General features: G+C 38.9%; 2 protein-coding genes across 2 annotated transcripts in view; both read left to right on the forward strand.

Moving 5' to 3' along the window:
• The first annotated feature begins 307 nt into the window (after positions 1-307).
• MBTPS2 (membrane bound transcription factor peptidase, site 2) lies at positions 308-33506 on the forward strand. The gene is made up of 11 exons (XM_057383267.1): positions 308-525; positions 1405-1614; positions 3266-3404; positions 6958-7061; positions 9379-9506; positions 13309-13427; positions 14321-14501; positions 16925-17019; positions 18928-19123; positions 29562-29637; positions 30809-33506. The coding sequence occupies exons 1-11, from the start codon at positions 308-310 to the stop codon at positions 31029-31031; spliced, it is 1689 nt and encodes a 562-aa protein (XP_057239250.1). The 3' UTR covers positions 31032-33506.
• Positions 33507-59078: 25572 nt separating this feature from the next.
• SMS (spermine synthase) overlaps positions 59079-72089 on the forward strand; it is a 42496-nt gene continuing 29485 nt past the window's right edge. The window contains exon 1 of the mRNA XM_057383266.1: positions 59079-59236. Coding sequence (XP_057239249.1) covers positions 59179-59236 — 58 coding nt within the window. The 5' untranslated portion in view covers positions 59079-59178. The remainder of the gene's footprint in view (positions 59237-72089) is intronic.

The following is a 72089-nucleotide window of genomic DNA, read 5'->3' on the forward strand; positions in this document are numbered from 1 at the left end:
TAAAATTAGCAAAAGCAAATCTGATTGTGGACACTAAGCTTAATGGTGTCATGGGTAGAACGTGGTGATGATGGTAATGCATTACAGTGAAAATTGCTGTCCGTGCCCTCAGCTCACGGAACACAAATGTGTCTGAAATCAGTAGGGTGAAAAAGAAGGAAATGACACAAAAATATGTAGGCAGAAAAGGATAGAGGATTTAATAGGTGGTATGTGAGCAATGACTCAAGTAAATGGGTCTCACATCTGAGGAAATTTGTTACTTGAAATGAACTTCTAGCGTTCAAGTTTTAATTAATTTGACGAAATGAGAAAAGCTGTCAACGCAGTTGTGCAATATGAGATCCTCRACCCCCTCCACCACTGTGGTGCAGAGCAGGAGGAATGCAAGGAATTGGCAAGTTCTAAATTTGTTCAAAGAGCCACGGACAACAGCCAGAAACTTGTGAAGTTCCCGGTGGGGGAGGAGAAGGGAGCCTGTTGTGAACTGCACATTCCAGATGTCTTCAGCGGGCATTGCTGCTTGTAGGGAACCTTGGGAACAGTGCTTCAGTTCAGACAGCTCCCAAGACTTGTCTGGATTGTGTCAGAGACACTCTCGRCTTGGGAACTGCCCCATGTTAGAAGGCTCAAGGCTCATGTGTGCTTTTCCTGAGCTCYGAGCTCCTCTTTCACCTCCAAGGAAAGCATTCCTTCTTCATCTGGGTTTCTGACACAAACTTCCATGGAGCTGGTGACTAAAGCCTGTTGAGAATGCAGGTGCCATATATTGTAAAGTTAGCAATTGCAAAAACCCTGACTATTGGTCTGKAACTGAAGATAATGCTGCTGCTAAGTATTCATCATGTAGTTTGTAAGTCACATTTCTCATCAAGAGAAATCTTTGGAACTACTAGAAGTATTCAAAATACTGGGAAGTTACCATAGTGAAATCGCTATTGCAATGCAGGTTGCTAATTTTAAATTCCTTGTGTTTTTTTTGTTAGCATGACCAGATATTTCAGACCCTCTTTTAGGCATAGTGTTTGAAAAATAGACCTTGTTTTTAWCTTTACTAACAGGTATCTGCAATACTGAGCCGTATCTCACTGTATTAGGAGGTTTTTTCAGCTGAAGACGAGAGAAGCATTTTTCATTACTGTAGTTTTTAAAATGTTTTTTTGGCATATAATTGCAGGTTGAAAGAATACCATCAACARTCTGTAGCCTTGTAATCAGACAGCAGAAGTATTGAAAGTGCTTTAACACTAGGAAAGATGATGTAAGATCTTGTTTGTCAGATAACTCTGGATACCTGATTTCTCTCACAAACCTGCACTTGTTGCAAATGACATCAAAACAGTGAATATAACGTTTTCATATTACATGTCACACCTATATATCAAAATGTTTTTAYATAAACAGATCACATTTACTGCTTGGTCACATTACAAAATCTGCCTGTTGGTTTTCCATTGTTTTGCAGTCCTCCAACTCTCTGAAGGCATCGTACGAGGACTGGTTGGTGACGTACGGCTTGAGCGTCTCTCCCTTTCACCTGCGGTGGCAAACAGCTCTCTTCAACCGCCAGTTCTACAACTGGGGGAGATGGAAACCCAGATTTCTTTACTTATGGTAGAAATTGARTGTCTTTTTTCTTCTGTCAAATACAGAGTCAACAGCTGAACCACATTGGTTCCTTCAATCATTGGAAGGGCAGTGGATAGACATGGTTATTTTAATAGGCTAATGATAAAATCTGTTACAGTGGTTGATCTAATTGTACTGTGCCAGTATAAGTCTTTCTCCTCTGCTAAAAAATACATAGTTGTAATGCAGGTTGCATATTGAGATACTATAAAACCAGAAATCTTTAAACTATTTTTACCTGTGATTTGAACTATGCATAATTGTGAAAAGTACAGCTATTACATTCAATACTGCATACAGACATAGGTCTGAAAGCAGCTTCTTGGATCTTAGATCACTTCCAACATTGTACATTATCTCTCCCAATCACCAGTTTACAAAGTATTCAGAGTTAGTTGTGTCCCTGTAGTCATTGTCCAGACAGTCAGCAGCAATACCTGCTCAGAAGCACCTTGCTCACCTTCTGCCTTCTCTGCCTGCACCTTTCCCTGCTGAGATTGCACAGGGCTGGGAATGGGTAGATAARTAGGGTGGTTTAGTATGGATGCTCCTGGACTGGTTTTGAAAACTATTGCTCAGTTGCTCTCCTAGCATTACTTTGTGTCTGCTCTGAAAATGCAAAATAAGTAAGATTTTAATTTCTTTTCATTTCCTGTGTTGCTTCTGTTCATTGGGATAGTAATAAAAGAGAGGTCTGCTTCATATTGGTTTCTCTAGTATGTAATGATTTTGCAATAATCAGTCTGAAATAGTATATCAATTACAGTTTTTAATGTGTATAATTTATTACAGTATAATGTTTCCCCTTGTCTCTTTAATTAACATTACAAGTACATGTTGCTTAAAATAAATGTACTAATTCCCARTGAGCTCCATTAAGGCTGATAAAAGAGCAGCTACACTGTTGTGAGAGGAAGAAGAACTGGTAGTGAAGTGTTTTAGTTATTAAGAAAAGTTATCACATCCTTCAATTATAGGACAGTGTAAAATAAGAATAATAATGCTGAATAAAAATGTGTCACTAGGTGGAGTGACGTGAATTAAAATTATTTTCAACACTGATTTTAATGAAAAATAAATTGGTGAGAAGAACAATGTAGTTTAAATAATTAGTGCTAATGTGGTCTTGCAGTTGTACTTTTTATTTATTTAGAAAAGATTCAGTCTTATTGTTCTTTAGCACTTTTTATTRTTTGTGAGAAAGATGCAAAATGTATTAAAGAAGCTTTTATATATATAAGTACATAAGATGCCCCATCATTTGATCCAGGTCTCTGGATTTGTAATGGTGTGGTGCAACATGGTCATTTATGCATTGTTAGTTATGTTTCTATATTCATAGCTGCAGACAAGTTACACGTATTGGGTAACTGAATAAAAGTATTTRAAAATTGATCAGGGTGTGGTTTGGAAGTGAAACATTTATTAAACATGGGGAACATATGTTATTAGTATTATTACTGTATATTATTGTTATTAATTTCCTTTAGCTAATATTTTGTACTGGGTTGTTGATGCATGAGTTGTAATAGCATAAGTTTTGCCCTGTGTTTTGTGTGCTAAGTTGTGCTATAAATTTATACATCCACGGATTATTGTGGCTGTTCACTGTTGAAATGTTTGCTTCTCTGTGTAGGTTCAGCATAGGAATGGTGTTTGGAATAGTTGCCATGTTTGGCTCTGTCATTCTGCTTGGAAAGACCCTGCTGCAAACACTGACCCAGATGCTCACTGAGGCTCCAAAGGCCCAGAACGATCGTATGCTGCAGGTTGTGGTGAGTCTTCTCTCCCCAGGTCTTTGTTTGAGAGCTGCATACAGATGTAAAGTGGCTTCTTAATGGGGTGTGTGGTGTWTAAATATTCCCATGTAAGAATAACCCATATCCTGATGTTCATCTACATGACAATGTGCTGTCTGTTATCAGCCTTAAAAATGGGGAMTGGGTATAGTAAAAGGGCAAATGAAGGCAAACATGTGAAAGAGTTTATATTAAAAATTTTCAGKAGTGGGAATTGGATAGTAATTTTGAAAAGCCCTAAATTAGAGTAMTAAGAATATAAAACTGAGTTAATTCACTTCCTGTGAGCTGTGCAGTATAGGGGCTCTGGTAGCACTGAAGTCGGTGGAGCACATCCATAATTGACAAAAAGAGACAAGTTCTGTTTCTTTTAATACAATACAAAATGGCAGTGGAAARGGAGAGAAGGGCAAAAAGCTTTGTGTGATAGTAGAAGCAAAGATTCAATAGTGAGAAGGTATTTTTTTGTTTCTTCAAGGACTTATGATACAATTTTCAGTGTGAAATTTCAAGTCCTGTTTCTGGCATCTAGTATCTATTTAAAGTCTAATAAAATGTATTTAATTGTTTTATGGATTTCTGGTGCTGGACAATATATTGTATGGTTTTAGAATGGAATGTATTTCACAGGGTGGGAGAGATTGCAGTACTGTAAATAAAGAAAGCCTCTCTTACATCTTCATTTTCTGAKATCATTATATGGATCCATCCACTTCTGTGACACCAGAGTAAAGTGGTCATTAGCAATATATTGCTCTTTGGAGAAAATAACTTAGAGACAACCAGAGTAAAGATGAGCCTTTGGAATTAACCTGATGTGAATTGGAACAATGAAAGCAGAAAAGTAGGATAATGTTCACAGTTTCAATGTGGACTTGTTTCCTCAGTAACTGCCTGCTGGCASTATCACTGCATTCAAACCAAGGATTGACTGGCACTGAAAACAATTTAATATATAGGGAAAATTTAATGTCATGTGTGGGAATAAGGTTGCTTCTCCTAGGTTTGGTTATGCTTCTCTTCCTTTCTCATCTCATTCTTTCATTTCTGAATGGTCGCAGTTGTTAATTCTGCCTTTAACAAGTTTCAGTATTCTGTTGAAGGGGAATGTGCTAGTGTAAATTGACACAAAAGAGAAACTCAGTTGCAAAGAGGCAAAGAATGACTTAGGAAGACCTTCTCATTTAAGATAKTTACTTATATTTGATTGCCTGGAAGAGAGCGAGTTAGTGTAAAAAAAAACACACAACAAAAAAATACTTCTTAAACCTAATTTTAGGCGGTGGCATAAACCTGTTTAGCCTCTGTCTGTGGAGAAAGGGAATAACAGTTCTGCTTATATTGTATTAAGATTTTTGTATATTTCCTTTTACTTTATTTAAAGTATCTATAGGCAGCTGGGCTGTTTTTCTTCAGCTGCCCCCTCTTGTGTTGGTTGCCTRCTGATGAAAGTAGGAAAGATGCAGATTAGTTATTAGCAAAGGATTTTCTTTTATGAAAGACATTCTCAGAAGACCATTAAATGCAAGGTAATATGCTTTTTAACAGAATTGGTTTGTTTATTGGTCTGCTATTGATTTCAGAACCCTTCATGAGAGGTAACTTCKGTTTTAGGTGAATCTTAAAATATCTTCTTTGATGTAAAGTCWGAAAGCATCTGGTGCTGTGTTCTAGCAGTCTGTAGCCCTGGTGGTATTGAGATGGCAACTCTTGCTGCTGCCATCTGTCCTCCCATTGCACAGGAAGTGATGCATTAGTGCCACCAGCTGATGCTGGTACAAGCAATGATGTTTAACACAATGATGTTTAACACATGAAGTGTAGCTTTCATACTGTGAGGTGCCACAGTCGAGCCAAAATCRTTTGTCTTAAGATAAATACCTTGGTTGTGATCATACTCTGGACAAAATTTGTGAGGTGATTAACATTAATGAACCCACTTCAAGGATTTCTTTTATCTAGATTGTCTCAACAACCTCTTTCAGAGTTCTCCTTCATGGGTAGGTAAATGCATATGAGTGAAGAATGTGCAGGACTGAACAAAGGTAGAATCCAGCCTGCCTGGTTGCTTGTGCAGCCTTTTGGTTTCCATAAGGGTGCTTTTTATAGAGTAGTATATGAAGGAAATGTTAATAGCTTGTATGGGAATAAAATGCTATGTTTTTGGCTGTCTTGAGAAAAAGAAGATTGGAATGTAGACTTGATAATGCAGGTGGTTTATAATTATAAACATTACTAATATTGTAGCTTTTGCAAATTTACTAATTTTATGTTGTTGAGTAGAAAGTGACAGCCTCACTGACCAATGTATGTTTGACACAAATGTATGCACTATATGCTAAAGTAGATAAAAGAGGCTTGTCCCACAATAAAGTCCTTCTTTCTTTCTGTTTTTTCACTCACTTTTGTGTGTTTTGTATCTATTCTTTTATGTTGGCTGTCTGGCCAACAGCRACAAGTATAGACAGGCCAGGRGTTTTTGCCCATAGCATCTCTTTCRTGAGACTKGATTGCAATTCARGTTGTTTTCACAYCASTTGTTAGTGRCCATACTGGAGTGCAACCTGCCTCAAATGGAAAAAGCTGTAGATCTGACAGSAGAAATGCCCCAGAGCAAGCAGCAGAAGTGGCCTTATGATCCCTCTGCAGCCCTGCAGCTGATTGGGGATGGAACTGAGCWGGATGAAGGTCCATCAGGAGGAAGGAGGGGATGGTTTCTCATGCTTTGACTAGTGACCACTTTGAAGCCTCTCTGGAAGCAATTGGTGTCCCATGACCAGCACAGTGAAGGACCTGGGAGTGGTGGGAATCCACAGCAACAGGAAGAATATGAAGGGCCTGCATATTACGTCTTAAGTAGATTAAAATATTATACTCATTTTAAGGTGGGTTTTTTTAAGGTTAGATTGCCATATGTAGACTACAAAAACTGGAACAGTAGATGAAAATTACCTTTTTTTATTTTTGACTCTGTAAACTGGGATAATTTTGTGATCTGTTTAGGGAGAAAGAAGGGAGACTGTTCATTCAGGTGTCAACTCATTTTTTAACTTTGCATGTTCATACTGTTTTAAGTGTCATACAATTTTTATTATTTTCTTTTGAAAGGTAGATCTTTGCTATAGCTGTATGACTGGCTGTGGGAAATTGCAGATTAATGTTCACAGTGCCAAGCCTGTTTCATTTGAGTGGAAGTCTGTGTAYATTTTTATATAGTTCTCCAGCTTTATATAGAGTGGGACTCATTTGGTCAGAGCTGTGGGGAATAAATAGGGCAGGGAGAAGGCTTTTGTGCCCGGAGAGCTATTTAACATTTAAAAAAGAATATATATATATTTAATATATTTTAAAATATGCATAAGTTGGTAAAAGAGGTACAAACTGACAGTACTGCATGAGAACAGACCTTGTTCTGCAGCGGGTCTGAAGAAGCTGAATGAAAGCAGCAAATTTAGGAGCAGAATGATTAATCTTCGTACCTCTTGTTTTCCTCCCGTGTTTTRTTTTGTTGTCATGCCCACATCAACAGGTGCCTGGTGTCAATTTGCCCGTCAGCCAGCTGACCTATTTCTTCTCTGCAATCCTCATCAGCGGTGTGATACATGAAGTCGGCCATGGGGTGGCAGCTATTCGGTAATACATTGTTTTTCTCCTACTCTAACAACAAAGCCAAATACTCCAGAGCWGTTACTTACCCGTGAATGTTGTTAGCACTGCTTTGTTTTATTTAGAGAGTCTGTTTAGTCTGTAATTCACAGCTTCCTTAGAGTTGAAATCTGGAAGAGTGTACAATTAAGGAGAGAGGTATAACACAGTGTTTATTGTATAGATCATGAGAAAGGACTTTTGCTTTGCAAATATAGCATCAGATTTTAAATRATATTTTTTTTAAGTGACCCTGTTTTTTACACAGCAGTCTTCATTTCTGTGCCTGTGGCACTTGGAAAGAACTCATGTGCTATTGCACAATGATACTTGAAAACAGGTTTTTAATTGATTTATTTATACATAGCTTGTGAAAAAGCATAGGAACAGATTGAAGCAATAGCTTGGTCAAATGTAATTTGCCCCATTARCCTCAGTGATGTATTAGTTTTGGTCAAAGGTTATAATTTTTACGTCCTTAACTATGATGATTACTTTGCAAAAGTGATTTGACAAGGTTAGTCATTACAGTTAAACACCACTTTAGGATAAGAAGGTTGAGCAGTGATTACTGGGACTGAGGTTCTGATGTCCTTCACATTCCTCCTGGACAGCACAGGAGTGTGAAGCCTTAAGTGGTTTTTCAGATTTTCTTGTAGGGAGTCATGACTGCATTTTAACCCATAAACTACCTTTTTTATAACCCCAGAAGTTCTCAGTCAAAGGGATGGTTTGTGACCCTCTGTGTTTCATTTGCTTTAGTTGTCTTTCAGCTTTTTTCCCTCCAATTTTCACAGGGAATTTTCCTGTGGAGGGTGAACCTCTTGCTTATCCCATCACAGAAAGAAGCAATAAAATTTTCTTTCCTTAACACATTGCTGGCAGACTGCAGAGAAGCTAGGAGTTACTACAGAGTTCTTTTTAAGCAGAAAGAAAAAAATAATTCTTGTGTCTTAGTGGTGTGATATCTTTATTTAAGATCTAGAACAAAGACTTTGAATATTCGATTTTGGGTCATGTTTTCTGTCAAAAAATTGTTTCCCAGGTATTTCCAGAGGAGAAAATAGTTTGTCCAATGTACATTGGCAGCCATTGTTGTTGCTGCTGTTTTTTGCTTAACTTTTTTCTTTTCCTCTTAGCACACRTTGGGTCTATAGTGCTGTTACAGTAAATCCTCATGGTTTCAACTTCACTAAAAAGCAGTGCTCTGGGCAAATTCTATTATTCTGGCAAATCACTTAGCCTTCCTGAAATCTAGTACACTTTGGCCAGCTTCAGTTCAAGAAAGCATTAGCTGTGAACCTCAAGAGCTTAAATATTTGAACCTTGGCTTAGTCAAGGCTTGTACCAAAAAAGTCTTTTTCTTCCCTCTATATTCTCTACCCATCATGAAATCAGGAATAGGCATTAAATTGGCTATTATTAATTGGTAGCATGGGATGAGTTAATGCCACAGTATTAGTGTATGACTTCATTCTGAATAATTTTGTATMATTTTTTGTCTTCTTTTGGTGTGTATACACATTGAATAGATAAATGTGAATAAATAAAATGTTAGACCCTGTATATTGTTTCAGTAAAGATGTGGGATTAGGTGATCTGTGCCTGATTTGTCTTGGAACATGATTGTGCCATGCCTCTCTAAGTCCCTTATGCAATTTCTAGCTTCAAAAAACCTTGATGTATTTGTTCCAAAAAATTAAAAGTATTTGTAAAAATATGTTTTAAAGTATTTGTAAAACCCCTGAAAAAATTATCTGTATACAGTGTCCGCTACTAATACATTCAAATAGAATCTTAGAGTGTTATGGTTAAGGTTTTAGGAGAAACAGAAGAATTAAAAATTCCGGAAGTCTGAAAGTGTTTCTTTAGAAGGAAAATGATTGCTTCTTGCAARTATTTTTATATAGAAGAATTTGAAGCTGCTTCCTACAGGCTGCATTTTTTTTTTTTTTTAATTTAAAAGAAAAATTACCCCAAATGTTAAAATATATCTTAACATGAAWGTTAGGTGGATTTTTAGAAAGTATTTTATGTGTTACTGTTACCAGGAGACAGAAAAGAAATTCAACTTAACCTTTATGTTTTTAGCAGACTTAAAAACATTTGCTGCTTAAAAGTGGCAGCTACTGCAGAAAACATCCTTTACTTTAATTACCTTTCAATTACTGGTACTGTAAAAAGTAAATTAGTTTTATACTTAAAATTTTAGTTATTCATGTTGTCAAAAAAATGCATTCTGTGTCGAATGTCTCAGTTTTTCTTTTGTTTGTAGTAATACCACTTSACTTTTCTTCTTTTTAAGAGAACAAGTACGATTTAATGGATTTGGGATTTTTATCTTCATTGTCTATCCCGGAGCATTTGTTGACCTCTTCACAACTCACTTGCAGCTGATATCTCCTGTCCAGCAGTTAAGGATATTTTGTGCAGGTTTGTCCTTTTTCATTTAATCTTTGCTTAGCACCATGAGTTATTCTAAGGCATCATTTGTGAATCTTTGAGTATTTAAGGTTTAGARTGACTAAGTATCAAAGCTTCTCTTTACCTATTGCTAATTTTTCAGTTCTGAACCTATGGTATTATCTCAGGAATCATTTGGTCATTATTTTCCCTATTGAGCTGCTTTCTGGGCTAGARATGTCAGTTTATAGGATCTTAAATRAGCACCAGTATCGTGTCATGAAACACATTACTATATTGATCTGATTCAGAATAGTTAGCATAAGAAATTCCAGTTGTGGGAAAAAAAGTAAAAAAAGTATGGTTTCTGATCTTCCTCTCATAAGGAAGAGCTTTTACAGCAGGTGCAGAAGTTCCTGTCTTTTCTGTGTGCTGTTAGGAATATTTCTGCATATTGTATGGCCTAACTAGCAAAACCTTGGAATACACAAGCTGTGAAATACTCAGCCAGAGTGGTGGTATGAGAACAGGACTTCCTGTCCTTGAGCAATTCACTACCATTTTCTGCAATAGGAACAATCAGTTTTTCAGTAGTATTAGAAGTGATTTTCACTGACCTGTGAGTTGTGTTATTATACAGGTCACTGTGTTTTGACATTGCCATCAGGAGGAAATAAAGGTTAAAACACAAACATCCAAAGGGAATCATAACTTATGGCTCCAGATAACCTCCAGATGTTTTTGCCTTGATGTTTTTGAAGTCTGGCTACAGGAAAGCWGAGCCTGGTTGCTGTGAGAAGTCAAACTGAGACTGTGTTGTTCTGCCTGAACACTTGTGTGATTATTTCTAGAGACAAAGGTGGTTCCCAAACAACTGAAATAAAGATAGAAAAGTTATATCTTGGTTTAGTTCTTGATACTGGTGTTTTTCTGTTGCAGGGCACAGTAGGCTAGCAGCCAGCCTGTTGTAATGTTTAGTTACTAACATTGTTTCTTGAATATTGTATTTAAAACGACATATGGAGGGTGGACATACAGAAGCCTTTAGCAAGCATTTTTCAAGCTTTCATAAATCAAGTAAATAATTACAATTGTTAGGTAAGTAAATATATCTGTATTCCAAACACCCTAATCAACAAAAATTGTTCACTACAATGGGCTAACTTATGAAACCCTGTTTCTCAAATTAATCTATTTTCATTTTCTGTGAACAGAACTGAAAGAAAAGGCATACTGAATTTYAAAATGGGTTGCTTACATAGATTCCTGAAACACTATCTAGAAAAATAAAATTCTGTGCTGTAATAGAAAATAGTTGCTTTCATGCTTTGATGACAAGCAAACACCTATAATAATTTTTCATGTTTCTTGAGAAACCTGAAATAGGGGAGTACAAGATAGGAGCAAAAACGTTGTAAGACTGGTCAACACAAATTACTTGTTCTCAGTCAGGTATAACAAATAAATGCATTTTTTTACAGTTTATGATAGTTGTGTTTCAGAACTAGAATGTTTGATAGTGATAAAATGCAATGTGCAGTAAAGAACCAGTTTGTTTTATTTGTCAGAGGAGTTGAATGAACCTGTGCCTGGTGSTCAGAATATTTGAATTTACAGAGACTTGCCCTCAGATTTTTGTATGGCAACTAAGTAACAGAGCTAGACTAGAGGCCAATACCAAATATTGTTTTTGTAGCCCAGCTATGCTCTGGAGTTTAAGAAATATATTTGTTGTACAGCAGATGGCATCATGAGTTCAAGAAAAGGAAATGAGTCTTCTTGTTAGACTTGTGCTATTTATAGCATAATTCCATGCCTGCTAGATAGGTGAAAAGTGATTCTGTGCTGCACTTTCTTGTAATTAGTTCCAATATTTGTATTACATTCTAGGATAATTTTTAATAAATTTCATTTTGTCTTTAACTAGGAATTAAATCTTTTGGGTATTTTTTAAATTAATTATTTCAATTAAATTATTTTAAGGTGTTTTAGGGCTGTGTAAAGTGTTCCTTTCTAAATGTAAGGAATTATGTCTCAAGGATGAGACAGTTTTAGCAAGATGAAGTTGAAGTTATACTGGGCAGTGTTYCTCTACAGGTATCTCATTTGGAGCGTGTTTATTTTTTTTGTGGATAACCTGGGATGAGTTTGAAACTTTTCTATTTTAGACTTTTTGCTGTATTCCACACAGAAAAATGGCTGTGTTTCCTTGGCTTGTATTTCCTAGATGTTAGAAAGTATTCATTGTCACTCTCTAGCAGTTCCATCACCTCTTTTTTTTATTACTATTATTTAAGAGTTGGGAGTTTTTTTTCCACTTACTCTCTGTAGCAGCCACATTGTTGAAAAGAWTTTTTTTTCCATTTTACATTTTTGTCTTTTGTTAAGATGTTAAGCTGAAAAAATATTTTTAAGCTAAAAAGGTTAAAACAATAAAGTTAAAATATTTGCTCATTACTTTTGGATTTGTTGCACATAAATGTGTGTGTGTGAGATAAGAAGTGATTACAAAATCATTTCCTGTATCTGAAGGATATGCCTTTCCATGAGATAYGATTAAAACTATATAAAGAAATTTCTTTAAGAAGCATATATTAGTGGAAATGGCAACAAACCCTTACTTCAAGAATTCCAAAAATGTCTCTCATTTCTGCAGCATTTGAAGTGTAAAAGAAGACCAGGTGAGATGTAGAGATAGACAGGGGAGATAAGAGCCTGCCATATGGTRTGATTTCAGTGTTATATTCACTGCAAGAAAGATAGGTTTGATATATTTTAAAATATATTTACTTCAACTCCTGTTCTGTAACTGCACTGTAAGTACAGAATTGAATCAAACTCCTCATAAAAAGGTGAAGCACTGTTAGAAGAAAATAGTCTTCAACATTGAGAATTTTTTCTGCTTTGTTAATATGAAACTGTTTGTTTCATACATACACAAATTAACTCATTTAGTTTATTGCTGAAGGTGGAAAGCCATAAAGCTTTGATGATGAAAGCCAACTGTGTCTTATGATAGTGGCTCATTTCTTCCTATGGACAACCACATACTATAAAGATGGCAATTGCAAATATGTTCCCCAAAATAATGTGTCAGGAAATGCTGATTGCACAATTTAGTTTCTTGATGTTATTTTAGGTCCATATTTTCTTGTAGAACAAGCCTTTTTTAAAAATAATTTTCTGAATTTGTTTGGCACMTATACATGTAATTATTTTAATTTAAATAGTGTAGATTACCATCACAAATACTGAATTGCACCTAAATTTTAGACACCTTGTCTCCAGGACATACAGTATTTATTCAAAAATAAGCTAATTTATTGAGGTTCTTAAATTCAGCTTTTTATTGTGGTAGAAGGTAACATGTAATACATTTCATTCCACTATTTTTTTTTTTATTTATGGTTGAAGGCAACTCTGTAGATAGAAACTGTATTTCAATAATTAATTCAGAAGCCCAGTTTTAATTCTGGGTATGCTGTCCTTAGAAAAGTAGKGGTACATGGAATCTCAGTCTGGTAGGATGACACCTTAGAAATGAACTCACTGCTCCCCTGTCTTTTTTGATAGTATTTAAAATTCTCAGAGACTTAGAGGTTTTTCTAAAACTCCCTTACAAAATGGCATCATAGAAGCTAAAGTTTGTAAAGTAATCTATGTGCTCTTCTTTTATGCCTATGTTCACAAATTAACTTTTCCATTCATTCTTACAGTAATAATTTCAGGAAAGTTAATTAGAAGGCAGCTGTAAATTTTGATCATTTCAAAAGCAGCTTTTTGTTATTAGTGTTTATTTAGAAACTTTTTCTTTTGCCTTTTTTTTTTTTAGGGGTGTGGCATAATTTTGTTCTTGGCGTTGCAAGTTTCATGGTTTTGTTTTTGCTGCCAGCCATTCTTTTCCCCTTCTATTACACGGGTGTTGGGGCACTTGTCACTGAGGTTACAGAGGTAAGAAAGATATTTGCTGTTTCCATATTACATGCTTTGTAACCTGTAATGTACCTTTATCTGTTATTATCACWATCAGATTTGGTCAGTGCAGCATTTTGCAAAATCTGATATATTGAACTTCTTCCTTAAAAATTTTYTTCTWGGTCTTATGTGTTTTAGCATTAGTWAATAAAGGAACATGGTGTGAATACTGATAGACTAATCAGCATACTATAAAACTGTTGAGACATTTAAGATGAGTTTGCAGGTTTGTTTCTGGGAGTTTTTAACTTTTTCAGTATTGGCACAAAACAAATCTACTGTAAACTGCATTATCACTCAAGTTACTGCTATCTGTTTTTAATGTTAAAGATTATTTTCAGCTGATTTCCTTGTTTGGTCAGCTGGAAGCAAAGTAGAGATAGACTTCTGGGATTCTGGAAAAGACTATTTTTTTCTGACTTAATCAAATACAGCACAGTTGAACAGCAGAGCTGAAAGGATCCTGTGTTTCTTGAATCTGAAAGTCAACTGATAAAACTCAGGAGAGAGTGACCTTTATTGTGTTTTATTRCCTTTGAAAGTATAGCTACACTTGCTTTCTTGAAAAGTTCAGAGTATTCAGTTGCTTAACTTAGTATGTTGTGGGTTTTCTTGCCATTTTAACTGAATGAAAATAGTTACTCAAATTTGAAGATGTCTCCAGGACACTTGGAGACTCCCCCTTTTCTCCCCCCTTTTCTCCCCCCTTTTCTCCCCCCTTTTCTCCCCCCTTTTCTCCCCCCTTTTCTCCCCCCTTTTCTCCCCCCGTTTTAATGTCTTAACCTAAAGATTTGATGTTATTCAGTAGAATGGTAAAGTAATCCTTGAAGTTTTAACCATAGTAATATGACTGATTTCTCTGTTCTCAGGATTCTCCTGCCAATGGACCGAGAGGTCTTTTTGTGGGAGACCTTGTCACAAACCTACAAGACTGCCCAGTTTATAATGTGGAAGACTGGAATTCCTGTCTGGGAGACATTTCAGAGAAATCMCAGGTCGGCTACTGTGTAAGTGCAGCCACCCTACAGCAATTAAGCTTTCCAGCTAGAGGTATGACTTAAGGTGCTCTCCTCATTATTTTATTTATAAATTAATTTGTATTTTATCATGTCTTAAAGGCTGTTTTGAATTTAGAATTTGTTGTTGGGGTCAGATTTCTCATAAGTCAAGTCTGCTGTCCTCTCTTAAGCAGTTGCCARTGTTCCATGCTGCTTTGTGAAATATGAAAGTGAGAAATGGGTAGATAGAGGARTTTCTCTTGTCTTTCAATTATCCTGTGTAAATATCCTGTATRATCTGAATAATAAAATTTGCTTCTTCAGGATATTGCAGAGCTTGCTTGTTAGCAGTAATACAATTATCTCCTCTATTTTAAGTTCTGTTAAATGGATCAACTCAGTGATCTTTTGCAGATGTAAATTCCACACGGTACCTCACAGCTTTGATCAACGTGACATTGCAAAYTGTATTGTTTAACCCAATGATGTGCTTTATTATGGTCACTTTTTCTGATGTGTCTAACCCTAAGGTTTTATGTCATTGCCCATAAACTCAGTTTTGTCTGGATTGCACATACTGCTTCTGAAAGTCAGTCCATTTCCTTCTGTTTCCATTTATACATTAGAGTGCTTGTTGCTGTAAGGGCTTACCCCCAAAAAAAAAAAAAAAAAAAAGTGAACTGAACTAAACTAGAACAATAAATAAAAATTGAGTAGAACAAAAAAGACCAGTCAAGTTAAATTGGCTGAGTGTCTTGTGACATGCCCTGAAGGTCTCTAAAGTTTCTTTCGTGCAAGCATTCATGGAAACTGAAYTCCAAAGGTAAGGGGCTGCTGCTGTGCAAAACCTATGTGATGCTATTCAGAGCTGTAAAATTGTCACTGCATTTTTCCATCATACTGGAAATAAGCAGGAGGTCAGGCAACTTGRCTGCCTGTGGTTTTGATGTACTGTAGTACTATTGTGATGCTGAAAAAGTAATTTTTTTAGTTTAGCATGTAAGAAACATAATATTACAGCTCATATTAAGATAAATATTTAAACTGGAAACTAGTGGAGTATGGTAAGAATCTGCTTTTAGGCAGTTTGGATTATGCCTCTGAAGAGGAGGGCAACTTTGGCACGTGCTTTCAGCTGGTCAGGGATGGTAAGAACCAATTCTCAGATGCTGTAGCTATATATATCATCAGATTCTGCTGTTCTCTGAAGTGCAATTTCAGAGTCATGGGTAATAAAACTGCATATTCTGCAGATGAACCAGTCCTATTTAGATTGAAATACTAGAGGCTTAATACTGCAGACTCAATATTGCTTCCAAGCCTGGTTGCTGTATTGTGTTAGCAGCCCATTGTCCCCACTGCTGTCTTCTAATCAGACCAGTCTGTCTGCATTTTCGAAKTCATAAGCCTCCAGCAGTGAGAAATATTCCTCTGAAATTAAATGAGTTCTGTTTGGTCTCCAGCAGCTATCATTTTTCAAAATCTTGACAGTTCACAAGTTGACATAAATACAGAGTATTGATAAAACTGTATATAGCAAATGGGCCCTATCTACTTGACCATAAAACAAATGGAGAGTGAACTATCTGAATATGAAGCTAAACTAAAAACAGTGCCCTAAGGACCTTCTTGAAATTTTTTAAAAAAAGTATTTTCAGTGTAGTTTATAAGGAAACTAATTTCATGGTCATTCACTATTCAAAAATATACATGGTTTCCTAGCCTGAGGGTACTTTTGAAAAAGGTTTGTATGGTACAGTGCTTGCACCTGTGAGCCACAGGCATAAAGCTCCATGTCAGTGAACTGCAAGTTATGCAGTGATAAATCAGCAACCAGTATCACAGGCTTGATCTGCCTAAGGAAGGTACTGCAGCTGCTGGGGTACAGATCCTTACAGTGATCATTCTTTTGTGTGTGTGTTGGACAGTGAGTTAGGCTGGATTCATTTAAAAAGCAGGTGTACAAAGGTTATGGACCAGACTAGTTAAATCACAGCTTAAATCATAATTTAGTCAGTGCTGCAGCCTTCTAGGCTTGGAAAGCTTTCAGAATCTGAGTCTTGTAAAGGCTTTCATGATTTAAAAAGTATGTTTTGAGTCTTGGTTATTTCCATAGCAGGCAGTGAAATCAGTACAGTAGTAGCTAACCAATTTTTATGCCAAACATCAGTGCAAGTCAAAGGCAATGGATATAAAAGTGTTTTGCAACTCATGAGGCTCAAAATGTTGCAGTGGTAGATCCCCAGTATTTCAAAGAGGTTTATTAAAATGAAAAAATCAGTATGTGACACAACTGAAATCATGTGACATTCACACATATTGGTGGTGAAGCTTAAAGTTGTGACTGAACCCCAGCTAGGCTGTGTGAATTATTGTAATTCTTGAAGACAACAGGATGGTTGTTCATTCAGAGACTAATTTTTTTCTGGAAGTTACTGTAATATTAACTATTTGCTCTATGTCTATGTTCTTTAGTCTACAGAAGACTTGATGGCACAGTTGAATGTTGTAGTAACAACAGCCTCACAGATATTTGCTTTTCATATAGCAATAAGTTGGACAACCATCTGGTAAGTTATGTAAACTGCTGATTCTCTTTGGTAAATATAATTTTTTTAAAATTAAATTAGTAATATTTAACAATATTTATGCAGCACACTCAAGTGTTTAAAAGTATCTACAGTTTGTGATAAAGATGCACATGTACACTATACTCCAAATTACAGCTTAAAAACCACAAAATATTAGTTGTGATTTTTCCCATAATCAAGCAGGGAGTTTCTGGAARCATCATAAAAAAATCTTAGATCCCTTCATTCCTTTAGGCAGAAATACAACTCAGTCATTTCCTGGATGCACCAGTATTCTGGATGCACAATAATGGTTAGAAAAATCAACTTCTGAGAAGAAGGTGAAATTGCTTATTTTGSTGCTTCAGTCTTTAAAAGTATTGAGCACTACAGAGAAACCAAAACTCTGGATTATCTGTTCASTTATTTTTTTCTGAAACCAGCAGTGCTGCTCCGTAAGTTAAACTAAAAACATGCAGGAGAAGGTCCTAGAGATTACCCAGTTTCTCAAAATGAGGTCYCATACTTCATTCTTTTGTCACTATGTTGATTTTCTTGTCATKTGAAAACCTAAAGTTTCTCAATAGGGTTTTGACTTATTCCCTTATGAAAGGGTGTAGCAGCATTCCAGTGCTTAAAGAAGCTACAAGAGAGCTGGACAGAGGTTTTTCACAGGGGTCTGTAGTGATGGAATATTTCTGTTGGTTCTCTTTACAAGCAAAAGAGTACAAGAATCAGCTACACAGAGTTTGTTTTTGTTCTGACATCTAGTGATAAATACTGAAGAAATTCAAATAAATTTGTTCCGAATCAGCTATGTTTACAATTTCTACAGTGGTAAACTTCCCACTCCAGGGTGTTTTTGTGGTATTTAACCACTGAGAATTGAACACATTCCAGCAGTTCATTTGAAATATGGCCGTGGGAGCAAGATTTGATAAATCACTATCCCATTGAGCCTTGGCATTCTTAAACTTGTAGCTTGGGCTTGCAAGCAGAAACGAAGTAAAAGCATCCAGAAGACCAAGATCTTGTGACTTTCAAGTGTCCTTAGACTGGCTGTGAGTTTTTGAAAAATTATTTTAGATGGTCTTTGCAGTGCTATGCAGCAGTGTTTGGAAGTGTGTCCTCTTCCTCTCACTGGAATAGAAGGAGGTTGTGTTGAGGTTAATGGTGAGGGTCTGACATTCATGCATTTATGGGTAGTGCAATGATCAGGCTAAGAAAGTAGAAATTACTTTTTTTTTCCCTCCTAAGGCAAAAGAGTAGATTAGGATTCATTGCTTTTATTTCTAGAACAAAAGAAAAAGTGTCACTGAGCTTTTATGAGGGACATGAAGGGGAAAACTAATTTCCTGTTCCCTTCTGTACTGTCTATGGCCTGTGGGGAATGAGAAGATCTGGTCTGTCAGACTGCAGAGTGAGAGTTTATAGGTAGGGSTTGGGCACAGCATTTACACTGAGTTCTGTGTTCATCTTAGTTAAGAACAGTTTCTTAGCTACCACACACCTGGTAGGTTTGTTTGTTTGTTTGGTGGRMRRARSYTTTRTTCAGTCAAATGAGGTTTTAGATCAATGAAGACTAAAACTTCAGCTTGAACAGGTCAGTCACTAAGATGTTGATATTTGGTGCATGTGTCTACCTTTCTAGAAAAAGTTTGCTTTTATTTTGGTATATGTGCACACCTTCTCTTCCACACTACAAAATGTGGAATGACAGGTTGAATATGTGTCAGGTACAGGTTATTCAGGATTTGACAGCAAAAAAACTAGGGAAAAAAATCAGATTTTAACTCTTCATGAGCTTATATCAGTGAGGCATTTCTTTGCTTTAAAATTGGTTCCTTTTATTTTGATTTGTTRGAAAATGCCTTTACCTTTCATAATAATTTCAAACATCCTTTTCAGTATGCCTGTCTGCCAGCACGAAAAATTATCGAAGCCAGCAAAGTTTGTCGATCCAACATGGACTGCCATAAAGACTTTGTTCCAAGCTTTTGTGTGACTCCTTCTTTGGAGAACCAGACAAGGCTAATCAGGGTAAAACATCCACCCCATATGGACATGCTATATGTAGGACACCCCATGCATCTTCAGTACACAGGTTGGTATTATTTATTGAAAGTTTAGCAAAAATAATCTCTTAACATGGTTTCCTTTGCCTGGCTGCTTAAACAAGGTCTTGGAGTGCTTCTTAGTTAATTTGTTTAATGCAGAATCCATTTCTTGTTACAGCCAGTGGAGAGACATGGACTACTCAGGCCTAAAATGAAATGTGCWCAGTGCAATGAGTTATGAAGGTAATAGAAACCATATGTGATATGAAGTGGTTGTTTTTTTCAGAAAAGTATGAAAGGGCTATTTCTAGAACAGATCTTATTCATTTAGCCAAAGGAACCAGGTATCTGCATTTTCCTGGCACTTAAATGTCTCAAAATGCTATTGTAAAATCTGGGAATATTAGCATGACTGCTTAAATCACACCTAATAGCCAAGTATTTGTGACAGATTGGAATATTAGCATGACTGCTTAAATCACACCTAATACCCAAGTATTTGTGACAGATTCCTGTGACTACTGAGCCACAAGTATTATCACAACATAGTTTTTTCCTGTTTTATTTTTTCATTTGACTGCCTGAAATTAAACAGCATTAGTTCCTTACTTTAAAGTTTACTGTGGCTCACCTTTGGGCAGTCTTATATAAATAAAAAGTAATTATGCTCCAGAAGTGAGTATGGAAAGAATGAACAAACTCATCAACATCCTACTTGGTAGCTTGAGTGGCATGGTGAAAATTACCTTCAGATGGGCTTTAAGAAGTTTGAAGTGTTAAATTACTGTCCCTTCCTGTGAGAAAAGTACTGTTCTTCACAGGCAGCTGAAACTCTCTGGGTGATTTTACCTCAAATAGCTTGGAAGTATTTCCTTAGCAAGACATGGTACTTTTCTGAATAARCCCTGGAATTCTAAAGGTCAAAAGACCTTTGGAAACAGTGATGAAATCTGATGGTGTAAATCCATTAACATTCTTGCATACCATATTTTTRGTTGATCTATCAGTCTTTATTTTTCCATCCTGATAATTTGATATTCTGTGAGCAGTTATTTATTTCAACTTTTTTTGCAGTATGCCTTTATTTAAGTCCAAAAGATGATCTCTTCACTTGTTACTTCTGGCTTCATGCCATTTAAGAGGAAAACATTGTTCACTTGTGTGTTATCAACACACAGTACTATATTTTATGACATTTGTTTCAAATGCAGCAATATATTTTAAGAATAGAATTCAGAATTCCTTTTCTTGGTTTTTGACAATACAAACTATTAGTACTGAAGAAAAATTGATGTTGTTCTCTCTTCCAATACACTGGAGAAATGGAGTTTTTGTTGKTTTTTTCACTGAATAGTAATTTTGCAAGAGAATTGAACCTACCAGTCTTTTAGAAATCAGAAAAGAATGTTATGGCATTTAAAGAGGTAGTTCTTCCTAAAGAAGTTACTTTGTGAAAATAGTGTTTGCATACATATGTAGGAGGAATATAATTGTAAAGCAATTTACTCTTACCCTCGAAATTGTGCACTGAATGTATTAATTTGAAAGCTAAARGCTTGATTTTGTTACCARCTTTGCTACAAATGCAATCTATGYTCTGTGTTCCCCTTGGAAAAACACMAATTTAATAATTATAATTATTAAAATTATCATTTTAATCCTAAAATTATAGGATCCTGGCTTGGGTAGCAGGCAGTCTGCTGTACCATCTTAGAGTTTCATGCATTCCAATGAAACTAAGTATTTTAGGCTTAGCTTTGCATTGTACAATACTGCCTGGGGCCAACAGGTTTAGTGTGGGCTATTTTTTTTTTTTTTTTCCCAATTTTTTTTTTTTTTTTTCCCAAATGACTGATCAGAATGTGGTAACTTTCCTTTCTACAGTTAAAAAAATAAAATAATTTCTTCTTCTACTCTGTGAGCTTTCAAATTGGAATACGTTTTAGTGAAATGCCTTGTCCTTTAGTGGGATCTTTCTACCTGCAGGAAACTTTACTTTTTAGAGTGGTGCTACTTTTTGTACACAATATGATATGGGAGTTGTAGTACTAGTGTGTACTATGACTTTACTTTCTCTAGAAATATTACTGAAGTAATGTTTGAATAACATTCTAAAATTATGTATATATTATTTTCTGCTTAGGTTTGTATTTTTGTCATGGTAGTCCTGATTTATGGAGAAACAGTAATTATTTCATATTTTCATTTGAAGATATCCTCCAGATAACATATTTTTTAAAACTTTATATCCATAGTAGCTACTTAGTCTCTACAGTTTATTTCTATTAAATATTTCTGCTACTTCAAATTGAAACATCCTAGCAGAAATATTTTTTGTTGTATGGAGGCTATACATAGCACTTGTTTCTGGTATTTAAAAAATAATACAACTGTAAGGAATTRTAATCCTAAATGAATTTACAGTGACAGAGATTTGGCCAAAACTAAAACAGAAGGATGATAAGGAGTGCATGGTCCTTGGGACAGATGCATTAATGCTTTTAATTAGCATTCTTTCTSCAAAAGGTGTCTCATTTTATCCAATAGAAAGTCATACTATCACTTTAATACAAATGGTATTAAGACTTTTAAACTTTTTTTATTGCAGGCCAGTTTTGCACTAAGGCTCTACCTATGTTGTACAGTTGATATGTAAGATGGAAATGGAGGGAYCTGTCAATACTGCCATGCAAATTTGCTGTGTTTCTTCTTTATTCTTTATGAGAAATTTTATTCCCTTGTGTCATTTCTAATACTGCAACATTTTTGCTTCCTTCTCTGGCCCTTCCTCGTTGGGAAGGATGTGGTGCCCAGGATTTGTATTGGAGGAGCATCATATCCCTGAATGTTACTCTTGCCCATCATAGATCAAAATCTGTAAGATTTCCTTCATGAAAAGAAGATGGAACTTACCTAGAAGATAATTTCCCCAAGCTGGACCAGTSTCCTACTTCTGTTGTATCCAAATCTTCTAAAAAAAAGGCATTTCTAGGCTTTGGCAAAGCTTGAGTAACAACAGCCATAATCCATGGTAGAGGTCTTTCTGGTACAGCCTGTTTTCTCAGTATTTCCATGCTTGTTTGCCCTTATTGCAGAGGATGGACCTTCTTTGCTTTTAACCCGTGTTTAAAGGATTATACATTTAGTTCTTCTGGAGACCACACAGAAATATCTCATGCCATGCTGTCTGCTGCCCTTTCCCCCATGAAGAAGTTTTGAAAAGCTCTTTGGTCAACCTAGTCTCCAAGTCACTCCTAATTAAAATTGTGTCTGTTGTGAATTCTTCTCAATATTTGCCAACACCATCTAGCATTAGCCAGCAAAAGAAATGTTATTTCCAGGTCAAAGAATTGTTTAATTAGAGTGGGAAAACAATGACTGTTTTCTCTCACCCAGGCTCATTGCTGTTCACCTCTTCCCAGCAGTGTCTTTGAAGACAAGCCTGGAGAACACAATTTCTTTAATTCTTTTGTTATTCTTCAGAGGACAAATTCGCTTACTGCCATTTGGTTTGGTCCATTACAATCACTAAATTGATTGCCTCATATTACAATCTTAGAGCTCAGACCAGCAATTTCCTGAAGAGTTTCTTTGTGTTTGGAGCTTACTTCCTGAGCAAGATTTGGAGTTTAGATCTGTGCCTAGTGGCTGTCAGTAATAACAGTTTATTGTAACAAAAAGAAGGAAGAGGATCAGTGATCCATTCTCAACATAGGCATAACTTCAGGTTCAGCAGCTGACTTGGTAGTGGCCATTAGGTGCTTGTCAAGAGGCAGTCCAGCTTTGAAACTACAGTGTATTACAGTGTGTGTCTCCTGAAACCTTTGAATACACTGCCTACCCCAGCCATTTTGCTGTTTTGGCTCATGAGCAAAAGTTTTGATCAGATGTTCTGATACCAGCCTTCGACTTGACAAGTTGTTTGCTGTGGATATCACTTGACCTGTGCATACATGCAAACTGGGTAATGCAAAGCTGGAGAGCAGCCCTGCAGAAAGGCWTCTGAGTGTCTTGGTAAGAGGCAAGTTGAACATGAGGCAGCAGTGCCCTGGCAGCCAGGAGGGCCACCCATGTCCTGGGGACATCAGGCACAGCATCTCCAGCTGGGTAAAGGAGGGGACTGTCCTGCTGTGTTCTGCACAGGAGCAGCCCTACCTCAAGTCCTGGGGACAGTTTTGGGCACCATGATATAAGAAAGATGTAAAGYCATTAGAGAGTGTCCAAAAGAAGGCCATGAGGATGGGGAAGGGTCTCCACAGGAAACCATTTGAGGAGTAGCTGAGATCACAYGGCTTCTTCAGCCTGGAGGAAAGCTCATTGTGATCTGCCTTACAGGGAGAAGTGGAGGGGCAGGCACTGATCTCTCTGGTGACCAGTGATAGGACCACAGGAAATCGCCTGAAACTGTGCTAGGGGAGGTTTAGGTCAGGTATCAGGCAAACAGGGTGGTCAGGGAGTGGACCAGGCTCCCCAGGGCCATGGTCATGGCACCATGCTTGAGAGAGTTCAAGCAGCATTTGGAMAATGCTCTCAGGCACRGGGTGTGACTCTTGGGGATGTCCTGTGCAGGGCCASGAGTTGGACTCAATGATCTTTGTGAGTCTCTTCCAACTCTGGATATTCTGATAGTTCACAGATACCTGTGTGAACACTGTCCCGTTTATTCAGACAAAAAGAGTTGATCCCTGAAGCTATTTCTGTCAGTCCAACCCCTACCCTGGCAGGCCCACCTTCGGTTTCATCTGAAGGGCTGGGCTAGCAGGTTTGGGGGTGGAGGGGGCTGCTTCTGTTGTGGCTGGGACTGGGCAATTTCCACAGCTGCTGAAGGACAATTTTCACAGCTGAGGAAAGGTTGGGGAAGAGGGACAGCTCAAGGATCAGATGTGTGAGTTTCCTGGAGCTACTGCAGTGTCAGGGGAGGTTCAGGCGTACTGTTCTGGCTCTCTGAGTTTGCGATCAGGCCGGTGCGTTCCTGCTGGTCTCCAGATAGACGCCTGTGGAGAGAGGAGGTGGCTGAGCTGCAGGTGACTTGGTAGTGGCCAGGAACTGTCTCCTSCTGTSTCCTCCACAGCRGGGCCCAGAGCTGGCAGGGCTCTCTGCTGCGGGTGGAGCTGCTGGCACACCTTGGCCAAGGCACCGCCATACAGGGATTCCTCCAGGCAGCTTCACTGGGCAGCAGCAGGTGCCAATGCATGTTTTGCTTTCTAGGGCAGTATCATCCCCTACTCTTTTCCATCCTGACTTTGCTTTGCCTCTGCCTGTCACTCATGCAAGTTACTCTTGTCCAGGCAGGCTCAGTTTGAGCAAACTCTGGCTCCCATCCAAGTAGGCTCCCCAAGAGAAAACCCAGAAATCAAGAGGCCAGTTAAAGCCACTGACAGCTGCAGAAGCCTCAGCAGAGTTTTTCAATCAACCACTAACTTGGTGCTGCACAGCAGCCTGACTGGAAATGCCTCGTGGCAGTGAGCTGCCCCTGAAGGAAGCAGGAGATGTGGGGGGATCCACGACTCACCGTTTTCTCGCACACCACCAGCAGATTGCAAGAGAACACAGCAGGATCCCAGCTGGCACGGCTGCTAGGGCTATCACTATGCCTACCATACAGCCTGCTCCACGGCAGAAAATACTTTCTATCTGCTCGTGGGCCTTAGGAGCTTGTTTGGGTGTTTCTCCAGCCTTTACTGCAAGARGAATTCAATATGTTAGCGTGTCCTCTGCCAGYTTACCACTGAACTTGCAGCAYGTTTGATAACACCAGAATGTTCTGWTTTCCCCCCAGTGCTGGTCCTGGAGGCACACTCCCACCCTTTGGGGACAGGCTGTCTCTGGAAAGAACTCAGATGGTCAGGAGGAGAGTGAAGTKGGGGAGCACCACTGCTTGGCCAGTCACTCCTTTGACAAAAACTTGCCAAGCTGTTAAACCTGCAACTCCCTCTCTGGGCCAGCTCCCATGGCCCTATGGGATGGAGTCAGGCCTTCACAGGAGACACTTGAGCCCTACTCTCTTTGTCTGCCTTTTCTCCAGCATGGGCACCCCTYGCAGCCACTCCCAGGTTTCAGCATGTGTCTCTTCCTAAGGGGCCCCAGCAGGACTGCTCARTACCTGAGTGCCTTGGGTCTGCTTGAGAAGATGCAGCTGCTTTCCCATTGTGTTTTTCTCCAGACTTTGGTGGCGCTGCCAAAAAGCAGAGACAGGTAAAGCCTCAGCATGGCTCAGGCATGGAGGATGCAGGAGAATGGGGAGGTTCCCTCTAGCTTTCYTTCCCAATATGAGAGTCAGAACATTGATCTGAACCTCAACTCATGAGAGGGATCCCACTCTGGGCTGCTTTTGTGCTTTTGGCCTCTAGSAACTCAGAGCAAGCTTTGGGATGAAGCTGCAGGAGGAGCTACATTTGTGAAAGTCCTGTTTTTCGTGATCYGTGGAATAGGATCCAGATGTCTTGAACCCAGCACGCTTTCAGCTTGGCTGTTGATGTGACATGCAGGAGTAGGCACTGGGGACAAAGCCTGGTGCCACACAGCAACCCTGTGCTTACCACAGAACAGCAATTACCTGCCATGGCAGTGGCTGGCATCAGCCTTGGAATGAGCAACTTGCATTTCACATGGAAGGAAGATTTAAAGGTAAATGTGCCTCCCTCCAACTAACTTACGWGTGGGATTACGCATGTACTTGACAACTGGACCTGACCAAGATTTCAGCAGGCTATGAGCCTCGATATCTGAAAGAAAATTGCACATKAATAAGCTGTTGACACATTGGTGATAATTATTCATTCAAAGAAAGGGACATTGAGAACTTACCTGTTCCAGACTCGTCCAAGAGCTCCAAACCATCTTTGTGCCAAGCTGCCAGAGAATCTGCTAGAGACTCATCTAGACGCAAGCACAGAGAAATGTTTCCATTGTTGGGATTTTCTGCTTTTGTGTACAGAAGCAGTGGACAGGGGTCAGRTAACAATCTGGGAGCCAGATGTCAGTGAATCGCCAGAGCTGCAGAGGAGGACCTGGGAACCTCTCAGCTCAACACTCTTTAACCACAATGAGCAACATCCCTGGAGGAGGGATGGACCCTTGGGAGTCTTCTAACAGGAGAGCACTAACACAGAGGAAACCCTTAGTAAAGCACTGGAGGAAAAACCAACTTGGTGAGAAGACCCCACTAGCCCATGAAAGAGGAAACCCTTAGTAAAGCACTGGAGGAAAAACCATCTTGGAGAGAAGACCCCACTAGCCCATGGAAGAGGAAACCCTTAGTAAAGCACTGGAGGAAAAACCAACTTGGTGAGAAGACCCCACTAGCCCATGAAGGAGGAAACCCTTAGTAAAGCACTGGAGGAAAAACCATCTTGGAGAGAAGACCCCACTAGCCCATGAAAGAGGAAACCCTTAGTAAAGCACTGGAGGAAAAACCATCTTGATGAGAAGACCCCACTAGCCCATGGAAGAGGAAACCCTTAGTAAAGCACTGGAGGAAAAACCATCTTGGTGAGAAGACCCCACTAGCCCATGGAAGAGGAAACCCTTAGTAAAGCACTGGAGGAAAAACCAATGTGGAGAGAAGACCCCACTAGCCCATGAAAGAGGAAACCTTTAGTAAAGCACTGGAGGAAAAACCAACTTGATGAGAACTTTCACTAGCCCATGGAAGGCTGCACCAGTGCTGGCAGCTTACCTGCTTCCTGAGCTTTATGTGGAACATACATGGCAGCCCCAGGATGCAGGGCCACCAGGAGGATGAGGAGGAAAAGACGGTGAACAAGGGCCATGATCTGCCTTCCACCACACTGCTGCTGCTGCAGTCAGGGATGGGGGCTGAGCACTTGGTTCTTATGGGCAGTGCAGTGCCCTGGGGCTCTGTGACCTCATGGCCCCGTGCAGCCCGGGCAGGGCTGTGAGGGGTTGGCACTCAGGGTTCTCCTGGAGAGCCTGGAGCAGCGTGGAGCTGTGTGACCTCATGGCCCTGGAATGAGCGTGCAGCCAGGGTGGGGCTGTGTGGGGATGGAACTCRGGGTGCTCTGGAGCACATCCCATAGGGCAGCTCCACCCAGGGGCTGGGACACGGCCCCCCACAGCAGGATCAATGCACCCTCAACAAGTTTGCAGACAATGCCAAGCTGAGTGGTATGGTTGACATGCCTGAAGGGTGGGAAGCCATCCAGAGGGATCTGAACAAGCTTGAAAAGAACCCTGAGGTTAGGTAAGACAAAATACAACATCCTGCACCTGCAGTGGGGCAAGCCTCTATGTCAAGCTGCAAAAGGCTGTAGTTCTGCTTGGTTAACCAGTGGAATTTTTAAAATAAGGCTAAACGAGTATTTTAATAAAATACTGCATTTAGTTGAGTCGTTTTGTTTGTCAAGTAGATACAAGAGGAAAAAAATATCTTTGGGGCTTTTTTTGTGGTTCAATTTTTTTTTTACTGTAATAGCTTGATACCAAATACTGCCAGACAAAAACACAGAATATTTCAAAGAACTTCCCAGTTGTAACTCTGATAATCAGTGGCTTGTCATATARACTTTCTTCTAGAAAGAGATTAGATGCAACAAATTCTTCACTAAGCATTGTGAGGCACTGAAATGCTGCTGTCCATAGAAGTGGTGGATGCCCCATCCCTGRTGTTCAAGTGGAGGCTGGATGGGGCTTKGAGCAAYCTGATCTAGTGGAAGATGTTCCTGCCCATGCCAGAGAGGTTAGAATGAGATTTTCTTTAAGGTCCCTTCCTACCCAAATCATTTTATGATTCTGTGATTGACTTGGAAGCCTCTGACTTTCTGAGCTGGCTGATGTCCAGGATTTCTGTCTGTTGTGTTCTTCACTCAATAGTCCAACAGATTTATCTTCTCTCAGTTCCCCTGAATCAAAGGTCATTCTTGAGCTTTGAGAAAGAACATGACTTCCAAGCACAGAACAGTTTTGATACTGAAAAATTCTCAGCTTATTGCCACACCAAACCCATTCTTTCTTTGGTTCTCCTTGCTTTCCATATCTTTCCAACCCATGTTGTGTTTGCTGGCTGGACGTATCAGAAAGACATCTATTAACAGAAGAAAATGTCTTTATGTGACTGAATGGACCAGTTCTCTACCTTACGTGACTTTGGAACTACTTTTCCTCACCTTTGTTGCTGTGTCCTTGAATTCTTTATTGAGCCTGAAGAAATCTGATCTCACTTTTAAAGAAGATCTACTTAGCAGCACTTTTGGTATGTTAATGTTCCCAGTGTTCTTTTGGACTGTGGTTAAAATTTCTCTAAGGATGGGTTAAACTGTTCCTTTCCCAAAGGATGTTTGTGTTGAGTGGGATTTGAACTCTTGTGTTCACATATCTCTATGCAGATATGTATTTCTTATAGCTGTAACTTCTTCCCTTGTAGGTAGGGAAAATTCAGGCCATTGGCTGGCAACTCCCATCCAAAGTTGTTCCTTAAAATTAGGGAGAGTATTGTTGGTACTGTGTAATTTTATTCTCAAGGTGATTTTCTGATTCTGCCTTAATTCACCTAGACCTCTTTTGGGGAGAAGACTCTGCTGTGCTTTCCTTCTGTTAGGAAAGGTGTTTTTTCTTGCAGCTGTCACAGAATGGTTTTCAAATGATCCCTGGTGCTGGCAGACTCAGACTGCTGTCCAGATGGAACATCCCTSCACTAACAGAGTGCCTTCTGGCAGGTCTCAAACTACCTCACTTTCCTTGAAGAATCTCTCAGAAACATTTGACAAGCAGTCAGCTGAAATCATGTACATTTTCAAAGAACAGTGTGTACATTAATAAAGTATTTCAAGATCATTTCAAGATCCTTGACACTGCAGTTTTCCAGTCACTATTTTTAAGAAGGATGCCAAGTCCCACCTCCCAGGTTTTTAAGTTGTACCAAGTTAAATCTTGAAGTCACTAATCTGAAAAGAGAAGAGAAGATATATGTGCTGACTGGTGTTGTGTGATGCAGCTGTGCATCCCATCGTAGTCTTTGCTTTCTCAGGGGGACTCCAGAATTCTGCTCCCCATCTCCCCCATGAGCTCAGCTTCAGGTTAGGGGGATCTTCTGCAGGTACTGCAAGAGAAGATTTTTCTGGCCTTCAGAAAAGAAACACGTGTGCACCCGCAGTGTACATGTGGACTGCACATGTGGAAAAAKTCTGGTAACTAATCTCTTTTCTTTGAAAAGTACTGCAGTCATACAGTGGGGTCTTTATGACTGAAGATGCTTCTGAAAATATGTATTGTAGATCTAATTTTACTGAAATGCTGTTTGTGCTTTGTGTAGTGACTTTACTRTGACAGTGGCCATGTTTAAGAAAGATGCAACATTTGCAGTCTTATAAAAACAAAAAACCAAGCAAACCCTCATTTAGATTGGTTATTTGTCCTTGAAGAAGGTCTTTCATGTGATTTTTCTGCAAAATGATAATCTAAAATTTATGCTGTTATAACCTTGGAATGAYTTTTTATGCTTTGTGTATCTTTATATTTTCATTTCAGTAAGTCTCAGCAGTTTTGTACCACGACAAAACTTCCTAAGTATCGATCTGCCTGTGGTGATAGAGACATTTTGCAAGTATCCTTTGAAGTATGTTTGTTCTTTTCAGGAGAGAATGGAACTGTTTAGAATTTAGTGACCTAGCAAMATTCCAGTTGGATATCATTTTAGACAGGATGCCCTAAAATATTTCTGTAGAGATTTGACATCTTTATCCCATCTCTTCATTGATTATTGTCCATGCACCAACCTAAAAATGAAATCTCTCACTTTCATGTGCTTAAAACCATATTTTTGGGCAGTGTTTTTTTTAACTCTTGAGGGTGAGCCTTAACAGATGTGATGAGAAAGTCAAACTAAGCCTGAATTTTAGTCAAGAAAAGTGACATGTTCTTGCTAGCTTTGCAATGGCAGAGTTTTATTAATTTTGTGTCATTATACTGAACTAAATAACAGGATATGTTTGTTCTTTTTTTTTTTCTCCAAGAGAAAAGAAAAAAGCTATTCAAAAAGCAGCATAATTCAGTTTACTCTTGTTATTAATGAACAAGATTGTATGTATACACATACATAAAGATTATTAGACTTGAATGTGGCTGATTTAGGAACTCTTAGCCTTAGAAACTGAAATGTTTATGTCTTCTTGCCTGGCCATGGAGGATGGAGGTACACACTGCAGTTAACAAGGCTTTTCCACAGTAAAAATTATCTACCTGTGCCTCATTCTCACATGCACACACTTGTATAAAAATCCACTCAGCTTTTCTGGCTAACAGGTAAGTAGGAGAGATAAGCCAGATTTCTGATTATATTCTAGTCATTTACTAGGGAGTGTTTTGGACAATATTCCTAATCATGATTTCATATTTGGGTCTAGAATATCTTCCTAGTTCAGGCATGGTGTCAGAGCTATAACCTTCCTCCAAAACCACACAAAGCAAGTAAAGAAGGTGGTGGTTTTGCTGTCTCCTACTTTCACTCATGTTGTGAAGAGTGCAGGTTTAAGTATCCAAACTTATGGCTTAAAAAATAAAAAATCTATAAAGACAGTTCTTTGAGCAGGTATGTTATGTAAAACTAATTTTACTCATATAATTTCTGTGAAATGGAATGGCAGCTGGAAAAATAACCTTCATATATCTCTCTCTGCGTACTAGAAATAAAATACATACATCTTTATAATTTTTTTTTTACATCTGTTTTACATTTTCTTGGATACTCTTCATGAACCTTAACTAAAGTCAWCCAGGTACCTCATCTCACTCTCAGGAGCACTGGCAGTTATCAATGCTGTACCCTGCTTTGCTTTGGATGGTCAGTGGATATTAAATTCCTTCCTGGAAGCCACACTCAGCTCCCTAATTGTAGAAAAACACAACAGAGAGCTTGTTGGCTTTTTAATTTTGCTTGCTGGTAGTGCACTTTTGGCTGCCAATGTTGCACTGGGACTTTGGATGGTGACAGCACGATAGAAGRTTGGATATTCTTCCATCAGTTCTCMAAGTACACAGAAATAATAAATCTATTGCCTTTTTAAATTTGTCCAGTACTGAGATTGAAATAATTCCCTTAAAATGACATTGAAAGAACAATCAGCTGGTGGTTGCTGTTTTAATTTAAAACTTTACAGCACCATGCCTGTGGTCATGGGAAATGTAATAGAAAAAAGTAGGAGCCTTTTTATTTATGCTTTAAGCTCTGTATTAATTTTGGAGAAATTGCATTTTAAGATTTCACAGGAAAAGATCAGACTTSATAAATTCAGATATTAAGTAAGGGAATTATTTTGCCTCAAACATTTGTAAAGTGGGAGGACAAAAAGATGTTTCATTTTATAATGTGAGTAATTGTCAGAAGWTCTGTGTGGGCTGTGATAATTTCTCAATCAGCATAGTTTTGAGTGACTTGTTTTGGATTTTTTGGTCTGGTATTCTACCAGACTGGATTCTAGGAAGCCCTAAAGTCTGGTCTYAAAATGAGGAAAAGCTAAATGCTTACCATGTGTTAATGGGAAGAGAGCATCYGTTTGGGTTAGTGACTTTCCTTTTCAGCTGGCCAAAATGATTGGAGAAATGTCCTCAGGATGAAGATGAGAAGTCTGCTAAAAATGAAGAATGTGGGAGGATAACAACGCCCACATGTTTGTTTTGCTTACAGTTTCAGTTGTATATTATCATAGGCAGCTGAAGTTTTTTTTAAAGGCAATATTTGTCAGCAATAGCTACAAGGTAACTGAAATTCCATTTCTGAGTGCTGAAGTATGCTGTGCACAGTTTTCCTAAGTGATCTGTAATGTTGTGTGTTCTACTCAGAAAATAATMCTGTATTCTACCTGTTCACAGTTAAAAGTGAAACCTATTGTTTTTATGGTGTCTATCTTCTGATGCTATGCATGTAATATGTACAGTAACTCACTGATGATTTTCTGTATTTCAAAGGGTTGTTTTCCTTTGCTAGGATTCATTCTGTTCAAAGRTAGCTAACAAAGATATTTAGCTGAGGCTGGTCTTAGATATGAATTGTTTAGAGGAAAATTATGATTGTGAWTTGAACTATTTAAACATTTGGCTTTGTTCTCTGAGATGAATACAGACCATACCCTTATTCTTAAATGAGCAGTGGAAGAACAGTCAGTGGTTTACTGATACACTCTGAAGTTCTTTAAATATTTTATACCCTGTAGGATTATGTATTCAATGTCATGTCCTCATGTGATAGATTGCCTAATTTATATAAATCAAGTTCAGTCAGAGCTTTGCCTCAGTATAGGCTGATATTTAAACAAAAATGCTCTAGTTTAGGAGCCTAAATATTTAAAATAGGAAATTTTTGAAAAATACCCTGCAATTTCTGCCTCATACAGTGCTCCCCATTGGAGCTGCTGCAGCTCAGAGTTCCTTTGCAGAAATGGCCTTTCCATCAGGAGGTGAAGTGGAACCTAAACTCACAGATCCTGCAACATTCATGACCAGGTGAAATAGGTTCTTCTGGCTCTTGAGGTGAAAGTCTGGGTAATTTTCAAAGTGGGGCTGAGCCCAATTCCTGGTGCTACTGCATGGATTCATAACTGTGATGTTTGCATTTGCCCACTGATGTGTACTTTTGCAGAGGAGCTTTAGATACACTCCTTTCTTAAGATGATGCAAGCAGTAATGAGAGASCACATTTATTTATTTGCTGTTGGCTAGCTTACATCCCTTTCCAGTGCTACCACAGGCTGGGTGGGCCCTTGAAGTTCACCTCTGTGGGGTGGCTGGCCCATGCCTCTCCTTTTCAGTCATTTCAGCCCAGGCAAATCAGCTCAGGTCCTTGTAAGAAAGAGTAAATCCTCCAATTGACCCAGTGTGAGCTGGTGCCTTTGGGGACCTTTAAAAATAACCCTGAAAATCAAACTTGTCATTACTTCTGGCAAACAGACAGAGGTTTCAGAGCAGCAGTTCTGATGGTCCATCTGCCATTCCCCATTCCTCCAGGAGCAGCCTGGTCCTTGCACAAAGCCTGGCTCAATCTCTGTTCTACCCTGCTCTCTTCCTCAGTGGCTGTTTACTCATCTGAGCTCTTCCTTCCTCTGTCTTGTCCTATCTTCAGTGCAAAAAAGGTAATTTGCACTTGGAAGTTTTAATGTAATTTAATAAGAATATTTGCTTTCAAAATATGTCAAGTTGATACTTTATTTATTCATGTCGACTGCAATGGCTTGGAACAATCCTTTAACATAGTGCCTCTCATGGAGATGTAGGCAACAGATTTAGAAAAACCCAAAGTTTCTGAGCTTAAAATTACATCTATAATGAGGCTGGCATGTTGTTCCTCGTTATTTAGTGTGCCACCAAAACATGAAGTTTTATCAAACTAAGCTAAAGCCAGTTTACTTTACACAATCACTGAAAGCCACAGTTTTACTAAGAAGATATTGGTCATGGTTTTAGCAAAACAGACACACTAGTGTCTGTTAATCTTGATACCCTAGAAGAGAGAGTACTAGAAGTGTTTAAAAATTATGGGTCCATTTCTGCACATGCTAAAGTTCTACTGAGTAAGGGTCRATTTAGGTACATACAGATGCTTTGAATCAAAACTTTAAGCAAACTGGGTGTGAATGGTGACCCAGCATATTTTAGATTAGTTTGGACTAAAATAATAGTTAGTCTGGGCCAATCTCTGAAGAAGATGTTCATTGAATCCATTTCATTCTCCTGTAATCCTAACATGGATTACATTCTGATTAGCATGTGCCATCCATGCAGTTACTGAGAGGGTTTTTGATCATTTATTTAGCAAGAGAAAACACAAACAGACACAGTGATTCTTGTGTCTTGTATTTTTACTGGAGTATTTATGATGTTTCTTGGTTTTGTAAAAACAGAAAGGAAGCCTTTCCTTAAAATTAAATCCTTCTACTTATTAAATTAGCCCCTCAGAATCTTGAATACAGAATCCATCAATATAATTATAGGGCATATTGACTGGACTGTAAAACACAGCACTCTTAAAGATTGGATGGCTGCTACTRTTTATGTATATATTATGCATTTTAAATCTGTATCAGATGGAAAAACTAATGTCTAATATTCAGAAATGTTATACCTAGCTTTTATTTGAAAATTTCCAGAAGAATTCCATAATTATAATCATTGTTCTGCTTTGKTTTTTTATGAAATTGTTTTTTCTATCTGCAAATATTGACATAGCATGTTCTGATAATGCATGATACATGAAAATGGCAAACCCCTTAGCATGGGGGATGTTACATGCTCTTTGCTAACTTTGGAAATTAAAACCAGCTTGCTTCTTTATAAGTTAAATGAAAAAGGCTTCATTAGAAAAAATATTGACAAACTTGCAGATTAGTCATCCCAAATTATGAACCACAGTGGAAAATTCATCAACTCATCCTTTTTATTTAGAATGAAACAACCAACTGTATTGATAGTTTCTTTCAGTGGTAATTCTGCATTTGTGGATATGTGTGTATACATACATTTGTGTAACAGATACATGCATAGCCATAGAATGTATTATCCATTTTTAGGAGTAACTTACAACAGTCCTACATATTCTGCAATGTAGGCTTTTGTTTTTCTTTTTCCTTCTCTCTGTGAATTCTCCCTATGGTTTTCTCTGTATTTGAAAATAGAAACTTATGKTTTTCTCCCATAAGCTATCATAACTTCTTTATTAAAGAAGACAAGTGATGGGAAAACGATGTAATGGCAGCTGCATGAGTTTTGTTCAGCTGATGTTTAAAATATGTTTCTTACTTTCTGTGAAGTCTCAGCTTCAAGCATGGTAAACACAGTTTTTTCAGAGCAGCAAAAAGAGGTCAGCCTTGGAATCCATGACTCTCTTAATGCTGTTGTTTGTGCTGTTCTGAGTGAGAACTGGGATGAGCAAGACTGAAGAAGTAAAGTTTTCAGTTCAGACCTTTCCATGGCAYTAAGGGTATTTCAGCTTTCTTTTAATAAGGATTTACTTTGTTTATTTTAGCACTTCAGCAATCCCAATGTTCCCATAGCTTCCCATACATTTTACATGATGTCACAGGGTGGCATGTAGGAATATTTTCAAGATGAATTATGTTTGTCTTGCAAATTCAGAGCTTTCATATAGATCTGGATATCCCTACATGTCACAGGGTGGCATGTAGGAATATTTTTAAGATGARTTATATATGTCTTACAAGTTCAGAGCTTTCATATAGATCTGGATATCACTGATGACCAATGAAGAAGGCTTTTAAAGGTTTATATAGCCTACTTKGTATTGAATTGTTTTTAAAAGATGTGAGTTAAACTCTAGGTGTAAGTAATTATTTGTAAAATGTGCATTCTGTACACCCATATTCAGACCAATTTCCACAACCAGTCTTGCCTCAGCTTTGTTCTTKTAATCTTGTGAGTAAGGAATCTTGACTCTTAATCCAGATAAGATCCAACACTGAGAAATGTTTTATACCCTYTTTGTCCTGAATGTCACATAACAGATGAATTATTTGATGTGTCTGAATTACACACACTGTGTCAGTGCAGCCCTGGAGAGCATTGAAAGCCAGCAAAGAACTTGACTTTATGGCAGCTTTATGAAACTTTCACACTGCTGAGCCAGYGTGAAAGGACAGGAACAAAGAGCAGGATATGACACTGCAATTCTRTTCATTCCATTTACATTGTCGTGAAACCAAAAAAGAACTTGTAATTAACATTTCAGAGCAGGAAGATAACGTTTTCCAGCCCTTCACTGAATCATTCATTGACTGGTTATCAAACATTTTTGTTAACACTTTGTCATTCCCACAATAAATATGTGTTGAATAAGTAGTTGTAGCTTATTTTGTAAAATGGATATTTCTCACCTCTGATTTTGCAGCATCATTGTATAATTGATCTTTATTGATAYTAAGTTGAAAATTTGGAGGCAGTTTCCAAACCATCACTACAAAAATCTATTTCCAAGTTGTTTGTTAATKCTTTAAATCCATCTTTTCCTTACATAACATTCCAGTTGATCTTATCTGAAGCCTGTCAATGGAATATGTATTGTTTAGATATTCATTGTGAGGTTTTTTTTTCCTCTACATGGCCTTATTTTTCACACTGACTCACAGCTGTGGAATGTTAGATTTCTAGACCCTTTGTTCCCACTATGCATTGTTCATGATCATGTTTTTTTTTTTTTTTTTAAAAAAAAAAAAAAAAAAAAGCTTCATTTTGAAAATGTCAGCTAACAAATATATGGAATACTGAATAATGTATTGTGATTTTGTTTTGGTTTTTTTCTCTATTTAATTAACCAAACAATAAGTATTGTTTTCTATGTATGATAAATATATCCTGCAAATAAATTCATTGTCTRATTGTTGATGTGCTTAAGTCTGTTTTTTTAAAAATAAGGTAGAGTGACATAATTCCTTATTTATGGCAATTGCCATATTCTCTCACAGATTCTTGTTCTCTTTGTATGTGATTCATATTCTCTCTCTGAGTACCAGCAAGATACACCATCCTTTTCAATGTCTGTCCACCTCCTAAAAATAATAATAACTATCATTTTACTTTCTGTTATTTGTCACCTTATCACACTAGTAATTGAAATATTTGATGTCATCATCAAGGTAAGCAAAACCACTGCTATGGCCAGTGCTGTGTGCAAATGTCAGATCTTCAAAAGTGAACTTACATATGACAACCTTTGATTTGTGCATGTGATATCTGATGATTTTTGCTTTTCCTTTTTATGGTTTCTATACCCTCTGTGCATTCCCCTGTACCCCTTAGCCCACATGCTTGTAATTCCTGATATTCCAGCTTAGTTTAGGAGTTCTGCTGGGCAGAGAGACCAAACATCCTGAGGAAGGGCTCAGTGTGCCCTGTGCTATCTTAAACCCGAGCTCAGCCTTGGGTGAAGCCTTCTGTCCAGAACATCTTGTGTAAACTGAGCTCTGACCTCATCTGGGGGGATTCATTAGAATAGGGGGACATTACTGCATTTGTGAAGTTTCTTATTGGAGAATCCTAGATAGATATGCTAATTCCTGAAACCTATAAAACTTGTATCTTATTGGGGAATCCTAGATAGATATGCTAATTCCTGAAACCTATAAAACTTGTATCTTATTGGGGAATCCTAGATAGATATGCTAATTCCTGAAACCTATAAAACTTGTATCTTATTGGGGAATCCTAGATAGATATGCTAATTCCTGAAACCTATAAAACTTGTATCTTATTGGGGAATCCTAGATAGATTTGCTAATTCCTGAAACCTATAAAACTTGTATCTTATTGGGGAATCCTAGATAGATATGCTAATTCCTGAAACCTATAAAACTTGTACCCGTGCTGTACACGGGGGTGCATTCTGCCATCAAGTTGTGCACCTGGGATCCCAAATCCCGAGGTAAAACCCTTTTTACCCCCTTAACAGTGTCTGTGTTATYAAAAACTGCCCTAAATTGTTCTTTGTTGCTTACTGGACACGCTGTTACTTTACACAAGCAGAGCTGTTTCAGCAATCGTGGCTTTGTTCCCAGATAAAAGATTRCCATGAGAAATGGGCACAAAGCACAGATTGGACACATTGGGAGGATTTCCCAGATAGGTCGCTCTGCAGTTTTTGCAATTTTCTGAATTGCGTTTTTCTGGCATGAGGAGATTACTTTTTTTAACTCTTATCCATGCTAAAGGTAGAGACAAAAGCTCCTTTTTTCTTTTTTTTCTTTTTTTTTTTTCTTTTTTAAGTATTAGAATTTTAGAAGTTTTTAGGAGAATTCTGAGATTTTTTCAGTTGGTTTTGAAAATGTTATCTATTACTGTGATTAGGTATGTTCCTCTTGTAGTCTGGAAAAAAATCAGTTGCATTTTAATGTCATGTTGAGGAATGTTGCCTTTTTCACTAATGCAATTTCARGGTAAGATTTTAAAAGAAATCCTTTCTAATTCTTATTGCTGGTAACTTTATAAAGAAAGCTAGTAGAATTCTTCCTCTTTGAACCACCAAGCAGAAGCATTCCTAAACATCTGTGGTAGATCTGTATGCAGTGTGCTCACTTAAATATTTTTTTTAAGTATTTTTACAATCTCTTGACATGACGCAGCACAATACAATTTAAAGTTTGATTCTAATCTCMTGGTGGTAAACTGGGAGATTTCACAACATTTATGAAGACTAAAGCACACAGACTGGGTGTGGCTAAATTTTTGCCTTTTTTTTTTACTTCAGAGAGATGTGATCTGCTGTTTGCTTTCATACTTTTAAGGCTCCAGTGATGTTGAAATAGAATTGGATGTTGTCACCAATTTTGTRTCATATTCTCTACATTTATAATTAGTTCAGCCTTTTTTCAGTTCTTTGCAAGTACCTTAGTGACTGAATGCTATGTCAGTGCCACTTCTGACTGTCTTGAAAACACATGGCCATATATCCTTTTTTATTTCCCCTTCAAAGGAATCTTTCAAACTGAAAAAAAAAAAAAATTCTTTTTTTTTTTTTTTTTTTAATGTCATCCTTTTTATTTGCTATTGCATTACAAAAGTTCCTGTCCTTTTCCCTTTCATGGCTCTTCAAGGACCTCTATTAAAATATTACTAGATATTTTTTTTAAAATTTCTCCACACCAACTGTATTTGATCCAGTTGCCCATGCAGGCATCTGGTGTGGTCTGAGATCTTCTAAATTGTTCTTAGGTTAAAAATCTGACTTGAAACTACATTTTGAAACTCATCCCTCATTTGTCTCCTTTTGTCTCCTGGTGGATAAATTTTAGGGTTTCTAAGACCTGCACATGGGGCTGGCAGATGTGGGTGAAGCCCTGGTGGGGATCAAAAACATTCTGGACCAGACTCCTTTTCTTCCTTTCTTTTTTTCTCTTTTTGGCTCGTGAATTACAGTAGACCATGGGGGTTTTTTGAGTGAGTGTGTTTGACATTAAATTTATCTGAACTTTTCTGTTTATGCATAATAGTGTGGTCCAGACTGTTGTATGAAAGTCTGACATAATATATGCATTATCCTGCACTGACCTGATACCTGCAAGCAGCAGAAATTGGTGTTGCTGCCTTACCTATAGCAAGAAAAAGGAAAGGTGATCTTGTAAGGAAAATCCCATCATGGAGGCACGAGGTAGAGACAAGGCTGTGTGAGGGGACTGTGACATCTCAGCCAAGTGCCACAAATGTGCATTTGACTGATTTTTAACTTGCAGGAGAAAAGAAATTAAAAGACAGTTAAAAATGGAATAAAATCAGGGAAGGGAGTGATAGAAAAAAGGTGATTTGTTCATTTACATAATCATTAATAACTCTTCAATTAGAATTTTTACTACCTTTCTTTTTTCTTTGAGGCATTTATTGAGCTGAACTACAACTAACAAAATTCCATCGTTGGTAGTAAAATCAGAGGGGCAATAAAAGCCTGTCCTACACAGCATTTTAGGGTGTTCAGACTTTGGAGTTGTGTCCCTCTCCCTGACTGAGCATCAGGACCAATCTGAGTTTCACTTAGTCTGGATGCAAAGTCAGAACTTTTCTCCTCCTGTTTCCACATTCCCCCTTCAGCATGAGTTAACCTTACAGATGCAATTATTAAGAAAATCAATTTTTAAATGTTTTGCCCCTTGGCTTTATTTTTATTCCTGCAGCTGTTTTGAGTAACTAGCAGAAACTTGGCCAAACCACCTGTATCACTATCATTGCTGCAAAATCAACAAAGATTATGAATGTGCATTATAAACCACAAATTCCTGGGTATTTGCCACTGGCTATACCAGTGAAATTTATTTTTTTTTCTTCACTTTGAATGTTTACTGCTCTTTATTAGATGGTTGAATTTATTCCCTGGAAATATTCTGTGAGATACTTGCAGTGCTCAGCAGGCTGCAGTGCTGAAGGAAGGGAAAAAAGGACAACCAAAAACATGCATAATATGCTTTTTACAACAAAATTCATTGTTTCATTTATTGAACCAACAGGGATAAGATTATTTTGTCATAGATGAAGGCTCTGGTTATTTTTCCAGCAATTTATATTCAAAGGTACTCCTAAGGAGAGCACTTCAGTAGTTAACCTAACTGGCCTCTGTGTACCACTGTCCTCTGCAATTAAATGTAGAAGTTAGACCAGAAGTTAAAATATTGCTGTCATTGTTGTGAAAACTTCAGCATTTTTCATAAACGTTCTATTGTTCACTTGAGATTTCAACTGGAACTGCACATTTTTTTAGCTTTTTTTTCTTTTTTTCATTTTGATTGAAAATACCAAAAGCCTTTTTTTTTTTTAGCTTTCACTTACAGTGTTACTTAGAGGGGTTCTCTTTTAGCATTTGTGCAAATGATGGTGTAAAAATAAAAATGCATCATTTAACAAAGTGYTACTAAATGTGATATTAAATGTATAAATCACTCTGTTCTCATATATGTGATCATGAAACCAAACCAATCATATTCTGATGTAAAATAGCAAAAATAATCCAGAAAACTAATGGTTATGCAAGTTAAAAAAAATAATAATTTTTTATATTAATTACAAGCAAGTAAATAATTTAGGGAGGAAAATCCCTCAAATGAAGGCACTCTTCTAGATCAAAAAGGAGTTAAAAGGTATAATAAAACCTCTTTTCTTCTGCCATGGGTTTGTGTATACACARAGATATTAATTTGATAAGCACTTGGTTAACTTCTGTTGGCCTGGAATAGCACCAGTTTAGATAAAAATGATGATTGCAAGTGGTTTTAGAAGGCTGTGAACCTTCCAGGAGAGGATTCAGGAGGTGGGGAACAGTCTGGATAAAATCCAGGCTTTGTTAAATGAACCACTGAGCAGTGTTTGTGATACCACAGGTGAGCTCTTGGCCAGGACCCACTTAAAACCTCCAGGACAGAGCCACAAAGTTTCCAAGAATGTTTGAAATTGTGTCTTGGTTGTTGGGGTTTTTAAATATTTGCTCTATCTGCACATAAGCAATGTCAGAATGAGGTGTTTTCTTGAGAGGAATGTTAAAGAGGTGCTGCAAATTTTAAGCTTTGGGGAAAAATACGTTTATTTTAAAGAATAAAATTGCTTTAACATTTGAAAAGCTGTTCTGCTTTTTTACAGTATTTGCTGAAATACCTTTTCAATCTTTAAAAAACCTYTTAACTTTCTTCCCAGTCTATGGAAGTTTATGTCCAAAGGAGCTTTGAAATGGGCTGTCTCCTCTTCAACAGCTCCAAATGTTTGACCTTGCTGTATCAGCCCTGTTTGGTGCTGATAAAAGCTTGCTGTAAAAAAAGTCAGCTGCTTTAAGAACAGCTTAAATTGTTAGTCCATTGGGCATCTGAAATCAGACATTTTTGCTGGTGCATCCCAGGCTTTGGAATGCTGTCCTGTGAAATCTAACACTGCAGACAATAGAACTGATACCAGGAAATTGGAGTAAACTCTGAATATGATGTCCATGTGAAAACAGAGCTAAATTAGACATGAGTGATAAGACTGTTATCAACATGAAAATGGCAAATACTCCTTTTTTCCATCCTCATTCAGCACAGATGTGATTTGGCCACGCTGACATTGGTGGACAATCCTGGYTCTGTATGGTGGGGAGCATCAAGTGTCGAGGTAATGGCACAATAAAGTGGCAGAGCCTAAAGAAAAGCATCAGAACTGGACCTGCTGAAGTAGAAAAACARTTGCTTCAATCCAGAGAACAAAGCAAGGCTTTCTCTTGTTAGTTAATGCATTTTTCAAGGCTCTTTACTTCTGTAGGGTTAGACGTGGCCCTATTCTTCAAGCACATCTTGTAAAAGTTACTTTGTATTGAAGCACGAGGATGTAGCAATCAAATGGAATTTGGGAAGTTTTTTTTTTTTTGCTTTGGGCTGTAACAAGCTTTCAAGGCTGCTTGTTGACTGAGCAGGGCTGCTGTGAGTGGATGAGCTCAGGGATTGAACCCCACCTAGCTTGAGTCACTTTAAGCCTTGGAAAGTCACCCTGGYCTCTCTCTGCAGTCCACATTATTGCTTTTTTCTTTCTTTACTCCATAGCACATTGATGAATAAAAAGCTTTGTGTGAATAAATACTGTTTTGTGGCTGATTACTGTGCTCAAAAGGTCTTYATTCATGCACACCACATTCCTCTAAAGAATGTTTTAGAACATGTTCTAAAAATTGTAAGTATTGGTCTTAACCTTTCTCAATTTTAAAATATTTTAGGCTAGTAACACAATATCCCTTCTTGAATATGTGTGTGTTATTAAGATCACTGAAACATGATGGTGAATAATTTGTAATTGCTAGATGTCTGGAACTATCAATCTCTTCTTATTTAAAGTAACAATTACAATTAAAAGAGTTTAAAAAGTAAGCAATAATGCTTAAAGGTACTAATGATGAAGATGGTGATTTAGAAATCAACCTATCTAAAAAAAAAAGCTTAGAAATAAACCAAATGTATGCCTGCAAATGGGCATTCTCAATTACATGTGTGGCCTCACATCATCCCTGTCTGCCTCCCACACTGTACATCTCTGCTGTAGCTGTAAATAACCACTTTTAACCTTCAGAACCATCCATTAGCCTTTTCTCTCTCTTTCTGCCAAAATCAAGCCTGAAGGCTGCAACTCCAGTTAGAGACATATCATCCTTGTCACAGCTGATTGCCACATTCATTCACTGGAGAGGGTTTTGATGTTTTTCCTGGTGCCATTTTCACAAAGGTGCCTAGTGATCCAACAAGGAGAAATGGCTTTAAGTTTCAAGTGGGCACATTTAAATTATGTATTGGGAAGGAAATTTATGCTGTGAGGGTGGGAAGGCACTAGGACAGGTTGTCCAGGTGTCTCTGGAAGTGCTCCAGACCAGACTGGATGGGGCTTTGAGCAGCCTGGTCTAGGGGGAGGTGTCCCTGTCCATCTTTAAGGTCCCTTCCAGCCCAAACCATTCTGTGATTCTGTGATTACCAATTTCACACTGAATTCACAACCTGTATTTCTTCTCCTGCCTTTCCCAGCACCTCTCCCATCTCCTCACCAACAATCCAGAATCACATTGCAGAATTATTARTGTCTGCCTGCCTTTCTTTTGTCAGTAAGACATGATTTTTAAATTAAAAAGTGATAATTTCTCATCAAGCCATTCCTATGCAGTCAGGAGAAAGCAAAGGAGGAGCATGGCATCYGTGTTTTACTCTTGATTTAGCTGGGGACTTAATTAGCAAATATATTTGTCAGACTTTCTGGTTTTTACATGTCTTTAAAAGAAATAACTGCAGTGATATGATTGACAAGGACTGCTTAGAGAATTATGACTCCCTACATAATTATGTTCAGTTTTGCCAGCTGTGGCAACTGTTTGAAAGGCTGCACTTCTGGCCAGGGATTATTCACTTATGTATACCAGGTTACATACTTTCATACAATCTGTTGCTTAATTTTTTATCTCCCTTGAGGGCGTTAGAGATATTAGGGAAAAACCTGGATTCCCACTGAAGGATAATTTGCTTTAGGAAAAAAAAAAAGATGTTTTTACAGTGACTAAGCATTACATGCATCATGTAAAGATGCAGCCAAGATTCTGGAAAGYGATGACTGAATCTGGATAATTCTAGATGGGTTTAGAATTCTCAATCTAAAGGGTTTATTTCTCTAATGTGAGGGAACAGAAAATGAAATCCTTTAAAAAGAGGCAATTTGCACACCAGAACCATTGCCTACCACACACTAATTTTTGTGTCTGTGACTCTGATTTTCTTCCCACTGAAGGAAAAAATAAAAAGGTTGGGAAAACTGAAGACAGGTGCTAGTAAGGGCACGAACCATACCATCACACAAAATTCCTGGACAGCTGAAATAATAGCAGCCTGGTTTAGTGCCTTGGACCAGTTTCTGCTGAGTGACTGCACTTCACAGTAAAATCTGCAATACATTTGTCATCAAAATCGACAGCACTTTAAATGTGACACTGAGTAACCACRGCAGGTGCTGAGAAAATCTCTTGGTTTTGCTTCTTGAAGGACAGGGAGATGATGGTTAGAGYAACAGAATATTTCCACCATTAAAAAAACTGGACTAAGTTTTACAAGATCTGAATTAAAAGTGCAGTGCAGCCCATGTAAAACAGGAGCAATAATGTTTTGATGTTTTCCTGGTGCCTTTTATTTTCAATATTTGGATCATAATTTCTCTGTGTAAAAACTCCTTTTTCTGAGTGCAGTGAGGTGAGGATGTAAATTTACTTTGGAGAGGGGGGGGCTCTAGGTATTGATACAAAGATGGTTTACAAGTCATGTGCACTGGAAAAACTGGTTTTCAGAAAAGAGATGCTAGGTCTTAAACATGATCTCTGTCACACAGTGCAAACCCCAACAGCAGCATACATTTGGAAAATTATTTCAGCTGAGAAGTCATCAACAGTGCAAGGCAGAGCAAGAAAACACAGTTGAAAGCAGCAAGGAAATCAGAAATGAAATGGAATAAAAATGATACAAAAGACTCACAGCAGGAGGGGATGCAAATAACCASTATCAAACAGAATCAAGTATGGTTTGGGAGAAGAAGGAAGGAAGAAGCACTGGGAACAAACAGTGCTGCATTCAGAACAGGCTGGGCAAAAAGTGCAGCTGGAAAGGGAAGATGGAGAAAGCTCTGCTGGTTTAACAGATAAAGATGCCAAGATAAATGAAAGATAAAAAGGTAAAYGGAGTATCAAAGAGTTATGGACAGGAACAGGGCTGGAGGAGCGTGCAGCAAATGAAAAAACCAAGTTAATACGGGGGAAATTGCTGTGAGAGCATTGAGGAATGAGGCCTCCAGTTAGCAAAGGTTTGAAGTGATGATCACAGAAAAGGAGGAGAGAATGGAACTGAGGAGACAGGAAGTTGAAAGGGGGAATGGGAGAGATGACTGGGGCTTGAAACTGCAGAAAGAGTGCAAGGATTAAAGAGAGCCATAGAGAACCATTGCTTCACCTTCATTCAGAGCTATCTCATATTTTGGGTTGTTGGTTTTTTTAATTTCCTTGTCTTCTTACTGATGCAGCAATTTTTGTATTTACACCACAGTTGCATTACATGTTTTTAAACTTTTTTATTTCAATCAGCTTGCAATATGACCCTAGGGGAGGTTTAAGGTTTTGTAGCAACCTTTTACCCACTCACCACCTCTTCTCAGGAAATTTCCAGTTATTCCTGCCATGACTGAAATGCTGCACGATAGCATCTTTGCAAAGCCTTCAGAAACAGCATCTTATTGCTTCTCAGTTAGCATTCTCTCAAAGTCAGTTTAATCCCACGTATTTAGTGCTGCAAGCAAGCAATTTCAGAAAATTAAACTGGAATTTCCCTGTGTGTTTATGACATGGCAGCAACGATAGATTTTTTATTTGTAGTTAAATATTATCCTGCAGTGTTTACCAATTAAACATTCAAGGCACACAGGGAAAGTGATTGTAGGCTTGACTGAAAGCCAGATGAAGAGAGAAAATATCATTGATTCAGCTGTGGTTTAGAATTGATAAAACCAGCTCAGGGAATGATTTGTGAATAAATGTGTGCATTTCACTAATATATTGGAAGTCAGAATGCTTACTTTTAAGGGCTGGAACATTTATGAGACATTTAACTCTTGGACAGTTTATAAATAGAGCTTTGTGATGTTTTCAGTAGAAGGATACTCTGTAAATGTGTTACTGGGGGCTACCATTCAGACAGACTGCACAGAATCCAGCAATGAAATATGCCCTGCATGATGGATTTATATAAATTTGACTGCTCTGGCAGTAACACATGCACTGTCCCTTAAAGTTGAGCTCCAGGAATTATTGTAAAGGTAGAAGTGAGGCTTACTAACAGAAGTAATGCTACTCATAATACATAATTTGACCAGAAATATTACCTAAAGGAGGAAACTGTGGTCTCTTTCGCATCATAAAGTACCATTTATATTCTGAACAAAACACAGAAGAAAATATTTTAATGTGTTTTAAGCTTGATATTATTCATGAATGAGAAAGAAAAACAATAGGAAAACCAGRGAATGGTTAAGGCTGGAAAAGATCTTTGAGATCATCATGTCCAACCATCAAYCTAGTGCCACCACCATGTTCAGCATTAAACCATGTGCTCCAGAGCTCTATCCACGTGTTGTTTGAGCAYTTCCAGRAATGGTGACTCCAACACTTTCCTGGTTAYRCTGTTCCAATGTCTTACAARGCTTTCTGTGAAKAAATTTTTCCTAATATCCAATCTAAACCACCCCTGGTCCAACTCAAAACTATTTTCTCTTTTCCTGTCACTTGCTGTTTGGGAAAAGACACTGATCCCTATGTACTCCAGATTCCTTCCAGGCAGATGTGAAGAGTAATAAGCTCTCCCCTGAGCCTTTTTTTTCTGAGCTGAACAAACCCCAATTCCCTCAGATGCTCATTTTAAGACTTGTGCTCCAGACTCTTCACCAGCATTGTTTCCCTTCTCTGGACTCACTCCAGCATCTCAAATAAATCTGATCGAAAGTAAAGCCCATTGGTACCAAGTGGTCAGTAGTCTAAGCACTTCTATATGTCTGGTAGTAATGGGCTTGCTCTCTTTGTTCAGAAATCAAATACATTTTTCAGAGTMCCTTGGGTTTACCCTGCAAAACCCCAATCATGTGGTCTCAGAACTAGAAGAAATGCTGACAGGAGAACATTCCCAGGGAAATGGAATAGTTAAAGAGTAAGGTGTTTGCTGGTGTTTTCCTCTGACCATCTTGGCTTCCTCCTGCAACTATTGCAGCCCCTSCCACTGTGATCCCATGGGATTTGTTTCCATACTTCTCACTAGGAAGCACCACAGCAACTTCTGTGCCTGCAGATCAGAGGGACCCCGACATCATCACTCCTGCCTGGTTTATGGCAGGATAAGCTGTTATCTCTTAGAGCTGGGATTTTTAATCCAATTAGAGAAATCCAGCACAGGGCACTGTGTGGGAAAAAACCACAAAGGATAACTGGTCCCATTCACCAGGAGAGCCCTGGGCTCCTCATGTCAGAGGCTCTCAGTGCCAGAGTGCAACCATGTCAGAGTGCAATAAAATCTGTGGAAAAGTTTTCTGAAAGAATGGAGTTGGGCAACTGCATCATTTGTTCCAAAAAATCGACATGACATATTGGTTCAAGTTAAATTTTACGGCTTTGTTTGACACAGTCAGAAGTGGCTGCCACACAGGAAATGTATCTTGTCTTTTCCTGAGCCATTTTTATTGCAAAATCTGTTWTTCAGCATTCATTGGTCAAAAAATGAATTCCTACACTTTCTTGTTAGTTCCTGCACACTTCCTAAGCAAAGAGCAAAAGTTAAAGGCTGGCAGTTCAGTATTGTTTATTGTTACATGGACTCTGTCAGTTTGAGTATGTGATGAAGAGAAATACAATAGTGCACAATTTAAAACAGGAATCAGGAAGAAGATACAATCCAAGAGCTTCGTTTCAGCATTCTCAAATATCTTTTTGAGTCAGTGTCTTTTGGCATTGGCAAGCCACCARCTTGAGCTCTTTTGGCACAATGAAACACAGTATCATTGATAATGACAGATGTAGCCTTTGAAAACAGGGCAAAATAGAAAAAAAAAAGGTCCGGAAGTAGCGAGCACTCAGAACACAGCAGCTTGAATTCATCAGAGAATGAAAACAAGGTCACCATATCACTGCCTAGATCAGAAGAGAAACCTAACCACGATTTCTAGTACCCTGCAGGTATGACATTACATTCTTTTCTTCTTACAGCTTAACCCCTGCATAGCAGCAATCCCAAAACACTGAAAGCATGGGAGCCAGACCAAACTAAATTACCCACCGTTTGCTTTAGGTCATAAAAGCAATCTTTCTATCAAGTTTTAATTGAAAAAAATTAAAATGTTTCCACACAAGAAATTCTAATGGCACTACCTATTCACAGATTTTTTTTTTTAATTTTGCATGTCATGCTAGTAAAGTTGGAATTGGGAAATGACAGGGAACAAAACAGCTACTTGCTTTTTTTCAGGATTTGTGCACTCATGAAAGTGAGACCCTGACTGATAAACTTTAAAATAAAGAAAATAATCTTATCTTACTGTATAAGAATCTTGAAGTCCTGACTTTACAGAATCATGTATGAATAGGCTTCCTTTATGCTGAAAAATCATTGTCTATTGAAATAAGTGGCATCTTCAGTGCCTGTGCTTTGACAARCTCTCATCAAGGGAGTTTTTTGCTTCTAGTTTTGTCCAGATAGAGGAAATTAATGACAATTTGAATCTTGTTCAAGGAACTCTTTTGCTATGTCTCTTTTTCAAAGTCTGTATTTCTCTCACCATTTTCAGCCTARAAGTCAAAATAGATACAGTAGTCAAAAGTGCTGCCTTTAAAAAGTATATTCAGGTGGAACCAGTAGCTGCAGGTTCTGTTGGAAATCCCCTTGAAATTTTGAAAATCTTCCTTCTCAAGATTTTTACCTCTCACCTCTTTGAAGAAAACCTTCCAGAATTCTGATGATGAGAAGGAAAAAAAAACACCTACATTTGAACTTTGCATATGGTAAGTATTCCTATCTGATTACTTTTCTGATTTTCTTGTATTCTTGGTGAATGTTGCTGGCAATAATAGTCATTAARTAAGTGTTGCAGCCAAAACCTCTAAGCAAACTCCTTGTTATCTTTTGAACAACTGCTCACTCATTGACAACATCTTTACATGCCATTTTGTGTTCATCAGRAGTTATTTCAGTTTAAAATTAACTGAGTACAGAAGAAAACCCAAAAAGAAACCTAAACCAATCTGTTAAATAACCAGAGAATATTAAAGATTGTGTAAGGAACTACTCAGATAATATAACGCAAGTAATAAAGGATCATTTTGGAAAATTTGTGTAGAATACCACATGCATTATTCACAAGAGCAATTTAGAGCTACCTGTTGAATTTGTATTTTTTAAATTGTGACAGCTGAAACAGTTTCTGTTCTCATGGGTGTGCARACTAATAGAGAAGAAATTACTGTGACCACCACTTTTCTGGTGGAATGATCATTAGCAATGTAAGAATTAGAACACTGATCTCCTGACACAATGCCCTAGTTTCTCCTAAATTCTCCCAAAGTGTCAGCTGAGACCTTTTAGTAAAGACTGAGCTAGCAGCAGTGAGGACTAACTTCAACATGCAGCATATGTATCTGACAAACATTGCAAGGACACAAACATTTTCTGATATCTACAATAGGCTGAAAAATTTTATGTCAACTCCAGAAGGCACTTTGCTGTAATTACTGCCAATTTTATGACTTCAYTGAGTTCTGGTGAAGTTTTGGTAACAGATTGCAATACATCAATATTGTATTWTCTTGTCAATAGGGTTAGTATTTTTATGGAGGATTTGGAGGATTATCTGCCAGACTTTTGTGTGTTTCTTCAAAKTTGGTTTATTCATTTTAGCTCTAATTGTGATAGCATTTTGGTGAGCTATAGATCAATCACTTTGGATTATATCCTTGACTCCACATTTTGATTTAATTACCTTGCATTTAGAAAACATACCAATTTATGATTAGATGTTACCTGACAACTTCTTAGGGGAACTGACTGTGAAAAACTACCAAGTCCTTTCAACTCTTTTCTGTGATGTCTTTAATGAACTCAAAGATGRTCTGACAGCCAATAAAATGAAATCATGGCCAGCTGAGTTTTATCAGTGTTATCTTACTGTATTGCTTTTTCCCTTGGAAAACTCATCTCTCTTTCCTAAGCACATGCTGTTACTCATCTATAAAAAAATGGAGAAGTTTGTGCTAGTTTCTGCTAAGGAGTAAACTTTTAAAAAAATAATCATGCTTCTCAACCCCACATGGCAATTCTTATTTCATGTTGAGAGTATCTCTGAATAGAAGGAAATTAATTCAATCTGTTCAAAGCACTCCTCTGATGTGGAATTCACCTGAACTCATAGTCAACAGATAGAAGCAGAACAGATTTTATCTGATCTGGTTTAAACTGCACGGTGAGATGAACTACAGCTTAAAACTGGCTCTCTGCTGGTTCTGAATGCAATCAAGAAAGCCAGATCAAATACAGGCTGCTGGATTGCAGATATCTGAGATTAGAGGAGATGTGCAGGGCACACAGGAGAGCCTGATGTGCAACAGCTGTTCTACACTGACACCTTGGCTTTTTCAGACAAGCACCTTTATTTAATCTGGAATTTATTTAATCTCTCTGTAAGGAGACCATTTTCTGATTTGAAATTTGTGTTCCACTTGCAATCAAAAGGTTCACTGATGGCAGGCAGAATGGTAATGCTTCATCTCATAATGAAAAATCTAAACTCATCAATTAAGTAATAAACTTATAGAGTTCTGATGGCATGTTTATAACTTGACTGTAGCTAGTATCAGTTATTGGCATGTATTTAAGCATTTTGTTTGTTCTCCTTGGTTTTGTATTTTGAATGCTGTTACACACAATTCTTCCTGAAAAGTCAAATGACCAAGTAACAAAGGGTATTTGTCTAACCTTGACTGCAGTGCACCAGACAAATAGTGACATTCTGGCTCTCTTCAAGTCATTGTTAAGTCATCTTTGACTTCAGTGGCAACAGAATTTCATGTAAGAAGCCCTGAATCCAATATATAACACAGATATGAGAATAAAATTCACACTATAGTTTATCAGTATTTCTCAGAGTGTGCATTGAGGTATCAACACTCAAAACAGAAATAGAAAAGGTAACTAAAAAGAACAATTTTATGAGAAACAATATTGTAAAATATGTGTTTAAAGCATGTATTACAGATCTCTAGGTAAAGTAATGCATCTTTTTATTGTCTTTTTTTTTTTTTTTTTTTTTTTTTTTTTTTTACAATGCCTCTCTTTTGCTTATCTGTTTTACTGCCTCCATGCTGTCTGGATGAATGCATTACTCTAATTTTAATCAATTTACCATCCATTCTTCTCTGTGCAGGGATTCTCTCCCTCCATAAAAACACTTTGATCAGAATGAATATTCTTTTCTTCATGTTATGAGAGGCTAGGATTACAAATTATCACTCCATGTATATTTTTCCCTAATATAAGGAGTTTTGCAAGGTATAAAAGAAATTATTYCACCCTGATCAGTTTGCTACAATATTTACATTATTTCAACTGTAGTTGCTAATGTTGATCAAAAGAAARGGAAATAGTGTCCACTGGATAGAGCACTGTGATGAAGAAGAGAGGATTTACCCTGTTCAGTGTGTTTTTTGATATTTARGGGTAACCCCTTCCCAAAGTCACCTGCACGGTGTGGGAAATTACAATCAATAGACAAGACTGTGGCTTGAATGGATTTGGGAAACCTGTGCATTAGTGGTTTTGTGACAGTAATTATTAAGAAATAGAAAGCAAACAGAAGGAGAACAGAAAAAAAAACCCAACCAACCAACCAACCAAAACCAGTTTAATGCAATAGAAGAATAATTCTGTTGTACTGCTGGTAGAAACAAGGGCTATCCTAAAGTCCCAACATATCCCACACAGCCACCCCCAGCACTGCTTTTCTGACTTCACCTGAGCTTGYCTTCCCTCTGCTTTGCATGCAGGGAAATGAGGCATCAGAATCCTAATTCTTTGGTTATGTTCTCTTTGATTGTGAACCACAGGTCCTGTCCTGTTGCTGGGTCTGTAAGTCACCACTGGTGAATGGTTAAAATTCTAACAAGCTGATGCAGCCATCAGACAGAACTTCCATAGTTTAGGTCATAAAGGAAGACTAGTGCTGGCAGGCCCTAGTGATGCCTGAGGAGTGCATCCAGACAATGTCATAGGCATGACAGAAGGTGGACAAACCAGACAAATCCTTTGGTTCTATCCAAGATCACCATCATCTGATGTGGTACTGCCAATTGTCTGCCCATGGGATCAGATGATGGCTGGGGACAAAGAGAGAAGAGGGGAGGTCATCTGATAGCAGTGGTAAAATGTGGGGAAAAGGGGCCCCACAAGCCCTGATTCTGAAACTCAGACAATTATTGTGTATGACTGAGTCCTGGGAAAAGAAAGGGATGTTAACAGCCTACATGGAGGAGGAATAACACAACCTTGAGAAAAGCATATTGGAATGTAGAATTGATAATGCAGGTGGCTGGAAATKATAAACATTACTAATACTGTAGCTTTTGCAAACTCTCCAATTATGTTCTGATTACTAATTAAACAGCTGTCTCTTRACCAATGTATGTTTGACACAAATGTATACTCTGGTTGCTAAAGTGGATAAAARAGGCTTGTCCCACAATAAAGTYSTTCTTTCTCTCTGTTTTTTTCACCCAYTTTTGTGTGKTTTTKTATCTATTCTTTTTTGTYRCTGTTTGGCCAACAGCRASAGCAAAAAGGTTTCTCAGAGRCTATTTTCATGTGCTGAAAGGGACTTCTCATAGGATATAATTMTTCTGAGAGATGACACAGATCTTAAAGAAAATTTTGATCAAATTTTACTGCATTTTGTGGTGAGTTCACAGGTAAGGCTGTGGCTGGTGTGGAAAAGCAGTTCATCTAGCCTTTCCTTGTATCTGGCTTGGGGGTGAGGAAATAATCATTGGGATTCAGGAACTCTGTGGAATGGTCAAACATTTATAGAGAAACAGAGAAAGAAACTGTCAGGTCTGTGGCATTTTTGGTGGTTAAGAAAACCCCCAAACCTCCCATTATGTGTGGGTTAGGGATGTGACCTGGGCTAAGCTTAGAGGATGCTGCTGGGTAGGCAAAGGTAAGGAAGGGTCTGTCAGTGGTTTCAGTGGCTACTTGTCACTGTTATCAAAATAAAATAATTATCAGTTTCTGTCAAGATTGAAATTTGATTAGTGGTGTGCTAACACAAGTAGGGTGTTCCTGAAGGAGGTGTGCAGGATGACCAGAATCCTGGGATGAATGGACTTGAGGTCTCACCTCCATGGTAAAGAACCTCTGCCCAAAGGAAACAGACTGGAGTCTATTTGGACCAAAGGAAATCCCAGGGGTTCAAATGCAGMACTCTGGCTGAAATCCAGCAGAAGGTTCTCAAAAAGCAGGGAGTATAATAGCTGCTATAATTTATGGTAGCACTTATTYAAGTAATTAACTCTTATCTGAGTTTGCTAACTTCCTGAAATTGTTCTGTTGTTCTGTGAGAAGTCTTACATCCTATGATATAATTTGACACGCCAGGGTCTTTCTTTACAGAATTAAAAAAAAAGAAAAGAAAGAGTCTTTATTCATCTTGTAATCTACCTGAATAAGTTAGAGATAYTTCTCATAATTTCCAGTAAGGTGTAGCCTCCACACTGTCTAAATTTAATTGAAAAGGACAGTTTGCTATATATATTTTTAAGCCTCYAGAGCTATGCCCCAGCAAGCCTATATATTAGATTGAAAGGATCCAAGACATGGGAGATAAATTATATTTGTTTTAGTAAACAGTAACATGCTCAGGCACAAACATAGAAATAAAACCCAATGAAGTAAATTCATTACAATAATCAGCTCTAGTTTTCTGTATTAAATTGTATTAAACAGTTGTTCACCTCTAGAAAACATGAATTTAATCTTACATAATAAGATAATGCTGTTTTGCAAAGTGGTGAATTTCATGTTTGGTCATAATTATGATACCAGATTGTTACCTCAAATAATTTCTAAAAGAACCATTAACTTTAAAGACYCTTTCCAGTCCCACCTTGCCAATATTTTTCTAAAATGAAGTATTATCTTCCCTCTCCTACTCGTCAMAATTTACCATGACTTCTTTCAATTATAAGCAAATACTTAAGGACTAGAGCTGTGTTTGAAAAGAGAAAATTCCTAGGGGAAACCTGACCCAGTAAGATCCACAGTGAAGATGATGAAWGCACTTTCAGGGGTTTGCATCAAGTTCTATCCCTTTTGTTTTCAGCCCCTGCTTTTCCCATTTTGGTACTATCTTCTAGAAGGCACTTTCAGCATGGGATTACATGTCTGCACATGTTATTCTGCATATTTAATTGTATTGCATTGATGTTTAACAATACTTTGAYTATACAGAACCAGGCATGGAAAAGAACCCATGAGTGTGTGTATATTTTAAATAGATATATTTAATTTCAAGGTTTCAATTAGCATTGTGAGATGGCCACRTTATTCCTGAGTGATAAAACTGTGAGATACACAAATATTCCTAAACAAGGATTAACACAATCTTTGTGAACTCCTGTCTTAAATGTGTCATCACTTTAGAAATTTTTTAGCCATTCAAGAAAAAATGTTAAGAAACTCTGTTGAACCCTAGGCTGGACTCAGAAGGACCTGAAGTTAATGCATTTCTGAACAGGTCATAAACATGAGGAAAAAAAATATTTTTCTTAAAGGTTATTTCTTAGCTATGTGTGAGAAGAAGTTGGGTTTAAATATAATTCCTGAGGTGAATTTTAGATTGTGGCAGTTGTAAGTGAAATATTTTCGGAACAATGAACAGAGGATGAACTGGGAACATGTTGTTAAAAATGCTATTACAGTCTGCTTTAAAAAACCTTGAGACTTGAAACACTTGGTGTTTCAGCCTGCTGTGGTCCTGTATGGACAACAGAGGTTGTGCAGGCTAAAATACACATCTAGTACTGCTTATTGCATACTGTGCTAGGCCTTTGTCCCAAATGTTTGCCAGTGCAAGATTGTTCCCATCAGCTGATGTCTTTGATATAATCTGCCCAATCTACCTGTAGAGGGTATGGTCTCTGCCCTTGATTTTCAGATCAAAGCTTTCCAAATGATGCCTGATGATTTTTGTTTTTCCTTTTTACGCTTTCTGTACCCTCTATGCATTCCCCTGTACCCCTYAGCCCMCATGYTTGTAATTCCTGATATTCCAGCTCAGTTTAGGAATTCTGCTGGGCAGAGAAACAAAACATCCTGAGGAAGGAGTCAATGTGCCCTGTGCTATCTTAAACCCGAGCTCAGCCTTGGGTGAAGCCTTCTGTCCAGAACATCTTGTGTAAACTGGGCTCTGGCCTCATCTGGGGGGGATTCATTAGAATAGGGGGACATCACTGCATTTGTGAAGTTTCTTATTGGGGAATCCTAGATAGATATGCTAATTCCTGAAACCTATAAAACTTGTACCCGTGCTGTACACGRGKGTGCATTCTGCCATCAAGTTGTGCACCTGGGATCCCAAATMCYGAGGTAAAACCCTTTTTATCCCCTTAACCATGTCCGTGTCATTATTAAAAACTGCCCTTTCAAAACTGGTGCCTCAACCTTGTTTTCCTCACTTTTGCAGTTTCTACGAGTTTCAAAACATGCACATAATCTCACACTGAATAAACTCTTTCCAAATARTCTGTGCTAATCTTAACAATGTGATGTCATCCAAACTCCACAGCATTTGTGAAACATGTTTTAATATTCCAGATCTTTTGATCTTGTCTCATAAATCAAACACTTCATCTCTTTAATTATTTTAATTGCTCTTTTTAAAATTCTCTTCAGTGTAATTTTCTAACAGGAAGATTCCCAAAAATACCCCATGCATGACCTATTTAAGTAGTATGCACAGARTACTCATGCCAAAGAAGTGGAAGARAATTYTGTTAGTTCCTTCCTCAGGGACAGGATCCTTCACACAGAGGCTTAAATTCTGAGGGCTTTGTTATTATGCTTTTCTGTAAAACCATATGGAATTTACTCTTTACATTCACTCCTACATGTYGACATTGCAGGTTTCTTCCTCTAGTTGGATGTTTTCCTGCAGCTCTACCAAAGTTTCCAAGATGAACCTCTCCTTTTCCATCTTTTATTGAATTTGCTCATGCTGTTTTGCCAGCTTTTGCCAGTTTTCCCCATTCCACCCAACCCAATGAGCAGCTGCAAAAGCCATTTATGGTTAATAACTGTCCTTTAAGTCAAAGTTTAAGAAAGAAAGACTTCATACTGTTCTTTGTGAAAATTCATTAGCCTTTTCAGCTCTTCAGCTCACTAGTAAACCACAGAACTCTCACCCATATAAAAAAGGACACAGTAAGACCACTGTTCTTTCATCTGCAGCAAATTGAATWAAAAAGATGATGTTTCAACTTTCTTCAAGTGCCAATCTGGAATGGTCGGCCTTCAATTGCAAAACTAATGCCAAGAAAAGATTTGTACAATATAGTGATGTTATGTTTTTTTTCTTCCCTGCAAAGCCAGCAAAGCTGTTCGTGTGTATACAAGGGCATAATTTAGCAAGGCACTTTGGCACATATGAACCAATAYATTTGAAGGTATTTAGGTGGCAGCATTGCTATTACCTTCTTCCAATTATACCACGATGGAAAGACAATAGGTTGAACAGAACACAAGGCATTGCTCCCACTGAAGAGAGTAAAAATGAATCCACAAAGCTCCTTTATGGAATGAGGTAACTGATACCACTGCTGCAGCCACAAGCAAAGGTGAGAGATACAAGAGATTTTAAACACAGAGATTTTACTGGCTGCCGTGTGGCAGCTGCATGTCTGGAAAAAAAAATAGTAGAGAGATTGAAGTCAGCAGCAAGGACGCAAAATATTTTTTTTTAAATGGCACTAACAAAAATTAGAATTCCTGATGGAATGGTAACAAGGGTGAACAAGACACCTGAACAGAACTATGTAATCCCCTATAACATCCAGGATTGGATCAAAAATGGTGAATGGGAATCTGCAAAACTATATATTTTAGYTAATTAATCATAAAAACCCTCAGCCCCTCATGAATGAGCTGAAGATCATCTGATGAAAGTGTAGCTCCTATAGACCTGCAGATGTCTGTGCATCTGCTGATCTACATTTCCAGTGAATGTTTCTGCTTTGCTCAGGGTGTCTGTGTGGAACTATAACTCTTCAAAAGAAGGATCCTGTCAGTTTGCCCTGAAAAAAACCTTATCGAAAGTTATAGAAATAATCACGGTAGCACATCAGACTACACACTAACAATTACTTGTAAATATCTTCATTTAATCGTGGAATCATGTGAAACTACTGATGCCATGGCATTGTGCAAATCCACTCTCATTCATGCAATAAAATTAAAGGGATTTGCCAGCTGGCAAAGCTCCTAGTAACCAACAATCAAACATCTTCCCCTGTACTTGGTACTGGTACACACCTGAGTATCTTGTCCAGTTCTGGGCCTGTCAATTCAGGAAGGAYATTTAGGTGCTTGAGMRTGTCCAGAGAASGGCAAYGGAGCTGGAAAAGGYTTTGGAGAACAAGTCTGATGATGAGCAGTGGAGGAAGCTGSGGTYGTTTAGCCTGAAGAAAAGGAGACAGAAGTGACCTTATGCCCTCTTCAATTCCCTGAAATGAGACTGTAGACAGCTGGGGCTTGGTCTCTTCCACCAGGCAGCCAGTCCATAGTCTTAAGATTCACCTGGGAAGATTTAGGTTGGACATTAGGAGGAATTTCTTCACAGAACTGTTAATTAGACACTGGAATGGAATGCCTAGCTGCGTGGTGGACTTACCATCCCTGGATGTTTTTAAGGAAAGACTGGACATGGCACTCAGTGCTATGGTGGTTTTTGGTCACAGGTTTGACTTGATGGTCTCGGAAATCTTTACAAACCTACCTGATTATGTGATTTTGTGATTCTGCGATCAGTCCTGTAGCTAACTACTTCTGGATACTATTTTTTTAGGTTCGTAACCGCATGTGATTAAAGTAATTTGTGGCTTCAGCACGCTGTTTTAGAGTTATCCGTTACGTATWAAAAAAGACTTCAAACAAAAGGCTTTGAAGACTCCCTGGTGGTGGTCYCTCTGCAGGGAGGGACARCGGAGCYGAGGGGCAGATTCCCCATCATCACCCTGCTGCCCACGGTGCTTTGGATGCAGCCTGTATAACACAGYTGGTTTTYTGGGCTGCAAATTCCCATTGCTGTGTCAYCAGCRCCGGGACAYCGGGGCTGTGTTTGTCCCCGGTATCCGCTTCTTCCCCAGGGCAGCCGGGCGGCCAACTGAGGCCTCCGGCTCGGAACCCGCCGGGGCTGCCCGGTCYGGGGGAGAACCGGGCTGAGGAGGGTTTCCCCGGCCCGGGCAGTCAGGGCGGCTGCAGGCGGCCCTCTCCGTGCCCACAACGGGCAGCAGGTGACACGAAACAGCCCCATCTCTGCTGCCGCCGCTGGCACCGCTCCGTGGCCTCCATCAGCGCTGGGACACCATTCCGGGATTTCAGGGGGTGGGTGCGGAGATTCTCACCCTCAGAGGCTCCGCACGGTGCTCCCCTGTCGTGGGTTTAACGCCTTGGAATTCGGTTTCCCGGCCAATGCACCAGAAATGTCGAGGTTTGAATGAATTCAATGGGAGCAAAACACTCCCAAGTTCCAGCAAACCCCCTCCCCCCCTCTCTTTTCTCCACCCGGGTCCTAGAGACAACCTTTTCCACAGAGAGGAAAGTGAAAAGAAAAGGGGGAAAAAMWMTWTWTWTWWAAAAAAATTATATAAACACAAAGAAAAAAACCTGTGGAATCAGCTGTTAGATCCCAAAGCCTTTCTCTTCCCTCCTGGGAGTAGCTTCCCCTCCGGGTCCCCAGAGGGGTTTGACAGAGTCTCTTTCCAATAGTTCACTGAAGGATTTTCTCCCTGCCGTGTCACGAGAATCCTCCAGATCCCAGATGACGAAGAGGAAAAAAACAAATTCGAGGAAAAAACAAGTCCAAAGAAAGCAGAAAAAAAAAAAGGACCAGTCCCAGGAAGAGCAGCTTCTTTTTTCCACCGCTGATCCCGAGAGAGGGAGCCTCCCCAGAAAAAAGTCTGTGTCTTGTCCCTTTCCCTCCCATYGTCCTTGAAGGGAGGAACATCACCAAACAAACCAGAGCAGTCTCGACTATCATGTATAGTTACAGAAGGGTTGTTTAACTTTTCCTCTAACATAAGCAGATGATAGGAATACAATACTCAGCTAACCTAGGACATCCCCTCACACCGGGGAGGTGCTGCCCGTCCCCTCAGGGCGCAGCGCGGACTCTGAGGGCCGCTCCCGCCCCGCCCATGGCCCCGCCCATGGCCCCGCCCCCGGCCCCGCCCATCGCCCCGCCCCCGCCGCGCCGCAGCAGCCCCCGCGCATATAGGGCCGCTCCGCCGCACGGGCCGCGCCGCCGCCGCCGCTCCAGGCATGGCACAGGGCTCTACCTCACTATGGCAGCAGCAGCAGCAGCGCGGCACAGCACCCTGGACTTTCTGCTCAGCGCCACAGGTAAACTGGGGTAGAAGGCGGCGGGGGGGAGCGCGCCCCTTTTTTATCTCCTCCCGGGTCCGTGTCTCGCCCGGGCCGCTGAGGATGAGGCCCGTGCGGGCGCCGCCTCCCCCCTCCGGCGCTTTCCCGGCGTTCCCGCCGGGCTGTGTTTGTCCCCGGTACCCGCTTCTGCGGCCAACTGAGGCCTCCTGCTCGGAGCCAGCCAGTGCTGCCCGGTCCGGGGAGGAACCGGGCTGGGGAGGGGAGGATGTGCGGGTTTCCCCGGCCCGGGCGGGCGCGGCGGCTGCAGGCGGCCCTCGGGCACGTTTTGCCCGGGACGGGGGGAGCAGGGGGCGCGGGCAGGAGGTCCCAAACCACAGAGCCGGGGGAAGGGAAGGGAAGGAGGGCCTGGCCGGGACACCCCCTTGGCCGGGCCTGTGGAGCTGTGCTGCCCTTGCACCGCGCCTGAGGCGGGTGCGGCGAGCCGGGCTGGGGCTGCCGGGGAGTGCGGTGTCACTGCGGTGCCGCTCCAGCCGGCGATTAGCGCTGGCTGTGGCAGGGCCTGACCCCGCGGGTATCTGTAGGGGGCACGTTCGGGCCGGGAACCGCCGCCACAACCACGTTTCGCAGCGGCCCAGCCGGGGGAAGGATTTGATGGGGGAAGGGGAGAGCTGCCGTGGGCGCCAAAGCGCCTCGCTCGGTGCTGAACAGGCCGCGGATCGCTGTGGCCTTCCCGCTGCCGGCACCCGCCCCTTGAGTATCGAACCCSTTTTTCCTTCCCAGTTTAGTGTGAAGGCAGTTCCCTGCCTTTACCGACAAAATCTGTTAAAAGCTTGCTTAGAGAAAGCGGTTCCTGACCACAGGGGCTTTGCTGCGTGCTGTGCCCTTTGTGGCATTGCTGCATGTTCACTTCGGAGAGCAAGAGCAGGGAGGGGAAGGAGTTCTTCACGAACAATGTGCTTTAGGATAGTGCGCTGTGGTTTTTACAGTGAAAACCTTGCAGTTTCCCTTTTATGCTGCGATTTTTCAGGGCAGTTTAGCCACTCTAATGGTGACCTAATGGCAAATGAGATAGTCCTGCTGTTTTCCTTGTGCTTGACTAATCTAGTATGAGCAGAATTGGTAAGCTAAACCAGTGTAAAAATTAATTTCGTAGAAATTAGCCAGCTCCAAACATGACCTCTTCCTCTGAAGTTCTCTGAAAAATCATGGGTTCAAGAGCTAAATCAATGACTGGCTTCTGCAGAAGGGTCGAAATTGCTAGGAATAAAGTAGGTCTATTGAAAATAAGCCTTAGGTATGTAAGCACCTCTATGATGTAAAAAAACAATGCTGTTAATTGGAGAATGTGGTAATGATTGTAATTATTGCTTTGTCCTTAAGTAGGCTTTTGTATTCCATTTCCCTTTACTTCTGAGGACAATGTTAGCATCTTTCTCTGACCAAGATGGATGTACCTAAACGGGGTTGGGGTAATGGACTCTCTATAGAAGTGTTGCTGTGTAGATCAAAGGAGGAAAGAAGCATTTTTCCCTTCTCATATTTGTCTCAGCACGATAGACATATTCAGTGAGATGTGAAGAACTTTCTTCCACTTGTGACAGCTCAGAAGCTGGTCTGTACTTTTTTATGTGGAGTTTTTCCTCTCAGCTAGTGTTCATGGTCTGAAGTACAAGGAATTGTCTAAGTAGGAAGAATTGGTGAATGTGCATGTGTAGTTTTTGTTACAAGAGTTAAACCTTAAAGCTTAATCATAGATTAAGTAAACATTTAATTGTCTACTAATTGATTTTTTTTTTCTCCAAATTAGGTGGACAATTAGAATTCTGAATGATCTGGAATGCCATGAAATGGCGTTTAGTAARACTAAATGTGTGGGTTTGGACCTTCATATCTTGGGAGGATAAAATGTTATTTCTAGGTCTCAGCTTAAGCTGTTGTATCTCTGTTTGCATTCTGGAGAAGGGAGAATGTGTAAACTTGGTAAATACACATTCCTTATTCCTCAAAACATTAGCTGTATTTTTGTTTTTTGACAAATGTGTGTTTTTGGGTAGGTACTAATATAACTGTTAAAGTTGCCAGCTTATCATGGACTCATAGAATGGCCTGGGTTAGAAAGGACCTTRAAGATTATYTGCTTCCCACCTCCCTKCCATGGGYASCTACACCTTGGGCTAGGCCAAGTTGCATTAAACCCCACCCAACCTGGCCTTGAATACATTCRGGGATGAGGTACCACAGCTTCTCTTGGGAGTCTATCCCAATGCTTCACAGTAAAGAATTTTTTCCTAACATTTAACCCAACCCTAGTCTTTCAGTTTGAAGCCATTCCCCTTTGAAAAAGTCTCTCTCAGTTTTTCTTCCAAGCCCCCTTCAGGGAAGACTGTGGTTAGCTCACCTCAAAACTTTTTCTTTTTCAGACTGAGCAATCCCAGTTTTCTCAGCCTTTCCYTGTAGAAGAGGTGTTCCATCCCTCTGATCATCTTGGTGACCTCCTCTGGAGGTAGTGTCTCACCAGAGAGGAACTGAGGGGCAGATTCCCCATCCTCACCCTGCTGCCCACGGTGCTTTGGTTGCAGCCTGCAACACAGTTGGTTTTCTGTGCTGCAAATTCCCATTGCTGTGTCATGTCCAGCCTCTCACCCACCAGCACCCCCAGGCCTTTCTGSGCAGGGCTGCTCTTGTTCTGTTTGTCCCCAGCCTTTGCTGATTCCAGGACTTGCCCTGACCTGGGTGCAGCCCCTTGTACTCGGTGTTGTTTAACCTCAGGAGATTCCCATGGGCCACTTCTCAAGCTTGTCCAGGTCTCCTGACATGCCATCCCATCCTTCAGGTGTGGCAACCACACCACTCATCTTGGTGTCATCTRCAAACTTGCTGAGGGTGCCCTCARTCCCTTTGTCTATGTSATTAATAAGGATACTCAACAACTGGTCCCAGTATGGACCYCTGAGGGSCASCACTTGTCACTGATGTCCACTGGACATGTGGTTGTTGGCCATGAGCCTCAGTGATGGTCCAACCACCTTCTTATGTGCCAGACAGCCCACCTATTGAATCGAGCTCTTGCCAGTTTAGTGAGAAGTATGTTGTGGRGCATTGTGTCAAAGGCTTTACAGAAGTTCAGATAAATGACAATCTGTACCTTCCTGTAGGAAGGTTGTACAACAGTTTGTTTCATTGCAGTTCATCTTGCTGTAAGTGTATATGGTAATGCTGGGGAAGGATTTGAGAATCAACTTGTGTGACAGTCATATTTCTCACTGTTCACTTTTAAGATAACTGCTATCCAAAGGCTTCATTGTAATTGTCTACCATCAAGACTGAACATGATTATAAAGGCTGAGATGATAGTATTTGAGATGTTACTAGATCTCTAGCATCTGTTTATTGCTTTGTTCTCTGGTATGTGTGACTTGTCTTTATCCTCTGTCTTCTGAGGTTCTCTGTGAGTAAGGGAGGGAGGCTGTCTTGGTCTACAGGACACAGCTCTGCATGAGCAAGATGGGATTTTGTCATGTGTTAGTACTTGTGCAGCTATTAGCAACTGCTTTTGCTGCAGAGTGGTGTAGTTTCTGGTGTGTTGTTCTCACTGCTGACTTACTTGGAATGTGACAAACCCTTTCAGTAACAGCCCTGGTGTCTTCAGGCAGTCCAGTTTTCTTGGGGTATTCGACTATGAACATTCTTCATTATTCACATGTACTCAGCAAGGATCTTGAAAATGATAATTCATATAGCCAGTTCTTAGTGTGTGCAGTCATCACTTCCATAAGGTTGTTGGAAATGCCAGCAATGTCAATAAAAGTGTGGGTCTGAACAGTTAGAGCAAACAGGTTCTCTTGTATTGGTTTGAGATGGGGAAAGACAATACTGCCTTGGGAATGGGGTTGCGTGAGATCAATGAAGCCATGTACTTCCAAACCCTGACAGTTTTTTTCAAACTTTTCAATGAGTTTTTTTATATACAACAAATATCTATATGTTAGTTAAAAGAAAAAAGGTCTTTTGCATGTCCTAATAACTGTCTCCTCTAATTGGTTATCTCACTATTTTTTTAGAWATAATAATAGTCTGTTAAATATAAGCAGGCTTGAATCTTTGATAGCTGAATAGCATAGCCTGACATTCAGGGTCTCTTGAAGAGCTGATTAAATTAGCAACTGTAGAACTCAGCCCTTTGAGCAGAAGTGTTTTGCTTATCTATGACTCTGGAAATAAACAGACAACTTTAGCAGGCAAACAGCATAGTGTTCCCTATACTTAAAGAATATAAGGAGACTACTTTTAAATTTATGAAAATGGACACAGGTCACTGGCATTCCTTAATTGGGGCATAGAAAGCTTTAGTTGTGTCTTTTTGTTAGTCAGGAGAGATTAATTTGAGACTCCTTGAGTTATTAGTTTGAGGACTTTATTATGAAAGTATACTTTAATAATATTGAAATTATGAATACTTGATGCCTTATACCTGTACAGAATTTATTTTGGATTTACTGTATGTTGTAAATCTGCTTGYACATGGGAGTGTTTCCTTCCATGCATGAACGTGTCATATAAGCTTAGTTTTTTTGGTTGTTGAGTATTGAACTGATTAATGTTCTTCAGGTTTCTCCAAGCATGGGAGTGGAGATAATATGGAGACTCTTGTGAGATTTGGGTTCTTCTATTTTCTTCAGAAAGTTACTTTGAAAGGCAARTTAGTTGGAAATCAGTTCAATTGTCTCCAGGTTTACTGTTTGGGATTATTGCTGGGGRCATTATATATAGTTCATGGGACAGTGGCACAAACAGTTGTGCCCATAATCCTCATGGCCAGGGCACAGATGGGTGAGGTGGTGGAGGAGAGCAGTGATTACCTGAGCTGGCATGATTACTAAAACAAATAGTTCATGGATGAATTACACACTCCAAGAAAGCTGTGGTTGGACTGAGTGCAGGCAAGGTAATACATTTTTAAGAAAATGGTAAGTAATAGTGTGTGTGCACGTGATCTGCTTTTCCTTGCATTCATGTTTTATGGAGCTAGAAGGAAGGGAATGACCTTTTGTGGGCTGAGCATCCGCTGTAGCTGTTCGGGTCTGCAGGGTTGGGTCCACTGCTCAATTCTGACACTGTGYAGGGGGCAAAAGATTTTAGTTATCAGATATTCTGAGTTACTCTGCTAAATAYTCTTTCAGTGYTGAAGTTYTTACTTASGCTGACAAATTGTTAAATATTTGAACTGCATGCAGTTAAAATAATACTTTCATTCTTGCTTTTGTTTTGATTGGAAGCCTTAATGCTCTTCATAGAACACTACCACAGTTTTATGTGCTTATTTTTGGCTGTTCTGGTCTAAACTTTTGAAGCGGGGGAAGAGTTGACAAGGTTTTGAGTTTTGCAGCTCTTTGAAGCCTTGTTGTKGAGTTTCCTTACTTTAAGAACTAATTAAGAAAATGCCTTTCTGCAGGGACAATTGCCCAGGAAGAAGAGTGTTTAAGACAGCTAAATTCTGGARGGGGGTGCTCTATTGGCTCTTTCTTGCTACCATCTCTGAAATYTCTACCTAAATTTCTACCTGGGAAAATGCTGCGTGAGTTCAGTTGTTTCATGTTGTGAGCTGTGTCTTGCCTTAGTAAAGACAATTTGGAACTGGTGCTGGTTTGGTTTATTTAGCAGATAATCAGCAATTCTAGCTGTTGAATCATTGTATATCCCATATTAAGTGTGGAAATGACAGAATTYAGGAAGAGATGATTGGCATTGAAAACCTGATATTCTTCTTGAAAACTTGTGGTTTCTTTCTCAAGTAAGTCAATCTTGTGCTTGAAGGARCAAGAAACTGTGAAGTTCATTATTAATTTGAGCCTAAGGTTATAAATKAAATTCATCAACAAAACTTCGAGCACTTACTTATGTAGAGAGTTATTTTTAATTTATCTGTGGTGGGTTGCCTCCCTGTACTACAGATGCTAGGACTTTGTTTTTGTTATGAGATGGATTCTGCTTTTGGAGCTAGCTGCGTTTAGCTGTCAAAATCCATTAAGTGTATTTGAACTTCTTGTGAGAGGGAATGGCACCTCTGATCCTTATAGGTAAATTTGACTGATTCTGTCAAGCACTGGATTGTCTGAAGTGCTGAAACATCAGATTGCAGTGATAATATGCAGATGTTAGGCTTATCTCTTTACCTTCTTGATTTATGGTATGTAAGCAAAATTTGCTGACTACTTAGCTATGATCTGTATGTGAAGACCATGTAAATAAGGATTAAACAAGGCTCAAATGTCTCTGGAGCTTGCAACTGTGTTATCAACCTTGGCTAAAGGTGTGTTTGTAGCTGCAGCTCAGGAATGGGTTTGTTTTGGTTGGGCTGCATTAGCAGCATCCTTGAGTGGTGTGGGCTCAGGTTGTGCTTTTGTCTGGGCTGTTTTGAGCAGGTTTCCATGTTCTAGTTCTGACAGGCCTGGACTGAGAACTGGCCTGCTGAGTGTCAGAACACAAATGGGGCTTGTCAGGAGGTGTTAATACAAGAATTAATAGCTTTCCATTTTTAGCAGTAAGGACTGCTATGAATTCATTCCCTGCTTTTTTTTTGGTTTCTAGTTTTGAAGATTATAATGCTTTATGACTGGAACTCTGAAAATACAATTATCTGATTTTCCAGTATGATGTCAAGTTCTCAATTGCTGCTTGCTCAGACACGAAGGAACTGTCACCTGCAAAGGTTAAGGCTAACCATGTGGGAGTTATTTTTCATGAAGGTATGGTTTGAGGCTGTAGAGCAAATTCCTGCAGGAAATGAAGACTGCTTTTGACACATTAGAATTTCCCATTTCAGATAAATTTCTCTGACCATGCTTTTTAAATATCAAAATCTTTGAAAGGAGAGGAAAACAGGTAGGACAAGTGCATATAACAAGAGTTATTTGGACATATTGAAGTTCTGTTACCAAGTGTCTTTTCTCTTTTACAGGCTTTTTGGTGGACGTGCTACAGGTATTTCAACAGGTTCTTGGTCACATTTGAAACCTTATCTCTGTATACCAGTTGATGGACTTCAGTTGTATGTTGCTGGGAGAAAAATGAAGTTTGTTGAGGCATTGAAACCACATTTGTTGATATTAAGRCTCAAGTGGAGGCCTAAGGTGTTTTGGGTTTTATTAGGAGTTACCAGAGAATTGCTTTATCTGATCTGTTTTGCACATTTCCAGAAAATGGGCATTGTAAAAGTTAACTGTAGTAGGATGCTGTATCATRRCTGGCTGCARTTAGATTCCAGGTATAGGAAAGCTRCTTTTTAAAGCATATATTTTATCAAAAATGCSGAAAGAAATAATGTGTAAATGTCAGAGTGAATCAGGCAGACTCTAATAGCAATTGAAAAGATAGTCCCTAATGTGCTTCCTGTAGCAATGAGTGCCTTCTAAAATTTTGCCAAAATCTAACACGGGAAAACTCCTCTCACAGGTCCCTGTGATGGGTTCTTTTTAATTTTCCATAATACTTTGTGCTGCAGGAATCATTGGGAGTGAGCCTTCAGATATCAATGAATCCACAAGCAGAGGGACCCTGTATTTGTGCAGTAATCAAGCAAGAACTGTGCTTGTAGTGCTTAATTTCCCAAGTAACTCCTCAGTTATGTAAGATGATGATCAAATACTTCTGTGAATAAAATCAAGATAGATTCTGGAWGGTGATCCTTTGTCTTCATTCTGTCGGGGAGTTTCAGTTTCAGATGTGCTGCAGGTTTTTTTACCTTAACTTTACTGGCTCTGCTGTAGTTAGCCACTGTTACAGTGTTTATTTTCATGTCTCTGAGTATTTTATTAATTATTCTAATAATAGAGCTCTTCTGATGGTAACTGCCTCTGTTTGCAGTGGTACAGATTTTCAGAGAGACTTTTGTGAAGGATGCCTGCTGGCTGCTGCAGTAGTTGCAGGACCATGGTGTAATGCACAGGTCTGTGTATCTGTTGTTRTCCTGATCTCTGGCCAGTGTGCCTTTCCAACACACAGGTACAAATTCTGTGTGCTGGAATTTTGGAGACCAGTAGATATTTTTCCCTCTACTACTGGTAAAAAGTTGAATAACAAAGGTGAGCTGCTTCACTTAAGTGATCAATTTGAAGCCTTCTTTSAGTCAGTGTGCATGACTTAAAATAATCTGCACAAAGTGTGTGGCAGTAGATGTTAACAATCCCCCAGAGAGATGGCTCAGCTGSTCAGTAGGATTTATCCATCCTGAGTGGTCCTAATATACAAAATGCTGTTAGAAAGGCTCTGAATTTTATCCCAGAAGTGACCAGTATATTAATAAGGAAGTCAGTCTGTGGGTTGATGGTGGGGGAAAGGGCCTCTGGTTATAAAATTTATTAATAAGTGCTTTCACATTCAAACTAATGTTAAATTGGTCTTCCAACTATGAATGAGCTCTGAATTGGCAGTAAGTGCTTTCTTCTGGTTCTTTCAATATGTATATKGCAGTGACAGGTCTTCATTTGTGCTAGAAAAGATTTTGTTAGCTTACCTAAGTTCATGTGCAATGTGCTTGTGTTTTATGCAAACAACAAAATTATTTGTTTAGGCAACACATTGACTTAGTGACCAGCTTTACATGAAAACATGAGCACATGCTACACAACCTTCCTAGCAATCTTTGTCTTCATTTAAATGTGTTTGAAAATTCAAGGGATCCAGATAAAGATTGGGAATGCTGTGGTGTAGTTTAGTAAACCTTATGTTCTGCTCTCCCAGATTAAACTCCATGTTGTGGTGTTTTGCGATTGGAAGTGCTGAAATTATTCTTGTAACTGCATTATCTATCCTTGTAGCATAAGTTCACCATTTAACCTTTTCAAAAAGARGTTCTTGTCTAAAAGACTAGATGGAAGGGGAATATTGCTACCAATAAAAGAATTTTGCTACATCATTGSTACTGGGATTTGGTGCCAAACCTATTTTCTCATGCAATGAATTTCAGATGATAAGGCATATCATATAGTTGACTTTGTAGTTGGTCATGGCTCTTGTGTATAATGCTGTTTCAGATTAGTCTTAGTCTGTTTATATGCTTACTGGTGGTACTTGGGAGTTGTGATGGTACAGTTATTCTGCAATTTGATAATAGGATGCTTTTAATATTGTAGTCCAGTAACTAGAATTTTATTAATTCTTAAGGCACAACAGCAAGGCCTAAACCTGCTTTCTCATGGATGAATGTGTAGTAGATGACTATTCCCACTTGTTAACTTCCAAGTTAACATGAGGATGATCCCTACTGGTGCATATTGATTGAAAGGAATAATTCTGGTACAGTTTTCTGCATCCTGCTGTTTTCTGCTTTTGCAGCGCTGGCAAGGACAAAAGAGAATCTTAATAGTCAGTAGGTGTGTTGCTMATGCCAGGTTTTTATTTGTGCATGTAGCATGTCAGGAAAAAGCTGCTTTGTTCTGGTCAGCAACAATTTTTTGTGKTTGGAGGACAAGGCCCAGTTTAGGCAACTGGTGGCATTCTGACTTTAGTTGTTCCTGTGATATCGCTATGCAAACTTCTGGAGACAGCCTGTTCCAAACACCAGTGTGCTCTGCTCACTCATTTTCCATGCAGGCGAATGCTTTTAACTAGGACAAAAGGAGTACATTTCTTAAGTTGTCAGGTTTTAAGAAAAAGATTGCAATGCAGGAGTTGATAACTAAGTTATCTGCAAGTTCTTTTGTACTGCTCTATCCTCTCATACAGTGGAGAATGGGACCTAGGAAGAGGAGATGGCTGTTGACTTTCCATAAACTATTATGACTTTTAGCTTTTTTTTTTAATTATTTCTGTTTTCTCTAGTGCTAAAGCAACCCATAGGACATGGAAAATACATAGAAGCCTGAAGCTTCTCCTTGGCTCTGTTTTTTAAAATTTATGAACAATTTGCTCACTAAATGTTTCTGCAGCACATCTCTTAATTCTGCTGTATTTTTATTGTTGAGATTAACATACAGTATTGGCATTGGAAAAATGCCTTGGATTAGTCTGTGAATGAGAGATCCCTTGTACAYCTATGCTTCTGAGGATGCTATTTCCAGTAAGTGGTGGTGGTGGAGGGGTCACCAGTTTAACTGTCTAGAATTGAATTTCTTCTATCAGTTGTGTTCCCTTCCTCACTTGTATGTGGTGCTTTCCCACCCTATTCTGTATTTCCTGTAAGATTTTTGAAGAATTGGAGTTGAGAGAGTGCCTGTGTGCAAGGATATCAAACTTGCAAAACACAAGGATTTGTTACGTTGAAACAATTTCAATAGCTCTGAACTGAAACAATATGCCAGCAGTTCAGGTTGTTGTTTACTATTGGCACATTCTGCATCATGATTCCTTATGTATGCTAACTCTTTAATGTATTCTTAATGAAGCACTTAATTTGATCAGTCTCCTTCACCTTTCTCTATTGAATATTTAGTAACCAAGAGAAAAATGCATCAATATTCTCACTTGTCAGAAGAAATTATTTAAAATCAGGGTAAGAAAAATTTGAAGTTGGAAATGGGGTGAATATTTTCAAATGAGAACTAATCTGTTCCCATAGCTTATTATAAGGTTTTGTTAATCATAGGGCATGAAGAAGTCTTAAAGCAGAATWTTTTTAGAGATAGTCTGGCTCAATAGCAGATCACTTCAACACTGAGCTCAAGTATGTGGGTGGAATTAGCCAGTGTTATGTATGAGGCCAGACTTGATGCTTAAGGTGACTGSACTTTGCTCTCCTGTTCACAGATTGCTGTCAAGTACTGACTGCTTTGCTGCTCAAATTTCAGGGGAATATCTGCAACTTCTGCAAATTTTCTCTTCAGATGTGCTGGAGTTSAAAAACTTTCTGGCTAAAATGGGCATTTAACTCTCCTGAGAAATAGAGAAATCTCAAATCCTATACACAGTGGGTTTTGTTCCTGTTCTTTGAGATTGAAACTGTGGGCATTTTTCCTTCCTTTCACAAATAGTTACCAAATGCCTAAACCAGTATTTTATAGAGTTTGTTTCCTTTGTTCCTAAATAACAAAAAAAAAAAAAGTAATGACTACTTGAATAAACGTTTAGATGTAGATTCAAAGATGTTCCTATTGTTCTAATCATTGTCCTTTTTGCTTATCAGTGCTTGATAGAGCATATCTAAGCTTGGAGTAGGGTGGTGACAAGTGGATTTGGGTGAGAGATCTTGAGATTGCTGAAACTTCCTGATGCCTTCAAGCAACCACTTATGCCTCAAACATTTTATAAAGGGATCTCCAACTTTGGAGAATTAATTAGGCCTCCAAGGCAAATCTTGTGTGGTATAACTAAAAAGGGTACCTGATGAAAGAGCATGTTGTCGTTTTAATTTCCTAAAATTAAAAGCATAATAGGAAGAGCTGAATCAAGCTTGTGCCTAGGTTCTTAGCAAAGAACTCTTGCTTAGAGATAAATGGTATGTGGGGGGTTGGTATGTTCACAGAGCAGAGAAATATCAGTGATGATTTGTCCTGTGGTGTGTGCCAGRGTGCACCTAGCAGGATTCCTTGAAGCTGTTGAAAACAGGCTAAATGTGGTATAAGCACTTCAGTTCTTTCAGTCTGTTCACMATCATTCACAGGAGCTGCAGAGGTGAAGTGGTTTGGGGGTTGGTTGGACAATAGTTCCATTTGGGTTTCATGTCATTTTACTCTTGGCCCTGGGAGGGTATGGCRTGCATTAGGAAACAGTGTTCTTTGATGTTTTTGTCCTGGTGACTTAAGAAGTAAAGGATGGAAATGGGCATTTGTTTTGAAAAAGATGGAGAAGGTAAAGGAGTTGGGCAAGGAAGCAAATGCTGCTGAAGAAGTGGAGACCACTTGTCTGAAGTGACAAATCTTTTTAAATGTCCTGGCCTTGGAGCAGCTGCTCCAACCTTTTCCARAAACTGCTGTTGCCTGCCAGAAGCTGCAAGTTTAAAGTGAGAGTTTCCATGTTCCCTCTCCAGTGCAAGGCTGCAGAGATTAGAACCAATTGAAGAACTGTGGCTTGTAGTTATGGCCCCATTTATCTATYCTTTTGATGCCTGAAAAACTTATTGGTTTGATTGTTGGCCCACTTATTGCTGCTGTAACCATGGTTACTGGGCAGACAAGCTGTACTCTGAGCTTTCATTATTTCATGTGCCATGGTAGAACCTGACACTGGATAGGAATCCTGAAATCTTAGGGAGTTATGGGACAGAAAAGTTTCATGGCAGTAGTGGACTTTGGTGTTTTATCAGTGGTGCTGCTAAGAAGGATCCAGCAGTTAAATAATTCACTGTGATCTAACAATTTAGTTTTGTTGGTTCTATTTTCCTTTAGTTTGCAACATGGAGTTAATGATTGGGATGTAGATTTATTTTTCACCCTCTATCTCAAAACATGCATCAAGATCAGATAGTATAAGCAATAAGCAAACCTTTCAACTTTTATTAAATATCCTTGGCTTTTGGGGAATTGGCTTGCTTTTTATGTTGTGTTTGAAGAAMAGTAAACATTCTATCAGTTACTTCAGTTTGACTTGTTAAAACATTCAGGGGTAATTGAGTCCAGGGTGTCTAGATGGGCAAACAAGTTTCAAGTAATCAGATTTTTAGCTTAGCCTACTGTGGAGTTGCATAGAGATGATAGATGAGCTGAACTTTGATTTATTTGGTATGGATTTCTTTTCTGTTCTTTGTAGCTTGTACAATTGTTTTGTCCTGGAAACTATTGCTGATTATGTCTGCAGGCTACATTTACTGATTTCCAATGTATATTCRTTTTGGGAGCAGGAGGCAAAACAAAATTGCTGTGGGAATACCTATTTAATAAAGTCATGATGGGGAAGAATGTGTCTGTGCTGAAGCATTTRTTTGTAAGCTGTGCCTCCA

This window comes from Malurus melanocephalus, unplaced genomic scaffold (genome assembly GCF_030028575.1).
Source record: "Malurus melanocephalus ecotype Western Australia unplaced genomic scaffold, MMel_1.1 scaffold_618, whole genome shotgun sequence".
In the NCBI taxonomy this organism is placed as follows: domain Eukaryota; kingdom Metazoa; phylum Chordata; class Aves; order Passeriformes; family Maluridae; genus Malurus; species Malurus melanocephalus.